The 72,089-nt window shown below is 46.2% G+C and overlaps 1 long non-coding RNA gene across 1 annotated transcript; it reads left to right on the forward strand.

Annotated features, from left to right (window-relative positions):
- The first annotated feature begins 27,079 nt into the window (after positions 1-27,079).
- On the forward strand, positions 27,080-41,199 carry LOC120993196. The gene is made up of 3 exons (XR_005777161.1): positions 27,080-27,116; positions 40,289-40,366; positions 41,129-41,199. It is a non-coding gene; the product is annotated as an uncharacterized LOC120993196 (long non-coding RNA).
- Positions 41,200-72,089: the final 30,890 nt, after the last annotated feature.

The following is a 72,089-nucleotide window of genomic DNA, read 5'->3' on the forward strand; positions in this document are numbered from 1 at the left end:
AACCAACAATAACCAAGATGGAGGGTATTGCCAAAAATTGGTGTTTTTTTTAAAGCCAGATTATTATTGCAGTATTTCAAGCTTGGATTTGAATGTCACAAAAGCACTTATCCTATGCTGGTGCACTGAGTTTGCATAAAATGGCCGCCGCCCACCTAACTAACAGACGGATAAAAGTAATTTTTCTCTGTCACTGGGCTCAAGGCAAGGTAAAAAGATTGTGCACTGCACCCACAAAACAAAATCTTTGTAGATCGTTGAGTTCAATTGCAGTTCTGATTAAAGTTTCTTTCCTATTCTCTCCCTCACAGCAGCAGCATCCTCTCCCTACACTAATCAGAGCAGAGTGACGTGCGGTGCTACAGCGTGGGGAGTGTATGTTGACAATCAGTAGTGTGTAACATAGAGGCCTAACATTTTACACACTACTGATTGTCAACATACACTCCCAATGCTGGAGGAGCGACACATACTTGTGTCGCTCCACCAGCGCTGGTAGATAATGTACAGCCTCTTCTACAAACTATTTGTCAATCTTATCTGCCACGATGGTGGAGCGACACATAGGTAGTTTTGGAAAGGGGTTGTGGAGATTGACATGGGGGAAAGGTAGTTTTGAATTGGGGATACGTCGGGGGAAGGGATGTGGGGCGGTGTTGCACTTGCCACAAGATGCTGTCCAGTTATCTACGGGCCTCAAAAAGCTGGTCAGGCGTAAACCGTTCCATCACGGGGAGCAACGATAACCAATAGTGATGCACCGGACCCATCTGCGACATAAGCACCGCCCCCCTCCTGCAGACGTCGCACATTGTCCTCCAAAGCGGCAGGTGAATCCCATCAAGGACTTGTAAATGAGCCTTGTGAGATCCTCATAGTCCACCTGACGGCTCCTACCGGTCCTCTGGCGAAGCATGAGGGCCTCAAACAGAGTTGACATTGTGGCCATCGTTGCATCACCAGGGGGCACACATAGGGGAACATTAAGGTCCTGACCAGCTGATTGAGCAGGACGAGAGGGACCCGCGGTGGGCGGCTCTTCGGGGACCGCCTCCTGTGGGACTTCTAGAGTAGGTTCTGGCGCCCGAGTACTGTTTGTTGTACTGTAAAGCAAAGAAAATAACAATTTGCAATTCGAGAACCTCTGGATAGAGGCGAACAAAGGGACTTGTGATGCTACATTGAAAGTTGCAAATAAAAAAATTCATACTGTACATAGATAGAGCCCATACATTCTATTAGTGTACAGAGAATTGTCTACTTTATGTACAGTATATATATATATTTTTTAAAGCAACTACAGATGATTCATCTGAAGTACGCTTTGCTCATCTCTACTCCAAATACTATGTGAATGGCCCAGAGTGCCAAATGACAGTCTACCTGGGCCACACATACATTTGAGATCTTTATTCATACTTTGGATGAATCATAATATCTTACCTTCACAGCTCTAGGTTTCCTCTTAGGAACCCCAATGCGGCCGCATAACGGTACGGCCGCTTTTGGGTTCCTCCAGACCCACTCGGGCGCTTGACCTCCTCATTGAAGTCCTTCTTTTAGCGGTTCCTCATTGACCGCCACCGCACCATGATTGTCGTCCCTGTCAACAAGAAAAAACAAAAAATAAATGTATTTAAAAAAAGACATGTTTTTTTTACATTAAAAATGGCAAACTATTTGATTGAACCTGCCACAACAACAAACAAAAATATATTGTTGTGAAATATTGGTGGCAGTGACCCACTTCAACCAGATAGAAAACCATTTTTGATAAATGAAGCTGACATGTATGCAATATAGAAATGAAATACTATATACTTACGCACTCATCCCGTCGAGTATCACTGAGGTCGTCCCAGTTGAGTACAATGGCCTTGCAAATCCAGTGGAGCCAGGTTGCATGATGGTCTGCATGGCGGCGGTCGTCCGGTCCCACAATGGTGGTCAGTCCTCCAGCATCTGGATAAGGAGGTCATTGTCTATCCAAAAACTGGAGACGTCCTCTTCATCTGTTCAGGTGGAGCTTCTGGAACCCTAAAAAAAAATAATATTAAATTAACATAATGTAAATATTTGGAATTTTAAAAATACTTTGTTTGAAAATACTCACACAACCACGACTGCCGCGTGCTCCCCAACTTCCTCTGGATGGTGCCCGACGACCTCTCTCTGATTTAACGGGACCAGCTGACTGGAAAACACACAAATAAAATAATTAATTTATGAACATACACTGCATATCGAGAGCGAATATAAAATCTACCGCTTGCTGTCCGCTCGCTTGGCCAGGACGCATCTCCTCCCTAGATGATGACTACGAGAATGGCTTGTGTACGGGCAGGCTGGCTGGCTTGATGGCTGGCGGGCTGGCTTGCAGGATGGATTGCCGGCAGGCAGGGAGATAGGCGGAAATTTTTTTATTTTATTTTGATTGGGCTACATAAAAAACAAAATCAATAATAGGAGTAGTATTAAACTTTTTAAACTTAATACTACTCTAATCATCCCCTGAAGCAAATTTACCAAAAATGCAGTGGCGGCTGGGCCTGAGGTGGATAGTAGTTTGGCGCATGTCCTTCCACCACCGAGGATTGCAGGGCGCTTCAGTTTGCCTCCTGTTGCTTCCTCCTCCTACTCCGCCTTCCTCATCCTCTACCAGCTCCTCATCCGGTCAGCGTAACACCTTCACCACCAACTTCAGCACAGCCAGGGGTAAATGACAGCAGGCAGTTTTAAAACTTGTCTGTTTGGGGGACAAACCACACACCGAGCAGGAGCTGTGGACGGGCCAAGAACAACAGACCGATGAGTGGTTGGTGCTAGTGAGCCTTAAGCCCGGCCTGGTGGTGTGCGATAATGGGCGAAATCTTGTAGCAGCTCTGGGACTAGCCGGTTTGACGCACATCCCATGCCTGGCGCATGTGCTGAATTTAGTGGTGCAGAGGTTCCTTAAAAATTACCCAGATATGTCAGAGCTGCTGCATAAAGTGCGGGCCGTCTGTGCGCGCTTTCGGCATTCCTACCCTGCTGCTGCTGCTCACCTGTCAGCGCTGCAGCGTAACTTCGGCATTCCAGCTCACCGCCTCATATGCGACGTGCCCACAAGGTGGAACTCCACCTTGCACATGCTGGACAGTCTGTGCGAGCAGTAGCAGGCGATAGTGGAGTTTCAGCTGCAGCACGCATGGGTGAGTCACTCGGCGGAACAGCACCACTTCACCACTAATAACTGGGCCTCCATGCAAGACCTGTGTTCCTTGTTGGGCTGTTTCGAGTACTCCACCAACATGGTCAGTGCCGATAACTCTGTTCTCAGCGTTACTATCCCACTTCTATGCCTCCTTGAAAAAATGCTTCTGGCAATGATGGAAGAGGATGTGGCACAGGAGGAGGAGGAAGAGGGATCATTTCGTAGGGTTTCCAGACAGTCATTCACAAGTGGCTCCGAGGGTGGGTTCCTGCACCCACAAACTCCAGGTACAGAATTGTCCAGCCAGGGCACAGTTCTGGAGGAGGACTGTAACGGTCACGTACACACACACACAGGGGGGAGGGAAGTGACCATTGCGCTCCACCCTTACCCCTGGCCCTGCCTACTTGCCTCGCGAGTCCTAATGACAGGGGACAACTGGACGGCAATCCCTAGCTTGGACTAAGTGCAGGGATGACAGACAGACAAACAACAGAACGTGAACGGACCGAGTCAATACCAGGAAAGCTACAAAGTACAAATGGAGCAAACAGAGAATTGTCAGGAGAAGCAGGGGTCATAAATACCAGGAGAGCCGTATAGTACCAAAGGAGTCAGCAGAGGATCGTCAGGAGGAGGCCGGGGTCAGAATACCAGGAGAGCAGCAAAGTACACAAGGAGCAGGCAGAGGATCGTCAGGAATTCAGCAGGAGGTAAGTACGCCAGAAAAGACAAAACCACAGGTGGAACCTAAATTAACAGGCAACCTGTGGCCAGCAGGCTGCCTGTATTTATAGTGGGGAGTGAGGGTCATGTGACGTGGCCAGCGTCACATGACCGACAGACCAACCAGTCGAGCACCGAGTGATCAGCTCGGCGCTCAAGGCAGACTTAGGAGCAAGGAGCCACCCAGCTAGTAAAGCCGCCCTGGGAACGAGGTCAAATACAGATCCTCGCTCCCGAAGCTAAGCAGCAGGTCTGCGGCTAATGGGGGACCGAGTGCACCTTCGGAACCCAGTTACAAGGACAAGGTGGAGGATGAGGAGGAGATGGAGGAGGAACCGTGTTTACAGCAGGGTGGCACCCAAACCAGCTCATGGCCATCACTGGTGCGTGGCTGGGGGATACAGAGGACACAGACGATACACCTCCCACAGAGGACAGCTTTTCGTTGCCTCTGGGCAGCCTGGCACACATGAGCGATTACATGCTGCAGTGTCTCCGCAACGACCGCCGAGTTGCCCACATTCTAACTTGTGCTGATTACTGGGTGGCAACGCTGCTGGATCACTGTTACAAGGACAAAGTACCGTCCTTAATTCCGTCACTGGAGCGTGATCGTAACATGCGCGAGTACAAGCGCACGCTGGTAGACGTGCTGCTGGTGGCATTCCCACCTGACAGCGGGGGCACAGTGGAAGCACAAGGCGAAGGCAGAGGAGGAGGAAGAGGTCGCCAACGCATCTGGGGCACCACCAGCACCTCAGAAGACAGGGTTAGCATGGCCGAAATGTGGAAAAGCTTTGTCAGCATGCCACAACAACCAGCACCATCAGCTGATATGGAACGTCTTAGCAGGAGGCAGCATTTCACCAACATGGTGGAGCGGTATGTGTGCACACGCCTACACGTACTGAATGACGGGACTGCCCCCTTCAACTTCTGGGTCTCCAAATTGGGCACATGGCCTGAGCTTGCCCTTTACGCCTTTAAGGTGCTGGCCTGCCCTGCAGCCAGTGTATTGTCTGAACGTGTGTTTAGCACAGCAGTGGGCGTCATCACAGACAAGCGCAGCCGCCTGTCCACAGCCAATGTGGACAAGCTCACGTTCATTAAAATGAACCAGGCATGGATCCCACAGGACTTGTCAGTACCTTGTGCAGAATAGACATGTATACCAACTGTAACGGCATACAAGGGAATGCTCCAAACTCCGAACAGAACCTCACGAATAGCTGCTAGCAGACGAATAGGAAACGCACCCAAGCGGCTTACACTCCTAGCAATCAGTCTCTAACAGCATGCAGTGAATCCCCCCAAGAACAAGACGAGGCTCCGTGTTGAGGGTCAAGCAGTGGTCACCCAGAGCTGTGTATTTATTGATCTTATATAACATTGGTACACATCAGTACCACCCACAGGGTTTTGTAAAAACAGCCAATAAACATGTACAATACAGTAAAACACTCCCACACAAAATCCTCCCCTCTGCCTGTGATACAATTACCTTACACAATGGGTTGATGTAATTATCACAGGCAGGAGAATACACAATGTCTTATGTCCTGGAGACAACCGAGGAGTAAGTCAATTATCTCTCAGGACAAAGGGAAATCGCCAATACACACGTGGGGACAATAGGACAGACATCACTACTCAAATATACAATGTCCCACCCTTTACAGTACACATAGATATTTAACATATCCCAAAATGGCACGAATTAGACCAGGGGTTCAGAAGTTTAGCAAAAGCTGATGAGAGGGCCCATAATCCTGGGGCAAGAGGCTGGCAAACAGGCCCCTCCAAAACCCAGTGGCGAGGTTGGTTTCGCCACACCGGCCTTAACCAGCCATTGTTATACTACAGCACAATTGCTCATTGTTGTATTTTGGATATTTCACACTCTTTTGGAGTCTACCCTAATAAAATAAATAAAACAAAAAAAAAAAATGTGTTGGCTACTTTGTCCTCCTCCAACGCTGCTTCCACCTACACCGCTACGTCCACCGCCTCCTGAAACTCCTACTCCATATGGACCTCCACCTCATAAATCAAGTTTATATTTTTTTTATTTGTACGCATCTTATTTTATGTCATTTCACAAATTTCACTAAATTCACCACTTTTTGGGTGTGATATACCCTGGCTGTACCTAGTAGACAGGTAAAAAAAAAATCATTAATTTGTCTGTTACTTTTTCGGGTGAAATTCACCAATTTTTGGCTGTCATATACCACTGCTCTACCTAGTAGACAGGTTAATACATTTCTCAATTTTTTCTGTTGCATTCTTGGCTGAAATGTTGCCATTTTTGCAGTGAATAAACCCCTGCTCTGCATAGGAGACAGGGAATTAAATTTGTAAAATTTGTCTTTAATTGGCCCTTTCATTTGATCCTTCTGCTTTAATAACTTGTCCCACATTTCAGCTCGATCACATTGCAGCCATGCAGACGTGCGATCAGGCAGAAGTTATCTAGAGTCAACAAAGCGGCAGCAGGGCCTCTCCTGTCTAACGTTTCCAAATCGAAAATACCGCAGAGACATTCCCTGTAATTTTTTATTAATCATTCCAATAACAGGGCATCTTAAGAGTCCTGTATTGTTATTTATCGTCACTACCTCCCCGAGTCAGGAATGGGTAATTGCCGCGCGCCCCCTCCTTTCCTTCATTTCTTCTGTTTTAATAGCTTCTCCCACATTTCCGCTCAATCACAATTAAATGTCATCCATTGACCTCCCTTGGATGTGGTCTCCCTTTCTCACACTCAGTCTCCGGCGTGGAACCCTGATTCGCAGCTAACCGTGATCAACATGGTAGACGCAGAAAAGAACATCGAAAGTTGATAGAGCAGATATCCAACTGGATAGTGAACATCACGGGGATGTGCAACATGGTGGGGCAGTATGTGTGCACACGCCTACACGTACTGACTGATGGGTCAGCCCCTGCAACTTCTGGGTCTCCAAATTGGGCACATGGCCTGAGCTTTACGCCTTGGAGGTGCTGGCTTGCCTTGCAGCCAGTGTATTGTCTGAACGTGTGTTTAGCACGACTGGAGGGGGTTATCACAGGTTATATTTCCCAATGTTTTAAGGTGTACCCTAATTTAAAAAAATTAAAATAAATTTAAAACCAAAAAGCAGTGTAGGCTACCTCCGCCTCCTTCACCGCCGCTTTCACCTACACCGCCGCTTCCACCGCCTACTCCATATGGACCTCGTCCTCCTAGATCAAGAATATTTTTTTTTATTTTTATGTATTTTATGTTATTTAAAGTCATTTCCCTATCCACATTTGTTTGCAGAGCACTTGCCATGCTCTTAACCACATTTTGCTGGCATTTGCAGCCCTCTAGCCCTTTCCATGACATTTTTAGAGCCATTTTAAAAGTTCAGGTCCCCATTGACCCCAATGGGGTTTGGGTTCAGGGTTAAGTTCGGGTCCCGAAATCGAACTTTTTTTTGTGAAGTTCGGCCGAACCCGTCAAACCCAAAGATCCAGGTGTCCGATCAACTCTAGTCATAATCTCAGAATTGGGTCTAGTGCAACAGAGGGTTCCGTTTTATGAACCTGTTCAATTCCTGCTGAGCCGCCAGTCATAGATGATACACAACGATCCTCTTGTTAAACAGAACGATGGTCTCCATCCCATACCGGGACAATAATTCTTTTAACCCCCTCCCTCATCAAATTGAAACTTTATCTGGAATTGAGAAAACAGTCTCACATATAATGATTTAAAACTTGATCAAACTGGGGTGCTATATCTGGAACACTTTATTACCCCCCCCCCCCCCCCCCCGATTAAGGTGGCATGGAGTATATAACACTAGATTTCTACTAGATTTCACCTTTGATGGATCCCGATAAGTATAAGCAGTGCTTAGGAGATACGGTCACAGTGTAAGCACTGTTTAGAAAATACGGTCACGGTGTAAGCAGTGTTTAGGAGATACGGTCACAGTATAAACAGTCGTTAGGAGATACGGTCACAGTATAAGCAGTGGTTAGGAGATACGGTCACAGTATAAGCAGTGGTTAGGAGATACGGTTACGGTGTAAGCAGTGTTTAGGAGATACGGTTACGGTGTAAGCAGTGGTTAGGAGACACAGAGGCGGAGATTGCTGAGCTCAGTCTGGTGCTAGCAGCTGCAGTGATCAGACGTGCCTGGGTGGAGCTCCTGCATCCCAGCTTGTGCTCCAGGGAGATTCAGCAACTTTTCCCCTGTAGAGCCACCTGTCTTCCAGGGAGTTTTAGCATCTACTCCCAGTCCAGGCCCTGCCTCTCCCAGGGAGTTGGTGGGGTCTTGGACCATGGTGTCCAAGACAAGGACTCCTGCTCTCCGGTCAGGGTCGGGGGGGAGCAGTGGGTCCAGGCAACCGGCCCTGAGTGGAAGTGGGGTCAAAAAACCTGGTGATAACAGCCAGGTCCCCCATGGAGACCCAAGAAGGAAAGGTGAAGTCCCTGCGGAGGCTATGGAGGTGTCGTCCCAGGTAGGTTGGGGGTCCCGGTGGGAGGGAGATTCCACCGCCACCTACAGCTCCCGGGTAGCAGCCAACCTACAGAAGTATAAGGAGCTGGGGCGACACCTCAAAGCTCTGAGAAATGAGCTAAAGCTTGAAAGGATTAAAGCAAATAATACCTCTAGCAGAAAGAGACTCCCTATAGCGGAGAGGATCAGGGACCTAAAGGTGGTGATTGAAGCTGCCGAGGTGGAAAAGGAGAGGCTGCTGAATGAAAGCGGTCCTTTCAGAGAAAAGCTGGTAAATGAGGACCGCTTTATGGAAATGGAGAGGAAAGGGAAGCAGTGTGGGGAGGGCAGTGATAGTGAGGCAGACAGCCCAAAACCCGGTGAGGTAACTGGGTCCAGGGTGAAAGCCCAGCCTGAGCCTGCCCCTGCACCCCCTGAATTCCGGGAGCCGTTGCAGAGCCTGGAGTGCAGAAGTGGGATCCCAGCTGAACAAGTTGGATTACCTCCATCTGACGACAGCGCCTCCTATGCAAGCGACTTCAGCGAGGAAGAGAGCGGGAGCGCTGGGGGTCTGATGGAACAGATCCGGCTGCTAGAATCCCCCATGGAGTTCAAGGATTTTGCCTTTGGCGATGAATTATTCAAAGTCAGAGAAGGGAAGAAAAAAAAAAGAGCATAAAGAACAAAGACCCAAAATTTGAAATACGCTATGTATATGTTCCTGTGGTTTCCTCTGTGCGGGCTGAAAAGTCCATGCAGGGTGAGCCGCAGGTTGGTCCTCTGGGTCCCGCTGTCATGGCGGGGTCAGGTGCAGGAAAGATGGCGCAGGATGCCGGTCTTGCCGGCAATAGAGGAGGCGGGGCTAGCTGCGGTGCTGGCCAGTTGGGAGCCCCTGGCGCTGGGGGCTGCTCTCTTGTGGGAGGGGGGAGTGGCTTGGCGCTGGGGTCCACTCCCATGGAAAAAGTGTCCCCGTCCGCTGCCTCGGTGAGCGCTTGTGGCGTGGAGCTGAGGCAGTACGGCGGAGACGCTGCTCCTCCCACACATGGGCGGAGCCTAGAGGTCCTGAAGATGGAGACGGGAGGCGGTGCAGTGAGCGTGGCTGGGGGCGTGCCTGGGGATGCTCCCAGCGATGCTCCCTTGTCTGGGGGCGGAGCTGGGGGTGTGTCCGGGGGCACGCCCAAGCGGCAGCACACAGTGGCGGCGGGAGTGGCAGCAGCAGGAGAAGCGGGGACTGGTGTGGCTGGGAGCAGTGGTTCTACAGCGCACCAGTTCCCCATTAAAATTAAAATAAAAAAGGTGAAGAATGTTAAGAGGGCCAAAAAGGCTAAGAGATTAAAAGCGGGGTTCGTATCCCCCAGTGCAGTAGGCGAATATATAAAGACTGGGTTTATTGCTGGGGCCTCTGCCTCCTCCTCCGGCGCTGAGTCAATCGCTGGAAAGGGGGAGGTAATTGTGATAGGCGCCCAAGTATTGAGGAAGGCCGGCAGCAATAACAAAGTTATGAATATGAATGCTGTAATGAATTCCGTAATGGAAGTGTCTGCTGGCCCAGCGGTTTGTTCGCGGGAGGCGGCTCCTGGAAAAGGGGTTGCTCCTAGCGGACAAACGTGTGATGTGTCTCTGGCCGCTGGAGCTGGGGGGGCTATGGAGGTGGGGGTCGGTGGGACACCGGTGGCTGGAGTAGCTACTGGTGCGCCTGTTAAACCGTCCGGTGCCTCCGCGGCCTCTCGGGCTTCTGGGGTCAGTGGCCAAAAGAGTGTGGGGGGAGTGTGTTTGGGCTGCGGGCCTGGTCTCTGGTGGTGGGGTGAATGCGGGGGGGGGGGCGATCGGCCGCTGAGAAGGTGGCTGCGGGCCCCCGTGTGGGCCCTCCGGGGGGACGGGGTGCAGTATCTGCGTTAAGCATGGTGGGGGAGGGGGGGGGGCGGCTCGGCTGCCCCTCCCACGTCCGTGGCGCCTGGCAGAAGTTATGCCGGTGTGGCTGCGGCCGTGGGGGGGGGGGGGGAGGGGCTGTCCTCGTTGGCTTCCTCGCTCTCACAGTCCGGTGATGGTGACTTGCAGCGGCGACTGCTGGAGGCCCTCAAAAAGGGGGAGAGCTCCATCACTGTAGAGGGAAAGAAGGTTGATCTGTCCTTCTGGTTCAACAGACATGGCGTGAAGGCTTTCCGAGAGCAGAATGGGGGCGAGACCGCCTGGTCATCACCTACAACCGGCCCTGGGGTCAGACGGAATGTGGTCTGTCTCAAGTGGAGTAGCGATGAAGCTTGCCCTTCAAGAAAGAGTGTGGCGGAGCCCCTGCTTGGGATGGGTTTCAAGGCGACCGACATCTTTGCCTTGATCCATCCGTACGGCTCCAAGGAGTTCAACGTCAGCTTTGTCCGGCCGGAGGGGCTGGAGCTCTTCTGGTCCGGGTATGAGCTGGTGAAGAACACGCCGAACTGGCGCGGTTTCCTTGCGAAAGCAATAACCCGTCAGAGTGAGGTCAAGAGAGTGACCGTTTTGACCCGTAACGAGTCGCTCTCTTGTGTTGAAATCATGACCTGGCTGGGCAGGTATGGAGAGATCCAGGGGGTTCCATCCAAGAACCTGGATGAGTTTGGCATTTGGTCGGGCGCGTGGACGTTTAACATCAAACTCAAGCGTCTGGGGACTACGGTTTCCCACATTCCATCATCTGCCTTTATCGGCCGTGACAGGATTTTTGTTTTCTACAGGGGGCAGCCTAAGCTCTGTCACAAGTGCGGCACCCCCTCACACTTCAGCGCCAACTGCCAAGTGCAGAAGTGCGCACTGTGTGGGGGGACCGGTCATCTAGCCGCATCTTGTGGGGAGATTAGATGCAACCTGTGCGGTGAACTCTGTCACCCTTTCAGTCGTTGTCCTCTCTCTCTAAGGTCAATGCGGCCCGAGCTCACGCAGGAGCGGGCCGGGAGGTCCCTTCAGCTGAGGCGGGTGCTGGCGGAGACAGCAGAGTTCAGGGGTCGGTGAAGAACAAAGATGGTCCTTCCTGGCAGAGGCGCCAGGCGGAGAGGGAGTGGGAGGAACCCCGTCCTGGGGTGATGCCTGCCCCTTCCCAAGCGGCTGCCCCTCCTGCATCGGAGACCCTAGGGGACAGGGAGCTGAAGGAGGAGAACGAAAGACTGGAGCGTGCCGAGGGGACTCTGTCCTCGAACTATGAAAGCGCCGCAGAGGATAGTGGGACGGAGTCCAAAATAATTAGACGGAAACGCAGTACTAAGAAAAGACCTGGCTCGACCAAAGTAGCCAGGGAGGGCCTAACCGACTCCCCTCTGGAGCTCTCCAACCGGTTTCTCAACTTGGATGAGACCTCCGCCTCCTCTTCTTCTGGGGAGGAGGTTGAAGGTGGGAGACCGGGGGCGAAGGAGGGAAGGCCTTCAGGAGGCCCCACGCCCCCCTCTGGTGGGGAAGTAAGGTCCTCAGGAGGGGTGGCAAAACCGGGCCCTGAGACCGAGGAAGCCAGGGGTTGTGCGCAGGGGGAGGCGGTGGTGACAAATGAAATGGACACCACCGTCTCCCTCAAGAGGGGTCGTGCCGCCTTAGAAGACAGCCCCAGGAGAGGGAGGGTTGGGAAGAAGGCCGTCTAACTCGATCACTCTGTATGGCGGCACCCGCTCTGCTGACACTGGCGACCATTAATGTCGCCAGCATTAAGTCGGATGCGGCTTGTTTCGCGGCCTTTGATTTTCTCAGCCGAATTGGGGCTGACATTTTGTTTTTGCAAGAGACCAGGCTGCCAGATTTGGCAGCGATTCACAAAGCCAAGAGGGAGTGGAGATCAGGGCCCTCCTACTGGTCTCTTGCGGCTGAGCCGTATATCGGAGTGGCGGTCCTTTTTACCGCACCGGTAGAAAGCCGACGAGTGATTGAGTTAGAAATGAGAAGGTGTTTGATCCTGGATGTCCTCATAAAGGGACAAGAACTGCACCTAATTAACATCTATGGGCCCCAGACCAAACGGGACAGGAAAAGTCTCTTTATGAGGATTAAGCCTTTTCTTTTTACGAGTCGGCAAGTGGTCTTTGGAGGGGATTTCAACACGATCACGAGGTCCCAGAATGGGGGAGGCTCCAGAGACCGGCTGGCTTATGATATCATCTCTTTAAATCGTGTACAGTAGCTAGTGAGGCTCACCTGGTGGATGTCCACATCAGGCATACCCCAGGCCACTGCGGTTTCACTTATTATAGAGGAAGTCAGACTAGGTCTAGAATAGACAGATTTTATTTAAAGGAGGAGGCTATTTTCTCACCCTTAACAGTTGTAGAGGTAGAATTCTCCGATCACTGTCCGATTAGGTTTTCTTTGAATATTTTAGAGTCCCCCCAAATGGGAAGAGGTTACTGGAAGCTGAATTCGGGAGTCCTGGAAGAAGCAGAGGTGAGACAATCCTTTGAGGACTTCCTTCAGATAGCTTTGCTGGATCTCTGTGATACTAAGTCAGAGTGTTGACAAATGATTCAAAGATCGGGTGGTAAAGTTCTTCCACCAGCCTCGAGCCTCAGGTCCCTTGACAGGTACCGCCTGTATCAGGGTCTGAGGAGGAAACTCGAGCATCTGGTCTCGACTGGAGGTAGCCGCAAGGATATCTCCAGGGTGAAATCTTTGCTCAAGAGGTGCCAGTACGATAGGCACACATCTTTGGTTTTTGAGAGGGACTTTGGGAAGTACCGCTCGCCCGACCCTTATAGAAACTGCAAGATGTCATTGAGTAGTAAGTTTGTGACAGGACTGGTTGATAGTACAGGATCCCTAAACCGGTCCAGATCAGGGATCCTGGAAATCGTCAGATCCTTCTACTCATGCCTCTTGGGGAGGAGGGATCTGGATCTGGATGTCGGCTTTCCTGGCTGAAATCGCCCCTGAGCCGGGAGCTCACCTCTCTTTTGACGGTTTGGTGCAGGAGATCAGTAAGGAGAAAGTAATCCTGGCAATGGAAGGGTTAGCTCTGAAGAAGTCCCCAGGCCCGGATGGCTTAACATCCGAGTTTTATAAGACCTTTATGGACTCTTTAAGTCCCCTCTTGACTAAGGTTTTTAATGAGTGTCTATCCTCGGGCACTCTGCCGAAGTCAATGGGGAGGTCAGCCCTGATCCTTCTGTCAAAGGGTAAAGATCCGAGCCTTATTGAGAACTGGCGACCCATAGCACTTCTCAATACGGACAGAAAGATTCTGGCCAAGATACTGTTCAACAGGTTGGTGAAGTTTGCACCACAACATTGCTCGGTTCCAGGCCGCAGTACTTTTAGTGCTGTGCTTGGTGTCCGAGAGGCAGTGGAGCAGAGTAGAGCAGGCCACTGAAAGGGGTACATGCTATCCTTAGATCAGGCAAAGGCATTTGACTAGGCCCTTCCTAGTCATGTCTGTTAAAGGTTTAACCATCGATGAAATAGTTCAAGATAAATTTACGGTAGTAGTTGGTAAAAACACAGAAATATAGTGGCAATACTGGAGGAGCTGCTCAACCCCTAACACTGTAGCGTGTTTTTCATTGGGGGAGCAGCCCCACCGCATGTGGACCGCAGCAAACGACTATCCCCAGCAAAAAATGCATACGGTGGAGGATGTCGGCGTGGTCCACATGCACCACAAGGGCATCCTACACAAAACGGAGCATTGTGCGGATGTAAATACAATCATATAACAAAAATGCCCTTGTGGTGCATGTGGACCGCGCCGACATCCTCCACCGTATGCATTTTTTGCTGGGGATAGTCGTTTGCTACGGTCCACATGCGGTGGGGCTGCTCCCCCAATGAAAAACACGCTACAGTGTTAGGGGTTGAGCCGCTCCTCCAGTATTGCCACTATATTTCTGTGTTTTTGTCTTGTTTTATATGTAGTGTATGTGCCTTCACCTGGCACTCAAACACTCTTTTGCACCTGGTGACCTCCATCACAGGGTCTGATATGGGTGTGGCTTGAAGTCTGGCTTTGTTCACATTGCACTAGTTGTCCTGCTAGGCGTTTGTGTGGAAGCCTGGCTGTGAGCTGGATTACATCACCTTCAGACCTTGTTCACACCATAGTTAGCGTAGTGGTAGGACCCTTTGCCATGCTGAGTGACCGTGACGTGGTGCATGAAGAGCTCCGATATTTTCCTGACAGGAATATATTGGCGAAAGTCTCAGCTTTTAATATCTGCATTTATGACTAGCCAGTATAGTCAGTGGCATATCCGTGTGGTGCATTTTTTTGTTATATAGTAGTTGGTAAACCCCAAAAACCGCATAAGCGCTTTCAGATTTTCGGGTCGATCCCAGTCCAACACGGCACGGACCTTCTCGGGATCCATACGAAAACCTGAGGATGATAGCAGGTAACCCAGAAATTGCACTTCCTGTACAGCAAATACACACTTTTCTTCTTCATCTTAGAATACAACTTATTCTCTCTTAGGATCTGTAACACCTGTTTCACATGATCCTGATGAGTCTCCATATTAGGCGAAAAAATTAGTATGTCATCAAGGTATACAACAAAAAACCTCCCCACCAGATGATGAAAGATGTCATTGACATAGTGTTGAAAAACCACAGGAGCATTGGTTGACCCAAAGGGCATGATCAGGTTTTCAAAATGACCCTCAGGGGTCTTCCACTCATCCCCCTCCTTGATCCTTACCAGATTATATGCCCCCCTCAGATCCAATTTAGAGAACACCTTGGCACCAATAATCTGACTAAACAAATCCGGAATCAAAGGAAGGGGGTAAGGATCATGGACGGTAATACGATTGAGCTCACGGAAGTCCAGACATGGTCTCAGGGTACCATCCTTTTTCTTTACAAAGAAAAATCCAGCAGTCACTGGGGACTTAGATGGTCTAATATGTCCCTTTGCCAAACTCTCGGTGATATACTCTCGCATAGCCTTTCTTTCGGGTTCCGAAAGATTATACAACTGAGATTTGGGAAATTTAGCGCCGGGAATAAGATTGACGGGACAGTCATACTCCCGGTGCGGAGGCAACTCCTGATTACCATTCTCAGAAAACACATCAGAAAATTCAGAAATGAACGAGGGTACAGTTTTAGTGGTAACCATAGAGAACGATGCATTAAGACAGTTATCCATGCAAAAATCACTGCAATCGAGAATCTGTCTCGCTTGCCAATCGATGTTAGGGTTATGTTTGCTTAACCATGGTAAGCCCAACACCAACGGAGCAGGCAGACCCTCCAACACATAACAGGAAATAGATTCCTGATGCAAATCACCCACTCTTAAATGAATGTCATTCAGTACCTGCGACAGGCATTTTTGGGCGAGAGTCAATTGCAAAGACAGAAATACTATTCTCTAATGCATTAGTAGTCAACCCGTGAATGCGTACAAACTGTCCATCAATCAAGTTAACTCCTGCCCCACTGTCGATAAAAGCTTTGATTTTCACAGTTTTGGACTCTAGCGCCACCTCGGCAGACAGGAGAAAACAGGTACTACCAGTAAAAGACAAAAGTAGGTTTTCTTGCTGCCCACCCACACTTCCAATAGTAATTTGGGGATTAAACTTTTTTTTTTCTTTGGTTTACACCTTGATGCTGCAAGTACGGACAAATATTCACAAAATGTCGCTTCTTGCCACAACAAAAGCAGACTCCTTTCACATGACCCAAGCTTTTGCCAGTAGTTCCAGGAGTAGCTCCTCCTAACTGCATAGGCTCATCACAAGGCACAACCACCCGAGTCTCTCCAACATGTGTCAAAGGAAGCAGTACCCTTATTGGACAGTACGTTCTGAAGGTGAGGACCCCTAGATCTCTCCCTCAGGCATCTATCAAGACATACAGCAAGGGACATAGCTGCTTCCAATGACTCAGGATTTTCATGAAAAGCCAATGCGTCCTGCAGTCTCTCAGAGAGACCCTGTCAGAATTGGCTACGGAGAGCAGAATCGTTCCACTCTGTATCCGTAGCTCATCTCCTAAATTCAGAGCAAAAGGTCTCCGCAGAACGTTCTCCCTGCCGCAAACCCCGTAACTTGATCTCGGCCTGAGAGATCCAATCCAGGTCATCATAGATTAGACCCAAGGCTCTAAAGAATTCATCTACCGACCGGAGGGACGGCAGAGAAAAAGCCCAAGATTGTGCGTCCTCTTTAAGTAATGAAATAATCATACCCACACGTTGACACTCATCACCAGAAGAGTATGGACGAAGCCTAAAATATAATCTACAAGAATCCCTGAACTGGATGAAATTGTCACTACCCCTGGAAAACCTGTCCGGGAGAGCTACCTTCGGTTCAGGGCAGGCCTGGAACCCACCACCGGAACCAGCAGCCTGTGGGCTCTGAATTTGCAAAAAAATCGCACGGAGGTCTGCTACCTCCAAAGTCAGATTCTGCAACTGTTCGACCAGTGCAGTCATAGCACCCATAGCTGCACAGATCAGAACAAAAAATGGCGGTATTGGCTCTGGATAATGTCACGGATGTAGTAGGAGAGAAAACCAAAAGACGATAAGAAGGAAGGGAAAAGACACTAGGCCTCACTGCTAGGGAAGGAAAAGGGTCACCACCTATGAAACCCTGCTCCTGGCCCTAACTCCTATCCGTATGGGCACCTCTCGATGGTAGAGATGCCCAAACACAGGAACCTAGAAAACCCTGGTGGACCTCAGATGCCGTAGACTTATGACAGGGCAGAGACAACCTGCTCTCACTGAGGCCTAGTAAACAGAGGGGGGGGGGGTGGGGAGGAATACAAAAACACAACAAGCGGAACACTTAACTTCGATGGATGATGAATGATCAGGACTTCAACTAGAACCACACTCCAGCTCTTCCAACACCAAATGAAGCTATCCAGAGAAAGGAGTGATGGGTGGAGTCCAACTAAATAGGGGAAGGTAAAGGTCACATGATCCACACCTGAACAGGAGGTGTGGACATACAAGCAACACACAGAAAGTGAAACCAAAAGATGCTGTCAGATTACTAATGAGCAGATAATCTTTCAGATCTTCTCAAACCTGTCACCGGTGTGACACGGGGGAGCAACAGACGTCACGAAACAGACACTTAAACAATATAAAAACAATCTCCAATTTTGGTGTACTTATCGGCGCTGCAGATCCACCAAGCAACGTGAGTATAGGTCGCTTCACAGTTAAAATGTCCACAAATTTGTTGATCTCGCTGCCTTCTGAGTGCAAAAGTTCCAATCCCAGACCTTTTTTCTCCAATGCTCAGGTTGATTTAACTTTGTAGCCACACAAACGGTTACCAGAGGCTAGGTGCACTCACGTACACCTGTACCCTAGAGGGAAGTATTAGTACAAATAGTGAAGTTCCACCAGGTATTTAACGCAATCAGCAGGTTTTATTCTACTTACAAAAAGGTCTAAAATCTCAGTCATAAAAACAAGTCTTCATCACAGATCCACCCGACCCGGGTTTCGCCAGTCCAGCTTAGTCAGGGGCGATGATGTCATGCCCCACAGGTGCAGTATTTATTGAGCCACAACCCCTTTTGAAGGCCGCCCACTAATATACATATTTCTATGTTATTTTCTCCTTTTAGATGTTCACATAGTATAATAACTGACAACAGGTTTCAAAGCCTTATCCGGCTTGAAACATACTGATATAGAATAGCAAAATAACATACCGTATTTTTCGCCCCATAAGACGCACTTTTTCCCCCCAAAAAATGGGGGGAAAATGCCCATGCGTCTTATGGGGCGAATGCAGACAGTTTAACATCGCAGTTTGCGATGTACGAGCGAGCGGGGGAGGGACTGGGAGGAGGAGCTGGGGGCTGGCAATTGCGGCGGGGCGGTGCAGTCACTGTACTATAGCCCCGCCGCTCCAGTGCTGCACAAATATAAAAGGTCTTATTCAATTAAAAGTTATTAAACATGCCCCCCAACTCCTAATAGTACCGTACATCCTAATAGCTTCTGTTCAATGCCGGCAGGCAGGCCGGGCGGGCGGCAGCGTAACTCCCTGATGTCACGTGCCTGCGCCGCCTACTTTATGAATGAAGCAAGCGGCGCAGGCAAGTGACGTCAGTGAGTGACGCGCCGGCCGCCCGGCCTGCCTGCCGGCATTGTACAGAAGCTATTAGGATGTACGGTACTATTAGGAGTGAGGGGGCATGTGTAATCATTTTTAATTGAATAAGACATTTTATATTTGTATACTGGGGGGGCGGCGGAGGGGGGGGGAATCTGTGGATAACATCCGTGGATGGCACAGTTATGGGGTGGGGGGTCTGTGGATGGCAGACCCCCCACAGATCCCCCCCATAACAGTGTCCGTCATCCACAGATTCCCCCAATAACAGTGTCCGTCATCCACAGATCCCCCCATAACAGTGTCCGTCATCCACAGATCCCCCCATAACAGTGTCCGTCATCCACAGATCCCCCCATAACAGTGTCCGTCATCCACAGATCCCCCCATAACAGTGTCCGTCATCCACAGATCCCCCATAACAGTGTCCGTCATCCACAGATCCCCCCATAACAGTGTCCGTCATCCACAGATCCCCCCATAACAGTGTCCGTCATCCACAGATCCCCCCATAACAGTGTCCGTCATCCACAGATCCCCCCCATAACAGTGTCCGTCATCCACAGATCCCCCCCATAACAGTGTCCGTCATCCACAGATCCCCCCATAACAGTGTCCGTCATCCACAGATCCCCCCATAACAGTGTCCGTCATCCACAGATCCCCCCATAACAGTGTCCGTCATCCACAGATCCCCCCATAACAGTGTCCGTCATCCACAGATCCCCCCATAACAGTGTCCGTCATCCACAGATCCCCCCATAACAGTGTCCGTCATCCACAGATCCCCCCATAACAGTGTCCGTCATCCACAGATCCCCCCATAACAGTGTCCGTCATCCACAGATCCCCCCATAACAGTGTCCGTCATCCACAGATCCCCCCATAACAGTGTCCGTCATCCACAGATCCCCCCATAACAGTGTCCGTCATCCACAGATCCCCCCCATAACAGTGTCCGTCATCCACAGATCCCCCCATAACAGTGTCCGTCATCCACAGATCCCCCATAACAGTGTCCGTCATCCACAGATCCCCCCATAACAGTGTCCGTCATCCACAGATCCCCCATAACAGTGTCCGTCATCCACAGATCCCCCATAACAGTGTCCGTCATCCACAGATCCCCCCTAACAGTGTCCGTCATCCACAGATCCCCCCATAACGTGTCCGTCATCCACAGATCCCCCCATAAGTGTCCGTCACCCACAGATCCCCCCCATAAGTGTCCGTCATCCACAGATCCCCCCATAAGTGTCCGTCATCCACAGATCCCCCCATAAGTGTCCGTCATCCACAGATCCCCCCATAAGTGTCCGTCATCCACAGATCCCCCCATAACAGTGTCCGTCATCCACAGATCCCCCCATAACAGTGTCCGTCATCCACAGATCCCCCCCATAACAGTGTCCGTCATCCACAGATCCCCCCCCATAACAGTGTCCGTCATCCCCAGTAATAGTGCCATCCACAGACCACCATTAGTTCCAAACCCACCAAAAGCACACCTTTTGGTAAAAAAAGAAATGTTTTCTTATTTTCCACCCCAAAAATCTAGGTGCGTCTTATGGGCCGGTGCGTCTTATAGGGCGAAAAATACGGTAAATAAATATAAATGAACAGAGCATACAATACAAAACAACTCCCTCCCTCCATTCTCATTCATAAATGCGGGATTGTCAATACCCGAATCACATGATTCCCCTTGAGCCAATAACAGGCCAAATCCGGCGGGCTTGAGGTTTAGTGGTCTGGAAAAAGTTGAGAGGAACTGGCGGGGAGGGGATCCTGTCGCCAGTATAAATCGTAAGGAGGTCAGTTGGATATCTAAATTGGGGACCTTAAAACCAGCAGGGCTCAATGTAGAGTTCGATTTAAAACAGTGTTAAGTAGAGTAAAGAGGGAGCCATGGGAGGGTGCCGCTATCGTGGTGGATCCATGCAGGATAGTGGAATTCCTTCCTTGTAGTATTATGTTATCAGGTGGTGTGTTGCTGCTGTCCTTGGATGCTCGACTATGAATGAAGCTATTGTGGTGGGCTGTTATTGGCTCAAGGGGAGTCATGTGATTCGGGTGTTGACAATCCCGCATTTATGAATGAGAATGGAGGGAGGGAGTTGTTTTGTATTGTAGGCTCTGTTCATTTATATTTATTTATGTTATTTTGCTATTCTATATCATATGATAATATAAATATGTTTTTATGACTGAGATTTTAGACCTTTTTGTAAGTAGAATAAAACCTGCTGATTGCGTTAAATACCTGGTGGAACTTCACTATTTGTACTAATACTTCCCTCTAGGGTACAGGTGTACGTGAGTGCACCTAGCCTCTGGTAACCGTTTGTGTGGCTACAAAGTGAAATCAACCCGAGCATTGGAGAAAAAGGAAGGTCTGGGATTGGAACTTTTGCACTCAGAAGGCAGCGCGATCAACAAATTTGTGGACACGAAACCGACACTGAAAGAGGGGCTTTGTCGCTTTCTGTGTTTGTTTATTATTTAATTTACTCTTTAATTTTTTATAATTTTTTTTTTGGTGGACGTATAGTCTGGGAAAACCTCTTCTATAGGATATGAATACCCCAAGTGCTATACCCGCAGTTGCACAAGCTCAGGAAAACTATGGCTGGGGAACCTCCCAGCTCCAAACCTGTGCACAACTTACCTAAACCAAAGGAGTTTTAAGCCCAGAAATGCTACCCATGGCGCTATTTAAGTACCACGGAGCTACCAGCTTGACTGGAGGGGCGGGGGACCCCGTATCTAAAAGTGCCCATAGTAATGATTCTAAATCTGCACAAGACCTCCCACCCCCCATCGCATTAGTACTCACCAGTCGTAGGAAGAACGGCACCGCCGAAGGAGCGGGTGCAGGAATTCCATCCTGGTGGGCCACTGCAGTGACCAGGCTAAGAACCCTGGATTGATGGTCAGGCACCAGCCTCTTACAGTTTTCAATCGCAACATCAGACCAGACTACTCAGATGCACCTGACATTCCGTCCGAAGATGACCGTAAGCGCCACCTGGAGGATCTGGAGTGCCTACTGCGCCATGCCCCCTGACCACCTGCGAGGAAGAGTAAAACAGAGTAAGCCTGCGAGGAAGAGTAAGCGCCCCTAAGGGGAAAAGGGGGGGACGACCATCAGTCCCTGAGCACCGTCCCTATACACTCGGGCGCTTGCCAGGTTGCCGACCTCTGAACTCGCGGTGATCACAGTACACAATGCTGAAGTAGCTGTGCAAACAGGAGCAGCTAGTCACGTGTCAGATGCCCCTTCAATACTTATAAATTCCATACTCCAGCCAGGACGCGGGCCTGAAACATGGGCTTCTTCATTCCACTTCAGGTACTTCGTGTTCCATAGGAGAACATGCTGGTCAGAGTTGTGACACACACAAAAAAAAATGGTTAGAGTAAATGGCAGAACAGTCGCAGTGCAGCAGACGGACGGTCCATATACACAGCAGACAGACACACGGATTGTGGGAGACACAGAGACGGAGATTACTGGATTCAGTGAGCGACGGATCTGGTGGCAGATGTGGGGCAGGCCCTCTGGCTGGGGGGCAGCTTCTCATACCTTCTCCGAGTGACGAGATGGCTGCAGTTTCATAGCAAAAAGCATGTCATGGCATCGGAGATCTAGGGGAAAAAAATGGGGGTGAAACTAGGGTTGTACAGGCCACACGTACTGCACAGCTCCCCATCTAACGCACAGCCCCCAAATATAATACATTGCCCCCCACATGTAACGCACAGCCCCCAATGTAATACACTGCCCCCTATCTAATGCACAGCCCCCATGTAATACACTGACCCCCAACATCTAACGCACAGCCTCCCCCCATCTATTGCACAGGCCACCCCAATATACTGCACAGACACCCCCCCATATACTGCACAGACAGCCCCCCATATACTGCGCAAACACCCCCTATATACTGCGCAAACACCCCCTATATACTGCGCAGACACCCCCTATATACTGCACAGACAGCCCCCTATATACTGCACAGACAGCCCCCCATATACTGCACAGACACCACCTATATACTGCGCAGACACCCCCCATATACTGCACAGACAGCCCCCCATATACTGCACAGACAGCCCCCCATATACTGCACAGACACCACCTATATACTGAGCAGACACCCCCCCATATACTGCACAGACAGCCCCCCATATACTGTGCAGACACCCCCCATATACTGTACAGACAGCCCCCCATATACTGCACAGACACCACCTATATACTGAGCAGACACCCCCTATATACTGCACAGACAGCCCCCCATATACTGCACAGACACCACCTATATACTGAGCAGACACCCCCTATATACTGCACAGACAGCCCCCCATATACTGCGCAAACACCCCCTATATACTGCGCAGACACCCCCCATATACTGTACAGACAGCCCCCATATACTGCGCAAACACCCCCTATATACTGCGCAAACACCCCCCATATACTGTACAGACAGCCCCCATATACTGCACAGACAGCCCCCTATATACTGCGCAGACACCCCCCATATACTGCACAGACATCCCCCTATATACTGCACAGACAGCCCCCCATATACTGCACAGACACCACCTATATACTGCGCAGACACCCCCTATATACTGCACAGACAGCCCCCCATATACTGCACAGACACCACCTATATACTGAGCAGACACCCCCCATATACTGCACAGACAGCCCCCCATATTCTGCGCAAACACCCCCTATATACTGAGCAGACACTCCCCATATACTGAACAGACAGCCCCCCATATACTGCGCAAACACCCCCTATATACTGCGCAGACACCCCCCATATACTGCACAGACAGCCCCCCATATACCACAGACACCACCTATATACTGAGCAGACACCCCCCATATACTGCACAGACAGCCCCCCATATACTGCGCAAACACCCCCATATACTGCGCAGACACCCCCCATATACTGCACAGACAGCCCCCCATATACTGCACAGACACCACCTATATACTGAGCAGACACCCCCCATATACTGCACAGACAGCCCCCCATATACTGCGCAAACACCCCCATATACTGCGCAGACACCCCCCATATACTGCACAGACAGCCCCCCATATACTGCACAGACACCCCCTATATACTGCACAGACAGCCCCCCATATACTGCGCAAACACCCCCTATATACTGCGCAGACACCCCCCATATACTGCACAGACAGCCCCCCATATACCGCACAGACACCCCCCAATATACTGCACAGACACCCCCCAATATACTGCATAGACCGCCCCAAAATATACTGCACAGACACCCCCCAATATACTGCATAGACCGCCCCAAAATATACTGTGCAGACCCCCCAATATACTGCGCAGACAGCCCCCCATATACTGCGCAGACCCCACATGTCTGAGAGTGTTGGGAGCAGGGAGAGACTGACCTGATTATATAATTCAGATAGCCTAAGGCTACAAAGCTCCTGTTTCTGGTCAGATAAAGCGTAGCGTTTATTTCTATCATTAAAACTAATACAGAACAGGAGAAAAAAAAAAAAAAAGTGCTTTTTAAAATATAAAGGTGCTATGTGGATACTAACGGCAGTAGATTGGGATATGATTCCCATCTAAGTGCGTCCTTATTTCCTTTGGGATAATTCCCTATTAGCGCCACTTAAAGTGACTACTGCCGCTAGAATGTCCAGAGATAGCCTCATATATCGCTTTGGGATGATTCCCTATTAGCGCCACTCTAAGTGCAAATGCTGCCGCTGGAGTGTCCAAGTGTGGTGAGACTGCAGTTCTCACCACTAAGACACAATACCCTTCATGCACCTAATTTAAAAAATCTAACTAGAGCTCCCCCAACATGTTTCACCACTAGATGTGGCTTCATCAGGGGATGGAGCTACTGTCAACACGAGTGCTTGGTAAGTGAATGTTTATAACTGCTAGGGGTGGGCCATTAGTCGTCCTCTGCCCAATCCCTGCTCAGAACTCGTGTGACAGCATAATCATCCAATCCGGTACCTTGAGAACTTCTATTCCGTCATATGTTCGCGTCACCCCTTCAAATGTGCATGCGTCAGGACTCAGAAGATTTTTTCTCCCATATTCGTCCAGATGCCTTTTTGCGCATGCGTGAATACTTAATATTCAGTTCCCGTCTGGCGACATCAACTGCGCATGCCCCCATACTTCAAAATTTTTATCTTTTTTCTCCCTGGTATTATTACATATGTCTTTTGCGCATGCATGACTACTTAGCATCCGATTCTATCTCTTAGATCACTACCGCGCATGTCTTGGGACTTAGATAATTCACACTACCTTTTCGATTCGTCCCAGATCATTTGACATCAGCTCTCCGTAGCATGAAATTGCGCATGCTCTGTAACTTATAGGATTTCTCTCTTCCTTTTTGATCGGAGTGCATCTCTACGCATGCGCAGACACTTTGAAAACTATGCCTATTTTTCAGTTACAGCAGAACTTGCCTGGCGATTTGAGTATTACCACCATATTTTCCTTCATATGTCCCCATCTATTTCAATGATGCTTAATCCAAGATGTATCCAGGTCTTTATATGCATCCTATTTATATTCTATTACCCTATGATGTTCTTCACATATACAAATTCACCTGTATTTGAATCATTTTTTGAAAAAGAGGGGGGTGTAAGTTCCACAATATTTCAGTGTCCAGGTGCTAGAACTAAATTGGGTCACATTTAACAAGTACCACTGTGTATGCCTAAAGAACCTATATTGGTCTCAAGCTATATCTAGTAATGCCTCGATAGGGACTTGATGTTATAACATGTCTGCTGACTATATATATATAGGGGCTTAATTATTGCGGGTCCATAGTTGTTCTATAATATATTTAATTTTATTTGATATCTCATTATTATTCTTTTTATCCTCATTTTTTAGGGGGGACGTTTTTTACAAGATACCGGAAAGGATTGATTTCCTCCTTCCCTTTCTCCAGGTAAGTTAACCTTTTATTTTTCATATATATGTATATTTTTATTCACTCTAATATTTCTATATTCAAGAAATAGGTTAACCCTTTAGTTTCCATTAGCTAATAGCGTTACTATGTTAGTTAAGGGACAGACACCACCTATATACTGCACAGACACCACCTATATACTGCGCAGACACCCCCCATATACTGCACAGACAGCCCCCCATATACTGCACAGACAGCCCCCCATATACTGCACAGACAGCCCCCCATATACTGCACAGACACCCCCTATATACTGTGCAGACACCCCCCATATACTGCGCAGACAGCACCAATATACTGCGCAGACAGCCCCACATATACTGCACAGACAGCACCCCATATACCGCACAGACACCCCCCAATATACTGCACAGACACCCCCAATATACTGCACAGACACCCCCCAATATACTGCGTAGACCGCCCCAAAATATACTGTGCAGACCCCTCCCATATACTGTGCAGACCCCCCAATATACTGTGCAGACCCCCCAATATACTGCGCAGACAGCCCCCCATATACTGCGCAGACCCCACATGTCTGAGAGTGTTGGGAGCAGGGAGAGACTGACCTGATAGAACAGTCAGGATGCTCCAGATGATCAGACACTGCGCGTGTGCAGTGAGTGGTAGAGAGATTTAACAGAACAAATGGTCATTAGATCTCCCTACCCATGGGCGTAGCTATAGGGGGTGCAGAGGTAGCAGTCACTACCAGGCCTAGGAGCCTGAGGGGGCCCAAAGACCCTTGTGCCACATAAGAAGACACACAACGCTCTGAGTGAAGGGGGGCCCAAGCTGAACTCTTGCACCAGTGCCCATGAGCCGTTAGCTACGCCCCTGTCCCTACCCCCACACTGCGCAGGCGCGGTAATTGGATGGATGTTCTGTAGTTAGCCGCGCTTGCGCACAGGCCCGTAATTTTATTCCTACCCTAACCGCTGGTGAGGCTCCCAGCGCATGCGCACTGTCGGCCGGTGTCCAGCTGAGATGTACGGCACAAGTGCATTGCTTCTCAACAACTCTGGTGTGAAATTTCCCTACCCCGTCGTTGTGCGCCTGCGTGGTGAGGCACACCTCCTTCCAAAGCTGGAACGTCATGTCCGGTGCGGCCGCGTCACAACAGGAAGGGTAGGGAAATCTCACGGAACACCGGCTCTGCTGTTCACTTCCTGGTTTCCTGCTTCTAAGGCCGGGCGTGGCTTAGGCAGTTTGAGTGAAGGCCGGCCACGCCTCTTTATGACATCACTAGAGATGAGTGAATTTCCGCTTATGAAATTCGTTCACACTTTGTTTGGTGGTAAAAGGTGAATTGCGTTATGGATTCCGTTACCATGGACCATAACGCAATTCTATGACGGAATGCCTTTAGAGGCATTCAGTTATTCATTCAGTCATAATAGAGGTCTATGGCCTGCATTACGGATCCGCCCCGTTTCCGTTATGCATTGCGTCATAGAATTGCTTTATGGTCCGTGGTAACGGAATCCATAACGCAATTCACCTTTTACCACCAAACGAAGTGTGAACGAATTTTAAAATATGAAATTTGCTCATCTCTAGACATCACAGTGAGAACTCAGTAGTATGAGATCAGTCTTTGCCTGCAGTGTCTGTGAAGCCCCTCCCTCCTGCTGGGGAATCATCCCTCAGAGAGCCATGGTAGGTGCATCTGTCTTCCCCAGTCCCCTAACATCACTTTGGCTGAATGGCTTCCTATACCGCTCTGCTACATCTTTATTCCACTCCCCCACTAGCACTGTGTCTATACAGCTTCATATACAGGTCTGCTTCATGTCTTTTTCTCCCACCAGCATTGAGGCTGAACCACTGCATATACAGCTCTGCTACAACTGTCTATTCCCCTCCCCCACTAGCTCTGTGGCTGAACAGCTTCATATACAGCTCTAGTACACCTGTCTTCCCTGAATCGCTATACATACAGCTCTGCTACATCTCTCTTCCCTGAACCACTCTATATACTGCTCTGATAGATCTGTCTTCCACTCCCCCGCTAGCACTGTGTTTAAATCACTTCATATACAGCTCTGCTACATCTTTCTTCCACTCTCCCACTAGCACTGTGTCTGAACAGCTTTATATACAGCTCTGCTACACCTGTCTATTTCCCTCCACCACCAGCACTGTGGCTGAATCGCCTCATAAACAGCTCTGCTACATCGGTCTATTCCCTTTCCCCACCAGCACTGTGGCTGTCTAACTATAGCTACAAATACTGCCCTGCTGTATGTCATAGACAGAAACCTACTAGCTCATACTAGTAAAGTAAGGTGCTACATCACAATACACAGTATTGCTGCATTTTCATCCAGCAGAGCTGGGTATGCCGATGTAGAACCTTACTTAGGGTACTTTCACACTTGCGTTGTTTGATTCTGTGGGGGATCTGTGGATGTCACACTGTTATGGGGGATCTGCAGACCCACTAATCAATGGATCAAGGTGAGTTAAATATTATTATTTTTAACCCCTCCAGCCCTATTGTACTATGCATTCTGTATTCAGAATGCTATTATTTTCCCTTATAACCATGTTATAAAGGGAAAATAATAATGATCGGGTCCCAGGGCTCCAGATGGCGACCAAAACGGTCGCCAATGCGCCTTAAAATTTGCAGATGGCGACAAGATTTTTTAGTCTTGTCGCCATTTGCGACTGTACCGCCGCGATCCTGCGCAGCCTACGTTCTCTTCACTAGCACAGTGCACAGTGGAGAAGGAAGGAGTCCCTCCCTCTCCACTGTGACGCGGCCGCCACTACCACCAATGGGGAGATAGCAGGGGAGGAGGAGGGGAGGAGCTGTGGCCACTGCGCCACCAATGAATGTAAAACATAAGTATAGGCAGCGGTATCACAGACCCGGCACCCGGCCTCAATAACAGGGCATGCGATCCGCGGCAATTAACCCCTCAGATCGCATGCCCTGTTATTGAGGCCGGGTCTGTGATACCGCTGCAGACACTTGTATAAATGAGTTAAAGAGGACCTTTCGTGGGTCCAAAGAATATGAACTTAGTAGCAGGCTGCATAGAGCGGCGCCCAGGGATCTAAGTGCACTTACTATTATTCCTGGGCGCCGCTCCGTTCACCCGCTGTGGCCCCCGGTATTTTCAACATTCAGAGCAAGGAGGAGGAGACGCCAGTGTCTCTCCGTCTCCATGACAGCAGCGCTGTCCAATCAGAGCTCAGAGCGAGGGAGTTTTTTTTTTCTCCCTGGCTCTGAGCTCTGCGCTCTGATTGGACAGCGCTGCCATCAGGGAGACAGAGAGACACTGGCGTCTCCTCCTCCTTGCTCTGAATGTTGAAAATACCGGGGGCCACAGCGGGTGAACGGAGCGGCGCCCAGGAATAATAGTAAGTGCACTTAGATCCCTGGGCGCCGCTCTATGCAGCCTGCTACTAAGTTCATATTCTTTGGACCCACGAAAGGTCCTCTTTAGTTACATTCATTGGTGGTGCAGTGTGCCCCCCCAAAGCCTCTTCCCCCCCCCATTATCACTGGCCACAAGTGTCGTCGTCCCCCCTCCCCATTATCACTGGCCACAAGTGTCGTTGTCGTCCCTCCCCATTGTTATATGGTGATCACAGGGTCCCATCCCCTCCAGTGGTGGCAGTGGCAGATTACACTGCTGGGGCTCAGATCGTTACCATGGCAGCCAGGACGCTACTGAAGCCCTGGCTGCCATGTTCAGCTCCCTGCTGCTGTGTGTACAGAGCCCAGGGCAGCAGGGAGATGTGCAAGATCCTGTTCACCCTGAGAGATCTCTATCAGAGTGAATAGCACAAGGGATGAAAAGATCCAGGTTCTAGTCCCTAAGGGAAGAAATAGTTATTAAATAAAAAGTTTAAAAAAATAAAAAAAAAGTTTAAATGGCCCCCTTCCCAGTTTTACATATAAAATTTACAAACAATAAAGAATAAACATATTACATATCGGCATGTCTCAAAAAGTGTGAGCTATTAAAATATTAAAAAATATTTCCGCTCGGTGAAGGCCGTAACAGAAAAAAAAACTCTAAGGCTGGGTTCACACGAGCGGATGCCGTGCGTGGCATCCGCTCCGTGAAAGAGTGCCAAGACCCGATGCAGACTGCAGAGGCACGGAGCATTAACATGACTGATAATGCTTCGTGCCTCTCTGTGACCTCTTTACTACGAAATCACAGTGACAACAGGCAGGCTGGCGGCACTTAGCTTCACTGACTGCTTCAATGCCGCTGCCCGCCCCACACTTCCCACACTTCAAGGTCCAGGGTAACATAAACAATGTACCGGCCACAATGATTTTTGGCACATTTTCTTTATAAGACGCACTGGCTTTCCCACCCACCTTGGGGGGGGGGAGTGCGTCTTATAAAGCGAAAAATACGGAATTTATATTTTTTTAATAGACATCTCAAACAACAGGTTTTACATTGGTAAATTTTGAAATTGAAAATCAAAGTTAGTCATTTAACGCGGTCAGAAATCCCAGTGCCCGATCAGCGGCACAGACCCGGCAGTCACTGACAGCCGGGTCCCTGCTCCATACGTCGGCATCTGTGAAAACACTGATGTCGGCGCATTAACCCTCGCACTGCAGCGTTCAGCGCTGACTGTGGCACGTGCGGAATCCAGCCGGGTGCGGGGTGGCCATCGGGTCCCTGTGCTGCTGTGACGGGGACCCAATGGCAGGGAACGCAGCTCGATGCCTTCCTTAGGCATCGTGGCTGCATTCCGTGACAGCCTGTGAGATCCAGCCCTCTGTATTACACTAATAATACACTTACAGCCAATGCATTACAATACGGAAGTATTGTAATGCATTGTAAAGGGGATCAGACCACCAAAAGTTGAAGTCCCAGAGAGGGACAAAAAATAAAGTGATAAAAGAAGTTAAAAAAAATCATGTTTTAGTGTCTCCATAGTCTGAGAGCCATATTTTTTTTTATTTTTTGGGCGATTGTCTTAGGTAGGGGCACATTTTTTGCGGGTTGAGGTGACGGTTGGGTTGGTACTATTTTGGGGGGCATACGCCTTTTTGATCGCTTGGTGTTGCACATTTTTTTTACTTTATATTAGGAAAAGGACGCTTTTTAAATTTTTTTACTTGAAACTTTTTTTTGCAAAACTTTATTTTTTTGTTTCAAAACTATTTTTTTTACATTTAACACAATAAAAGCAGACATTAGGTATTGCCGCGTTCATAACAACCTGCTCTATAAAAATACCACATGACCTAACCCCTCAGATGAACACCGTAAAAAAAAAAAAAAAGTGTCAAAAAAGCCATCACAAAAAGTGCAAGACCTCTTTCACATGGGCGAGATTTCCGCGCGGGTGCAATGCGTGAGGTGAACGCATTGCACCAGCACTGAATCCGGACCCATTCTTTTCTATGGTGCTGTGCACATGAGCGGTGATTTTCACGCATCACTTGTGCGTTGAGTGAAAATCGCAGCATGCTCTATTTTGTGCGTTTTTCACGCAACGCAGGCCCCATAGAAGTGAATGGGGCTGCGTGAAAATCGCAAGCATCCGCAAGCAAGTGTGGATGCGGTGCGATTTTCACGCACGGTTGCTAGGAGACGATCGGGGTGGGGACCCGATCATTATTATTTTCCCTTATAACATGGTTATAAGGGAAAATAATAGCATTCTTAATATAGAATGTTAAGTAAAATTGGGCTGGAGGGGTTAAAAAATAAAATAAAAAATTTAACTCGCCTCATCCACTTGCCAGAGAGAGCGACGTTGACACAAGACACACTTCTGATGTTGTTCAAAGTCACTCTAAGTTTTTATTGATCTCGTGAGACATATATAGTCCTAATCTAATGACATGATGTTTAAGTTAACCAATTACAAAGTAACACACGTCTTAGCCAGCTACACATTTCAGTTATCTTATCTTTATCAGAGTCCAAGGCTATATGTGAGCAAAAACACTTAGCTCTTATGAAATAGTTTTCCAAGAACTCTTTACCCCCTATGTGTTACGTGATGATGTATTAATGTATAGATAGTGATGAAATATAAGCTTATATAAGAAATAAAACCCTTCAATCCCCTCTTAAAAACCATCTACATATTTCTATAGAATGTGGTTTTTTTTTTTCATTTTGTTCTTTCTTGTTTTTCCTTAGTTTGCTTTTAAGCCTTTAGATATTCCATATACCCTTCAGGAGTATAATCCTGAGGCTTTGTTGGGGTTGTGTTTACCTCTTTTACCTCTACCGGAGTAAAGAGGAATGTTGAGTGTACCCCTCTTTCGGCCACATTTTTACATATGGTAAGAAGGTAGGGCACACACTATAGACAACAGCAGAGACACACTATTGCAGCGATCACGGCAAATGCCACTCCTAAAACATACCTTATTTGACCAAAGTCAGGTATCCAGCCAAAAAGCCAGTCCCACCAACCTTGGTCAACAACTTGTTTTATATGTTTTATCATCTCTTCTAGTTGGCCTATTTTATCTTTTATTCCACGGGAGTGATCTGATAAATTGAAACAACACATCCCTGCGAACGCTGAGCATCCTATACCATGTTGAAGCAATAAATAGTCAATAGTTGCCCTATTCTGCAAGGTAGCCTTTTTATATGATTGTATATCCAGCAGCATATTTTGCAGAATTGCTCTAGTGACATTTATCTGTTTTACCATAAAACAGGCAAGTTTTGATATTGTCCTGTGGTTATATATGGCCAACCCCGGTACCCCTATCATAGATACCCCTAAACTCATGTATTCTGCTCTAGAGAGGAGATTCACATTATAGTCACAATTTTCTGGTAGCTGTAGGGAAGTGTCTCTCGTGTGTCGCGTCTGCATTGCTGGGACTAGTGGTATCATTGTTAATGTCAACCTAGCTATTGTACAGGGCCCCTCTGTAATATTGGCCGGTATGTATGTGTGACTAGTATTTCCACAGGCCAATACCCATCCTGTTGGTAGAGGTACATGTTTGTCTAGGGATGGTACTGTTTTTGTAATATTACATTGCATATTCTTTCCTGATACTATCTTTTTACAACTTTCTAGATTTCTATCATATTACTTTGCAGAGTCTCATATGTAGGACAGTTATAACAAGCATGATAAGGATTTGCATATCCATATTTAACATCATGATCCTGCAAATCTGTGTCATTCGATTGGGAACGTAGGAGCCCCGTTCCTACGTCTACTGGGGTGGGGACTGCTACCAGACATGTCTCCAAAATGTTAGATGCAGATAAAGTGGTTCGGAGACAGAAATCAGTTAAGTTCAGAGTTTTGGCCAGGTACAGCCATAAGTTCTCCTTTGTCTTCCACAGATTGTCTTCCCCCCTGCATTCCGTTTTCAGGTATGTCTGTCTGTTCCACAGCCGTGGGACAGTAAGTAGGAGACACAAAATTGCAATTATTAAGGCACTGTATCTCAGCCATCTCGAGGAATTTCCCGACTGCGTCATCTCGTTGGGGGTCAAGGCTGCCTGCCTCCGTTAGTACCCCTTCTGTATCTTCTTTGAGGTCAAGGCTGTCTGCCTCCGTTAGTACCTCCGGGCCTCGTTGGAGGTCAGGGCTGTCTGCCCCCGTTAGTACCTCCTGTCCTTCTTCAAGGCCAAGGCTGTCTGCCTCCGTTCCTGCCTCCTCTCTTTCTCTCACAAGCTTCACTCGGGTGGCGTGGATCCAAATTGGAGATTGTTCAGTCAGCACAGCTGTTCTGGTTACTGCAACCACGGTAGTAGGTGGGCCATATACAAAATCACCTTGAGCTCTTCCTTTCTTCAGTGTTTCGACCACCACCTCATCCCCCACCCTGTATGGGTGGGTGGGTTCCTGTGGAAGAGAGGGAGACTTGCAAGCAACTTTTTTCCTCAGTTTTGTTAAGTACCTGTATCAATTTGGTGACATAGTCTTCCCTTATTAAATCAAGGTCTCCTCCCTGCACTATTATTGGGCCCAAGGGGTGGGGAAAGGCCTACCCATGAGTATCTCAATGCTGTTTATGTCCTACTCCGTGGAAATGTGCTATTAAGATGGAAGCACTGTGTTGGGGAATGCATAGCTTCCCCTCTTCGCAGACTAATCCTGTCTTAGGATTTTTCTGCAATACTGGATAACACCAGTCTTGCTGTTCCTGTTCAGTGGCATACCACTGAAGATCAGTAAGCATCTGCAATATCTCAGGGGTTGGAGGTGCCAGACATGGCATCTCCCAATGGTTACACAAACCTGCGGGGTTGCATTTGGCCACTAATTTCGCCACCTTATCCTCCAGCGCATTGCCCTGTGAGACATGATCCTTAGCATCTGCTGCCGTGAATCCTCTCCTCTGCCAAATCATACCATGGTCCCACACTACCCCATGTGCGTACCTACTCTCAGTATAGATGGTGACAGGTCTGTCAGCATGTAGAATATATGCTCTAGTGAGTGCAATGAGCTCAGCTGCCTGCTGTGTTGAGTGTGGATGCCCTTGAGTAGGCCTACAACATCATGAGTAGTGTGCAAAATGGTGTAATGTCACATTGTGAAAGGAGTTGCCAACTCTACCATCATAGCACAGGCTGCAAGAGAACACAGACATGCCGGCATCCCTTGAACAGGGATGGGCATTACCTTTGAGAAAAATACACAAGGACGCAACTTGCCTCCGTTTTCTTATGTCAGTACACCCGCCATGGTTTTACAATTTTGGCGTGCAAACATGTGGAAGGGCATATAATAGTCAGGGAGGCCCAGCCCTGGACTCGACATGAGTATAATAAAATGCATTGTACATTTCAGAAGACAATTTAATCAAATCAGGATTTCTGTCCAGAGTGGCTTGCCTCAAAACATTGTCATAATAGGAGCAATCAGGAATCCATTGTCTACAGTAGTTTATCATACCAAGGAAAGATAACATTTCTTTCTTGGTGTGCGGGGTGACCAGACCCGCAATAGACTGGACTCTTTCTATGCTGATTCTCCTTTCACCTTTTGTGAGGACAAAGCCCAAGTATTCAACCTACATTTTACACCATTGCATTTTCTTAAGTGTCACTTTGTGACCACATCCCGACAACCATTGTAAACCATCCTGAATGCTGGCCTCCTCTGACATGCTACACAGTAACAGATCATCGACATATTGCAGCAGCACAGAACCTTGGGGGGGTACCATGGTTTTAACGTGGCTTGGAGGACTATGCTGTACACTACAGGTGAATCAGCATATCCCTGGGGTCTGCACCAGGTCAGTTGACGTCCGTCAAAGGAAAAAGCAAAAAGTAGTCTGGTTATCTTATCAACTGGGATAGAAAAGAATGCATTTTTCAGATCAATCACACTGAACCAGACAGCGTCTGCTGGAATGGCAGATAATAATTAAGTGACATCAGGTACAACAGGGGCTTTAGGCACAATGATGTTGTTGATGGCCCTTAAATCCTGTACAAAGCGGGTAGTACCATCTGCCTTTGTCACTGGATTCACGGGCGTGCTGTAGGGTGAAATCACCTCTTCCAGGATTCCCTTTTGTAGGAATTCTTCTATCATTGGTCTAAGTCCATCAAGTTTCTCTTTTGACAGCGGGTATTGTTTCTGGAACACTGAGATGACACCTGGTTTCGCAGTAGCTGTGTAAAGTGTGCAATCTATGAATCCTGTGTCATATTCATTTGAAGACCATAATGCAGGGTTAATGTTGTTAAGTTCTGAGTGGTCCTGTATGTTTGCAAGAATCAGTGGCACTGGTGTAGAGATTGGAATGAGATCTGAGTGTACTCTTATGCCCTGATTCTTTGCTGATACCTGCAAGTCAAGCTTAATGAACAAATCTCTCCCTAACAGGCTGACTGGGCAATCTAGTATAATGCTAAATACATGATCTGTGATGTATTCCCTGTCCATGGTCTCGAGTGGTAGTAAGTCAGTTTTGAAAGGTTTTGTCAAAACCCCATTAATTCACATAGAAGGCTCAGATCCTCCTACTCTTAGTCATCTAAGTCCACCCCTTTTAGTCGGACGCTGTGGTCCTCCTTCTGTCTGTCATTAGTGTCCCAACTGCCCATAAGAACAGAGCTCAGATGTTAAGCACAACACTTAACATGTAACACGTAACTGCAAACATTGAAACAAACAGATCTGACAATACAGACATGAACACACAAAGGGCCCATAAAAACTTTTCATTGACTTCAATAAAAAAAATGTGCAGCTTGATCAATGCTGTTGGCACCAATAAAAACCAAAAACTTCCATAAAAAATAAAAATAAAATAAAATTCTCAATGCGCATATTATATGAAAACAAATACCGTATTCCATACGCATTCACATTTTCATGTATTCATTTTCACAAACAGCTCATAACCTCGCCCTCATACATACAAAAACTGAATTGCACACACAGCTCTGCTAAAAACATCTCTCAGTCTTCTTACATTTTCAACTCCACTACAACTCAGAGCCACACCCATTCACATTCCACTGAATCATGTATCTTCCAACCCAGTCAAACAATTTCTTTGTTACATTCCAAAACTTGTAGCACAGACAAACAAAGCTTTCCTGGAAACAGATATCCACACCACACCCAGAATTGCTAATGGTCTGTCACTGTTTGTGCTGCTTTTTCCAATATCTTCTGGTCTTCACTCTGTGAATAATCAACTCTTATAAGAAGACAATATACATGTTATAATCATACAGTAATTTTGTGAAACCCATATCATCTTATATACCATGTGGTCTTAGTTTAGTGTTGCACACATCGTCACTCACTCTACATGATTCACTGCCCCCTCTTCCCTATATCACTGCGTTTCTCTTATCTCAGGAATGTTCCTCAACTCTTAAAGATACTGCACCATACAATACTGTGTTTTCTCGCACTAGGTACAATACTTATCCATTAACTGACCAGGCTATGGGTCTTCCCTATTTCCTTATTTAAACACTCACATATCATTAGGGTAACAAACCTTAACCAGTTCATTTCTGAACATTTAACACAAGCCCTTTCTGATTGCAGACACTGGGGCACTTTTTTTTCCTTGCCATCAATTAACTTCCTGACACTGCTCTGTTTTCTCACTCACCAGAGCCACCCCTTCACCATCACAGGAGTTCTGATGCCCACAGTCTGTAAGCTCTAACTTCACAGAATCTTACAGATTTTCATCCCTGTTGCCAGCCGGGTAACCTGCTGTCCGGGGCCACACTTTCTCTATAACATTCTGTTTCCTGCATACGCATGTGTGGGGGCAGTGGATTTGCTAATGTCGAAACACCCTGCGGCTTCCTTTTCATAAAGGTGTTTTTCAAATTGATCTATGCTGTCTGAAGTCCACGTGGAGACGTTCTGTTTTACTGTAAGCATTAGCCTATCAGATAGATTGTTAATAAATGTGGAAATAATTAGACTGTCATTCTGGAGAACCGGTAGCCCTGCCTCCAATTTCCAGCAATCCATAAATCTCCTCCAGAAATCAGTAACGCTTTATGAGGGTTTTTGCTTACATGCTACAGCTACTGGAAATGAAGACTTTTGTTTAAATACCTCTATCATGTGTTCTTCTATCTCCTTTCTGCATATAATCCATATCCCATGAAGGGTCAGGTTCAAAATATGGTCAGGCGGCAGTGTCGCCTAAGCATAGACCCTTGACCATGTCCATGTGATATATGCTATTGTCTCCTTCCCTGGGAAAGGGGTCTACCGCTTCCATTGCCTGCCAAATTATCCACCCATAGGTTAACAAGGTAATACTTTGTAGGACTGACTCGGGCAACATATTGTTTACATGTTTCTCCTGGTTCTGGTTTAGGGTATTCTGTCTTAGATTTTTGACTACCCATTATTAAAACTTATTTTCTTACAAAAAGAATTCAAAACAGTAATAGCAAAAAACAAAACAGAATGTTAGTCTTGGGACGACAGCTGTACACTTACGACCCAGCCTGTCACTTCCCCTTATATAACTGTGTTAGACAAAACAACTTATCATGCAAAACTTCTACAATTATCAAACACCTTATTATGCAAAACTTCTACAAATATCTTATTAAGAATCAAATCAAGCTGTAAAACCTTCTGTTCCCTGAACAGATTTTTTACGGGACTCCCTGAGCCCTCTGAAGTGCACTTTCCTTGTTACTGGACTTCCCTGAGTCCTTTCTGTTCCCGGAACAGATCTTTTACGGGGCTCCCTGAACCCTCTGAAGTGCACTTTCCTTGTTACTGGACTTCCCTGAGTCCTAAGGCAAAACGTTATGCTTACTGTATCCCTGACACAGTACTTCACCCGAAGTCTATCTAAGGGTCCCTTATGTACTTACTTGAATCGAGACGTGGTCAGTGCCCTCGGATTGGCCCAAGGACAAAAATCAGTGTCTCTTCTCACCAGACCCGAGGATGACCTTCTCAATCCCGGACACAAGCCCCCAAATTGTAAGGAATATTTTTTTCTTTCCCTCTTATTTGCACGCCTGGTACAAGACTTCAGTATTCAGCTTGATTTGATTCTTATCTGGCGCCAGAGAGAGCAACGTTGACACAAGACACACTTCTCTTCTAGTGTTGTTCAAAGTCACTCTAAGTTTTTATTGATCTCGTGAGACATATATAGTCCTAATATAATGACATGATGTTTAAGTTAACCAATTACAAAGTAACACACGTCTTAGCCAGCTACACATTTCAGTTATCTTATCTTTTATCAGAGTCCAAGGCTATATGTGAGCAAAAACACTTAGCTCTTATGAAATAGTTTTCCAAGAACTCTTTACCCCCTATGTGTTACGTGATGATGTATTAATGTATAGATAGTGATGAAATATAAGCTTATATAAGAAATACAACCCTTCAGGTACCACATTCAGTTTTTTATCATGTGCGTGCAAAACGCATTGCACCCGTGCAATAAAAACCGAACAACGGAACGCAATCGCAGTCAAAACTGACTGAAATTGCGTACCTACTCGTGCGGGTTTGCCGCAATGCACCCGGGATGCATCCTGAGCCTAAACATGACACCCGTGTGAAAGAGGCCTAATAGCAAGCGATGAAAAAGTCATACACACCCCAAAATAGTACCGGTCAAATCGTCATCTCATCCCGCAAAAATTATACAATCGTCCAAAAAAAAAAAAAACTATGGCTCTCAGAATATGGAGACACTAAAACATTATTTTTTTGTTTCAAAAATGATATTATTGTGTAAAACTTAAATAAATTTAAAAAGTATACATATCAGGTATTACTACATCCGTAACGATCTGCTCTATAAAATTACTGCATGACCTAACCCCTCAGGTGAACACCGTAAAAAAAATATATATAAAAAAGGCAATTTTTGTCACCTTACATCACAAAAAGTGTAATACCAAGCGATCAAAAAGTCATACACACCCCAAAATCATACCAATCAAATCATCATCTCATCCCGCAAACAATGAGATCCTCCCTAAGACAATCTCCCCAAAAATAAAAAAACTATGGCTCTCAGAATATGGAGACACTAAAACATGATTTTTTTTTGTTTAAAAAATGCTGTTATTGTTTAAAACTTAAAAAAATAAAAAAAGTATACATATTAGGTATCTCCGCGTCCGTAAGAACCTGCTGTATAAAAATATCACATGACCTAACCCCTCAGGTGAACACCGTAAAAATAATATTTATAGTGTGTCAAAAAAGCAATTTTTTGTCACCTTACATCACTAAAAGTGTAATACCAAGCGATCAAAAAGTCATATGCACCCTAAAATAGTACCGATAAAACCATTGTCTCATACCAAAAAAAATGAGCCCCTACATAAGACAGTCACCCAAAAAATAAAAAAAACTATGGCTTTTAAAATATGGAGACACAAAAAAATATTTTGTTCAAAAATGCTTTATTATGTAAAACTGAAACAAATAACCCAAAAAACTAGTATATTTGGTATTGTCACATCCGTAACAACCTGCTCTATAAAAAATACCACATGATCTAACCTGTCAGATGAACATTTTTTTTGAGTTTCTTCTCTAGGGGTGCATCAGGGGGTCTTCAAATGTGACATGGCAACTTAAAATTATCCCAGTGAAATCTGCCCTCCAAAAACCATATGGCGCTCCTTTCCTTCTGTGCCCTGCCATGTGCCCATACAGCAGTTTACGATCACAAATAGGGTGTTTCTGTAAAATTCAGAATCAGGGTAATAAATATTGAGTTTTGTTTGGCTGTTAACCCTTGCTTTGTTACTGGAAAAAAATGGATTCAAATGGAAAATCTGCCAAAAAAGTTAAATTCCGAAATTTCCTCTACATTTTCCTTTAATTCTTGCGGAACACCTAAAGGGTACACAAAGTTTTTAAAATCAGTTTTGAATACCTTGAGGGGTGTAGTTTCTAAAATGGAGCCATTTTTGGGTGGTTTCTATTATGTAAGCCTCACAAAGTGACTTCTAGACCTGAACTGGTTTTTAAAAAGTGCTTCTAAACTTCTAAGCCTTCTAACGTCCCCAAAAAATAAAATGGCATTCACAAAATGATCCAAACATGAAGTAGACATATGGGAAATGTAAAGTAATAACTATTATATGAGGTATCACTGTCTGTTTTAAAAGCAGAGAAATTGTAATTTTTTCTTAAATTTTATAAATAAAAATGAAAAATATTGACTGAAATTTACCACTGTCATGAAGTACAATGTGTCACGAGAAAACAATGGCTTAGATAAATAAAAGCGTTCCAAATTTATTACCACATAAAGTGACACATGTCAGATTTGCAAAAATCAGCCTGGGATTTAAGGTGTAAAGTGGCTTGGTAGTGAAGAGGTTAAATAATTCAAAATAAAAATTTTCCAGGCTGTTTGTAAAGATTTCAATTTTGAGGATTCAAACCTCAATTTCTCGAGATTAGATGTATCCATGTCTTTTCTCAAGGTAAAAGTATTTTCATTTCAAGAAGAAGCATACCAATAGTTGGAAAGCAGAGCGCCATTTTTGTGTATAAAGATTGGTGGAACAAACATGGAACATCAGTTATAATACTAAATGGTAGTGGGGTAAATTTTTGACATGTGACAGTGTTAGGGATCTTTCACAGGAAAGAGGTATCCACCATAGTTGACTTAGGAGGCGGCCAGTATTATCATCATTGATAATGCTGTGTGCTTCTGCATGACCTTTGTGAAACTGAATCATAATCTAGTAAAGTGATCTTATCCTGTCAAAATAAGGTCAAGCAGAGACGCCTAGCATTATGAATCTTGACAATGGCAGGGACTCAGTCCAATGAAAGACCCCTTACCGTGAAACCCGATAATCGCGAAAACTGACAGCAATGTGCCACTGCCCTTCTCATGTCAGTTGTGTCATCCGATCTGATATTGATCTGTGACTACAGTGACATCCGTTATCCAAAATTTATTGGCAACAGATATTGTGCTTATTTAAAAATATCACTAAAATGTCACAAAGGGGTACCATAGCCTAAAGAAGGGATAGACAACCTGTGGTACTCCAGCCATTATAATAGTGATAAGTCCCACCATTCCATGCTGTAGGCAGTCTAAGAATGGTGCTATTTGTAGTTTGGATAGCGCTGTTATGCCACAAGATATCCAGCCTTGGAATACAGTATTAGTAAGCGCTGTCTATTGTCATAAAATGTTTACAATGTAAAATAAATATTTTTCTAATCAGATTTCCGAGACAGAAGAAACTATGGATGAATCTGATACAAGTTCTATGGATCAGGAGCAAGAAGATGATGAGGTATGCATTACCCTTGATCTCTTGAGTATTTACTCAACTACTCCTTGTTGTTCGTGTACTGTCCTTTATGAATTTCATTTCTTCTTTGTAAAGAATTACTTACAGAGAATGAAAGATAAAGCCAGGGCATCACATCCCAGAGCAGATTATTGTTTTCAAACAGACCGTGTCTGGGCCCCTGGTGAAGAGCGTCCTGGACCCGAACCTGACCCTGAAAAAAGGGTGAACAATGTGACTTGGTGTAAATGCCCTAACTGTAGCCCCATGACCTCTGTTACGGAATCAATTTGTTGCTGTGAGTTGGAAGTCTTGGAGCATCTTGTGACAGGGAATCTCACATGTGTAACGGAACACGTAGGTTCATGCTAGGTGTCTAGATCAAAAAACTCTGGTGACATGTATGATTTCACAAACCATGCATTACAGAAGAGCTATTGATTATAACAAACCGGCTAAAATAGTATATATTATACCTTATTTTTATTTTTTTGTTTATATATACAGTACAGACCAAAGGTTTGGACACACCTTCTCATTCAAAGAGTTTTCTTTATTTTCATGACTATGAAAATTGTAGATTCACACTGAAGGCATCAAAACTATGAATTAACACATGTGGAATTATATACATAACAAACAAGTGTGAAACAACTGAAAATATGTAATATTCTAAGTTCTTCAAAGTAGCCACCTTTTGCTTTGATTACTGCTTTGCACACTCTTGGCATTCTCTTGATGAGCTTCAAGAGGTAGTCCCCTGAAATGGTTTTCACTTCACAGGTGTGCCCTGTCAGGTTTAATAAGTGGGATTTCTTGCCTTATAGATGGGGTTGGGACCATCAGTGGCGTTATGGAGAAGCCAGGTGGATACACAGCTGATAGTCCTACTGAATAGACTGTTAGAATTTGTATTATAGCAAGAAAAAAGCAGCTAAGTAAAGAAAAACGAGTGGCCATCATTACTTTAAGAAATGAAGGTCAGTCAGTCAGCCGAAAAATTGGGAAAACTTTGAAAGTAAGGACTATTTGACTATGAAGGAGAGTGATGGGGTGCTGCGCCAGATGACCTGGCCTCCACAGTCACCGGACCTGAACCCAATCGAGATGGTTTGGGGTGAGCTGGACCGCAGAGTGAAGGCAAAAGGGCCGACAAGTGCTAAGCATCTCTGGGAACTCCTTCAAGACTGTTGGAACACCGTTTCAGGGGACTACCTCTTGAAGCTCATCAAGAGAATGCCAAGAGTGTGCAAAGCAGTAATCAAAGCAAAAGGTGGCTACTTTGAAGAACCTAGAATATGACATATTATCAGTTGTTTCACACTTGTTTGTTATGTATATAATTCCACATGTGTTAATTCATAGTTTTGATGCCTTCATAGTTCATAGTCATGAAAATAAAGAAAACTCTTTGAATGAGAAGGTGTGTCCAAACTTTTGGTCTGTACTGTATGTATATATATATATATATATATATATATTATGTTATTTATTTTTAAATTATTATAAATAAATAATTTAAAAGTGAATTCTTTGTTTAGATTTTTTAATTACAAGAAAATTTCAATGTCAATATCTGAACCAATGTAGTACTGCTCCGCAAGCACTGTCCGCCCGTCCAGGACTTTACTGGGTTAGTTTAACAGATGGCCGATTGTTCCCATAGGTGCTAGACCCACACCTATCATTCCGTGGGGATATATCCTACAGATATGCCACCAGTGTATGCTATTTGAATTTCCCTGTAACAAAAGTATGTCTGGTAACGGCCGCACAAAAGTGGGTATCCATACCAATAATGTGCATATATGAATTCCTCTATCAACACAGCCTTTCACACATGCAGGTACCACCCGGGACATCTATAAAAAAAAATTAACAAACCCTTTTTTTTTAACAATTTTTTTTAAAATTAATTTTAAAAATGTGAACATTATTAACATGTACATGTAAAAATAAATTTTAATTCTATAAGCAATGAAACAATATTATTCAACAGTTATGTTATAATAGCTTTACATAATTATTTTTTTGGTGGCCTTTCAATTGGTAGGTAAAACAGGCATGGTCGACTGCCATGTTGACTCTATTTTTCCTTCGGCAAAATCAAGAATTGGAGAAAGTATTGGCTTTAGAAATTCTTGTGAACGTGGTTCGTAGAGTATCTTCACCACCCAGGCTTTACATGCCCTACTATACTCAAATCTGTATCTCTTCTCTGGCTCCTCACCCTCTGTGTCACTAAATCCTTTTAAAGCTGCCTATACTCTGCTCACATTTGAATTGTGGTCCAAAACTGCGAGCGTTCAAATTGAAAAGAGAAGGAGTCCAGCTTCCAAATATACGTGGTAACTTTATTAATTCAGTGCAGTAAAAACCAGAGACAAGCCATGTCTACGCGTTTCGGATCGAGCGTTGTTCGAGCAACAATGGCATCATAAAAAAAATTTACCCGTTTTGGACGGTACTTGAGTACACTTAAATGAAAAAACCTCTAATTCTCCGGTGTGGCAAAAAAAAAAACAAGATGTTTGATGTCCTTCAGAAGTGATTGATTTATAACAATACTTTTTAGTTTGTTATATGCGAGGAGTCGGCACTGATTCACTTTGTATCCTGTATACCGGTTTGATGATGTCACGAGGGTATCGAGAACCACGCCTGACTCCGTTATACCTGGGGTCAGGAAGTCGCAGCGGTTGGCTGCACGCTCTATTTAAGATAGGGCTGTTTTCCTTATGGTAGCTTTCTGGGTTTGCTTTGCAAACCCTTTTGGCTCACTCAGGGATCCGTAGCTCCTTCTCCTCAGCTGTTCCTTGTCCAGCACTCCCAGACCTCCTTATATTCCTCTCTCACACTTCTCTGGTTGCCAGAGATAGAACTTCCTGCCTGGACATCTATTCTGACCTTCTGGAGCTGTGTTGCTGCGTTTTCTGGTAGTTGGTCCAGAACGCTACCCTCCGGATCCCTGTTGGACCTTTGTGGTCTATTGTGGTCGCCCACCTGGGTGTATGTGTTTGTCTGTTTTGTCTGTCCTCTCCCTGGTGTTTTCCTCTTAGTGACAGTGGTGCGGACTAGCGATCCCACCGGCCCGTTCACTATCTAGGGCTCATTTTAGGGAAAGCCAGGGTTTAGGCACGTGATCGCCGCATGGGTGAGGAACCCGTCTAGGGACGTCAGGGCAGTCAGGTGCCAGCCGCAAGGTGAGTTAGGGGTCACCACCTTTCCCTCTCCCTTGGGCAGGGCTTTCCCTTTTTTCCTCCCTGTGCGTGACGTCGGTCATTACAGATGATGGCACCTTGAGTACTTATTTTTAGATTCCCATTGATGAATATTTATCACGTGTTTAAAAACAGAATTCCATTTTACTACTAATTCAGCTGGGTCTGCATCACAGTTTATCGAGCACCACTAAAGATTATTTTTATGGATGGTATCCATGGTGACAGTGAGGCACAATGTTTGCTTTTTGAAGCAGTTAGGAGCTTCTGTCTGACCGACTTGGCTTGATGCCATACATCGAATTGATGTCTGATACAGGGATATTTTTCTTTGATTATTTTTTGTATGCCTACATGCCGATCAGTTGCCACTATTCACACATTTACCTTGCTATCAATAATTCAATAGTATCTTTAAAACCTTTTTTTTTCAAGGCTTACGGAAGTGGCCGGTGGAATTATTTGTTGAACACTGAAGTCCAGTATTTTTCCACGGTCTGTCTCCATCATTGTGTAGATGCAATATTTTGCAGAAAAACCAGGGCTGTCGGATTGACCATGCCCTGCCAAGCATACCGGTGTTCTTCCCAGTGTGCACATTATTTGGGCACGTTCTTTTTGCCATTCTTCGTTTATGATCGGAAATATATACTTAGGCTGGTGACAGTAATGAGTTGACTTTGATATCATAGACACATTGATTAGCTCAAAGAAATTTTTTGTTTTCAGGAAATTGCACTGGACAAGATAAGGTTGCCAGACGCAATTCGATTTACTCACGGCTGGCTGGTCCACAGTTGTTGAATGTGTCCCCGTACAAATTTTACATCCAAGTTTATAGCTGATCCTATCTGTCTGATCTTCATATGTGTTAGCTTTGTCCCACAAGTTTTTCTGGACTGGCATGGTATCACAGAGATGAAACTTTCCCGGCAACTTTGAAAGACAATACATTTTTTATCTGCAACAGGGACTTTTATATCTCCACCTATAATATCCATTTAATCAGGATCTGTAGTTACTTCCTCTAGTGGTTTGATCTCATTATCAAAGTCATCAATGAATGTAGATAAATCCTCATCTTCCTCTTCTTCTGATTCCAAAATGTCAACCGGAGTAAACTTTGGGTGTTCTTCGATTTTATTTTTTTTATTTTGCCCTTCATGTCTCCGTGCCAGCAATTTTTTTTGACAAAGTCTATTTTTTGTTTTTTTTCAAAGGTGACATATGTGGGATTTCTATTCTGCTAATTTTGTATGTACTCAATGGAGTGGACGAAAATATACTTTGCGACAGGTCTTTGGCTTCTATGTCTTCCTGGATGGAATCATTATTGCTATTGTCAGATCAGTTTGACTGTTCAATATCTTCAGAAGACAGTTCACTGTGCCCATTATCGGAACTCTCTGTTTCATTCAACCGTGCTTTATCAGTTTCCAGTGCTGGTTTTTCAATAGATGTTACTTTTCTCTTAGTCACTCTTGAAACAGGTGCATTGCCACCAATAAACGGCACTGTGTTCCACGTTGTCGAGAGTTAATTTTTTTGGTTTGAATACCAATATTGACTTTTTTAACAAAACTGGTATCAAAAACAAATCTATTGTGATCTTTTGACCAATACAAGTCTATATTGGTCACTTTGTTCTCCTTTGATGGCAAACTCTGACTAGCAATCTGAACATCTGCATCTGTTACGGTAGCAGTCAATGGTAGGTGCAGTTGTATCATGCTTCCAAGCAGATTAATTTCCCCCGTCAGAATGACGTTACCTGTTGAAATAACAGGATGGGAACTAACTTGTCTACTAGGCATATTAGCAAACTTCCTTTTTTCAGTTCTCCTTCTGACACAGGGCATAGTCAGTAACATGGGCACTGTTGCAGCTGCAGCATGACTTTGTCTGCCGACTATTTCTTCAGAAATATGTGCAGAAGGGGTAGCAGATCGCGAGTTCGAACTCATAAATGATTCCAAGGTTGAAGGACTTTCTTCGGCTGTCCCTGCAGTTGCATCTGATGAATCCTGGGTACTATCAAGTGTTTTAGGGAAAATGGTGGGCACGGCGTCAGGACGTCATTTTTTACATAAGCCACCTTCTTTATAAGCAAAATATTCAAAGTGCTCAGAGCACAATCATGTTTTTGTCTGGAATCCATGATTTTTTCTACCCATTCATCCACGTTGGGAAAATGATGAGGAGCCTGCTCAATCCATTTACTGATAATTCTCAGATCTTTGGGAAAAACATGCACTATGATATTTTTCCCTTTGTCCCTCTAGGTGTGGGTACATCCCTTTTATAATGCACAAGGGCATGCTCTCAATTTCGAAATTAGATATTTGTAATGGGGGAAAAAAATAACTATTTGTAAAAATGTTTTATTTTTTTTTAAATATTAACATTTTTAAAAAGTAGATATGTATTTCAATCTTACACACTGGTGGCATCTTGATTGCATATGCCCCCAGTAGACCATAGGTGTGTTTTTCCCCCCCCAAGGAACCGTGCATCCACCTGGTAAACAGACCAAGTAAATCAGGTAAATTAGCATTTTCCTCATGCACCCATCGGAGGGCGCCATGATGTGCAGCACAAGGGTCTCAGCCTTCGGGTGCATGTAAATTGATTGTATGTTCCCAGCATTTGTGGTTGTGTTCATTACCACGTTTTAGTAAAATTCTGTTTTCGAAAAAGCTGGTGTTGGAGTTGCTTTCCTCGTTTGTGACTTCGCTGTATCCTGGGGAGCCCACCCCGGTACACAGCTTACAACTATACCCTCCATCTGTGTCCCTCCACTCCATATTCTCATCCAATGGAGTTCCTCCCGACTTCCTGAGTAACCCCCTTTTATTGTCCATTAGGATAATATCGTTGGTGGATTTGGTGGTGAATTTATTTATGTAAAAATGCTACTCACATATTTTAAAGTTGTCCCGGTCCTCCAATACTTCTCCTGCACGTCCTCTCTCTCTGCACGTCCGTCGCCGATGTTCACGCTGCATACAGAGCATGCGCGGCTCTGTACTAGACTCGGCCAGGAAGAAGTCAGCATTGTGCATGCGTGGCTGCGTGCGCGTTGAAGACAGCGATGTGCGGCCCGGCCGGGGGAAGAGAATGTGTTCTGCGCAGATGCGGCACACAAGCGGTGGCCGTATCTAGTGGTTACCAGAAAACAACAGTGGGGTAGGAGTGAACAAATTTTGGCAAGATAGGTAGGGAATTAATAAAGGAACATAATTAGAAAAATGATCACAGGCACTTCAATAAAAAATTAAAATATGATCAATGAGATGGGAATACCCTTTTAACAGCATTTGAAAAGCATTGAAAGAATTGCTTTACGACAGCCATATGGGCTACAGACACAGTGATCTGGAGGGGATGCAGAACTTTGAGTCTACAGAAGATTTTCAGAATTTTGATAGGAGGCTGGGTTACAAGACTACCTGAAGGTTCATGATTGTTTAGATGTCATGCAAACTTTGGAGCAAGCACATTCAGAGCCAATTGATAACTGTATCAAATATTGAGTTTCCTTTTATAGATGGTAGATAAAGTGCATTAAGTGCATTAGTACTGTCTCATCAATGAGTATAACACAAAGGCGTCCATAACTTAGATAAATAGACACAACTCCCAACATTAAAGGCCACCAAACTGTAGCCAAATAAGTATAGAAAAGTAGTAAATGTCTGCATGAGGAGCCCTCACTTACCCAATACGTTTCGCAAGTAGCTTCACAAGGTAGTTTCACAAGTAGCTTCCTGACTAAGCTACTTGAGAAACGCGTTGGGTAAGTGAGGGTTCCTCATGCAGACATTTTCTAACATTGCTTTTAACATATGATATTTGCAGAGTAATGAGGGAGATTACAGAAGTAGCAAATAATCCACACTATGAGAGGGTCAGGAAGGGTGGTCTAGTCCCACATGTTTAATCAGGATTAGATCACTGGGTAGAGTTTAGGAATTATGTTCATTATGTTGGAAATTGTGTCCTCAATTTCACCAATAGTGTCTAAGGGTACTTTCACACTTGCGGCAGAGGATTCCGGCAGGCAGTTCCGTCTCCGGCAATCCGGATGCAAACGGATGGCATTTTTTAGACGGATCTGGATGCAAATCCGTCTGACAAATGCATTGAAATACCGGATCTGTCTTTCCGGTGTCATCTGGAAAAACGGAACCGGTATAAATTTTTTTTGCATTTTTAAAGGTCTGCGCATGCGCAGACTGGAAAACCGGATCCATTTTGCCGGAACACTTAATGCCGGATCCAGCACTAATACACTTCAATGTAAATTAATGCCGGCTCTGGCGTTCCGGCAAGTGTTCAGTATTTTTGGCTGCAGCATGCTCCGGTATTGTCTCCATCCAAAAAACATAAGAGGGACTGAACTGATGCATCCTGAATGGAATACTCTCCATTCAGAATGCATTAGGATAAAACTGATGAGTTTTTTTTCCGATATTGAGCTCCTGTGACCTATTGAACTCCATACCGGAAAACAAAAACACTAGTGTGAAAGTACCCTTAAACAGCTTTAATTTCTGGCTGGCCTATACTATGCTGAATGAGGTACTGGTGGCAACCTACTAACTGGATTGTTAAACAGTCAGGAGATGTCGTTCACCATAATGTGTATGCAGTACACTGCGTGCAGAATTATTAGGCAAATGAGTATTTTGACCACATCATCCTCTTTATGCATGTTGTCTTACTCCAAGCTGTATAGGCTCGAAAGCCTACTACCAATTAAGCATATTAGGTGATGTGCATCTCTGTAATGAGAAGGGGTGTGGTCTAATGACATCAACACCCTATATCAGGTGTGCATAATTATTAGGCAACTTCCTTTCCTTTGGCAAAATGGGTCAAAAGAAGGACTTGACAGGCTCAGAAAAGTCAAAAATAGTGAGATATCTTGCAGAGGGATGCAGCACTCTTAAAATTGCAAAGCTTCTGAAGCGTGATCATCGAACAATCAAGCGTTTCATTCAAAATAGTCAACAGGGTCGCAAGAAGCGTGTGGAAAAACCAAGGCGCAAAATAACTGCCCATGAACTGAGAAAAGTCAAGCGTGCAGCTGCCAAGATGCCACTTGCCACCAGTTTGGCCATATTTCAGAGCTGCAACATCACTGGAGTGCCCAAAAGCACAAGGTGTGCAATACTCAGAGACATGGCCAAGGTAAGAAAGGCTGAAAGACGACCACCACTGAACAAGACACACAAGCTGAAACGTCAAGACTGGGCCAAGAAATATCTCAAGACTGATTTTTCTAAGGTTTTATGGACTGATGAAATGAGAGTGAGTCTTGATGGGCCAGATGGATGGGCCCGTGGCTGGATTGGTAAAGGGCAGAGAGCTCCAGTCCGACTCAGACGCCAGCAAGGTGGAGGTGGAGTACTGGTTTGGGCTGGTATCATCAAAGATGAGCTTGTGGGGCCTTTTCGGGTTGAGGATGGAGTCAAGCTCAACTCCCAGTCCTACTGCCAGTTTCTGGAAGACACCTTCTTCAAGCAGTGGTACAGGAAGAAGTCTGCATCCTTCAAGAAAAACATGATTTTCATGCAGGACAATGCTCCATCACACGCGTCCAAGTACTCCACAGCGTGGCTGGCAAGAAAGGGTATAAAAGAAGAAAATCTAATACATGGCCTCCTTGTTCACCTGATCTGAACCCCATTGAGAACCTGTGGTCCATCATCAAATGTGAGATTTACAAGGAGGGAAAACAGTACACCTCTCTGAACAGTGTCTGGGAGGCTGTGGTTGCTGCTGCACGCAATATTGATGGTGAACAGATCAAAACACTGACAGAATCCATGGATGGCAGGCTTTTGAGTGTCCTTGCAAAGAAAGGTGGCTATATTGGTCACTGATTTGTTTTTGTTTTGTTTTTGAATGTCAGAAATGTATATTTGTGAATGTTGAGATGTTATATTGGTTTCACTGGTAAAAATAAATAATTGAAATGGGTATATATTTGTTTTTTGTTAAGTTGCCTAATAATTATGCACAGTAATAGTCACCTGCACACACAGATATCCCCCTAAAATAGCTAAAACTAAAAACAAACTAAAAACTACTTTCAAAAATATTCAGCTTTGATATTAATGAGTTTTTTTGGTTCATTGAGAACATGGTTGTTGTTCAATAATAAAATTAATCCTCAAAAATACAACTTGCCTAATAATTCTGCACTCCCTGTATGTGGTACAAATGCATATCGATGGCTGCCAACTCACCACCCGGGAGACTGCACCTTAGCTAATCATCCTGGGGCTTGAGTCTGAGAACAAAAAGGTGTTCCATTACAACAGGTACTAGGGCTGCTGCAAACGATTATTTAGTAATAGAGTATTCTACCTTCTTAAAAAAATGTATTGCTTTATAAAAACAATATTTTTATTTCTTACAGTGGTATAGCAAATAATTGCACACACATAAGGCTTCTTTCATAGCTGCAATATACATTCTATATCAAGAAAAGGCTGGGCACGCTCTATATCTGGAGTTAGTGGTATTTTATTCAACCATAAAATCTTAAAATTTATGTTTAATGTGTGACAAGTCTGACCAGACTAAAAAGTGATATACAATAACTAATAAATACTTAAACAATAATGTACAATAAAATACAATCGTGAATTAAGAACAAGGGCTCTCCTTTAGAACCTAATTAGTAGTTTTAGATCCAATGTCCAGAATTTCACATAAATAATCGTAGAAATAATCGCATAATTTGCAGCGACAATAAATATTCGTAATTGTTTCGAATTTGTCTATGCAGTTTATAGTATATCGATGGACAAATCGAAAAAATGTCTTCCAATTCTTAAGTGTAAGAAATATTTGTTCGAATCGAACTGGTATGTCGATTATGCCCCCATCGCAAATGCTTATTTCACCTCTAAATAGTGTGTCTACTCACGAGCCAGATCGATATGGGCGGAATCCGGTGGACAATCCGCGGCGTCCCGTAATACTGGCAAAATATTCTGTGGACAGATGAAACCAAAGTTGAGTTGTTTGGAAGAAACACACAACACTATGTGTGGAGAAAAAGAGGCACAGCACACCAACATCAAAACCTCATCCCAACTGTGACGTATGGTGGTCGGGGCATCATGGTTTGGGGCTGCTTTGCTCCATCAGGGCCTGGACAGATTGCTAACATCAAAGGAAAAATGAATTCCCAAGTTTATCAAGACATTTTGCAGGAGAACTTAAGGCCATCTGTCCACCAGCTGAAGCTCAACAGAAGATGGGTGTTGCAACAGGACAACGACCCAAAGCATAGAAGTAAATCAACAACAGAATGGCTTAAACAGAAGAAAATACGCCTTCTGGAGTGGCCCAGTCAGAGTCCTGACCTCAACCCGATTGAGATGCTGTGGCATGACCTCAAGAAAGCGATTCACACCAGACATCCCAAGAATATTGCTGAACTGAAACAGTTCTGTAATGAGGAATGGTCAAGAATAAACCCTGACTGTTGTGCACGTCTGATCTGCAACTACAGGAAACGTTTTGGTTGAAGTTATTGCTGCCAATGGAGGTTCAACCAGTTATTAAATCCAAGGGTTCAAATACTTTTTCCACATGTACTGTGAATATTTACATGGTGTGTGCAATAAAAACATGGTAACATTTAATTCTTTGTGTGTTATTAGATTAAGCAGACTGTGATTGTCTATTGTTGTGACTTAGATGAAGATCAGATCTTATTTTATGACCAATTTGTGCAGAAATCCATATAATTCCAAAGGGTTCACATACTTTTTCTTGCAACTATAGTCAATGAGAGCATATAGCTGATTGTATCCGGCTATACCCAATACGGTATACTCCAGCAGGCTGTTCTTCTGCCATACCATCCATTGCCAGCCCAATTGCCATGTCTCCCACTCGCCCAGTGCCATCAGATCAGCCCCTCCATGCCATGTCCCCTATTTCCCCAGTGCCATCTGCCCCTCCATGCCATCAATTGTGTCCCCCTCCCCGATTGCCTCCATGCCATCCATTGCCATGTCCCCCTCCCCCAGTGTCTTTATGTCATCCATTGCCATGTCCCCCTCCCCAGTGCCTCCATGCCATCCACCATGTCCCCCACTTCCCCATTGCCATCAGATCAGCCCCTCCATGCCATGTCCCCCACCCAGCGCCATCAGCCCTTCTATGCCATCCATGTCCCATCCCCCACTCCCCCAGCTCCATGCCATTGCCATCCATGTTCCCCAGCGCCATCAGCCCCTTCAAATCACAGGTGCTCCCTTCAAACCCTTTCCCCCCCGTTAACTTTATACTTACCTTTCCTGGCAGTGCACTGACATGGAATCTGCAGGAGACAGATCGCGTCTTCTTCCCAGCATGTACTGGGAGGTACCTGACGTCACACGCATCATCAGCCAGCGTGCTGACTATGTGTGCACATAAGGCCCTGGCCAGTGCAGCGCGGTGCCGAGTCGGGAGGCCACGGAGATTGAGAGGCTTCACTTCACTCACGCTCCGTGGTCATGTGATTTAAACGAATCCTTGATGCATCGAGGATTTTTTTGCCTCGATTACATCGATCAATCGTTTCAGCCCTAGCAGGTACCGACACACATTTTGTTGAAAAGGGGAAACAAAGAAGGCCAAATGTTTGGTGCACATGCCATGGGAAAAGAAATGATGTTAATGAGGATGGGATAGTTTGGGTGGTTGGGTGGATATGAAACATGCTAAGAGGTTAAAGGAAAACTATAGAGCCGCTAAGAATGACCTCCCAACTAGGCTGCTTTACTGTGTTATTTAAACCTAGTTAACTGGTTTACTGAAATAAAATGGTGGGTTGGTGCTTTATTAAAGGCATGAGATAATTGTGGCAATTCTCAATTATAATTTCTGATAATATTAATAGTAAGGTCAGGAAGAAGGTGTTATCATCACAAACCAACTGTAATTACAACCTGTATATTGAATGTGAATCATGGAGAAGCTACAAGTAAGGAATATATACCCATGCATCCTGCGAATAGTGAGCCTGATGATTCAGATGATCCAGCTGAGAACTATGGATGCCTAGACATGATAACTTTGAATTCTGATAACTATGGGAAAATTGCCTCACCTCCTGGCTGTACCGCTATGCCTCTCCAGGGGAATAACTTGAAGAAAAATGCAGAGAGAGGAACAGAGGAACCAGGTGTCCAGGGGAGTCTACCCCAGAGGATGAATGGCTTATTAGTAAAGATTTATGAACCAGAACTATAAAGTTCAGGCACCAGAACCCGAACACAAACTTTGTCGTGGAAGTCCATGTTCGGGTTTGGTGTTTGTGTAAGGGTGTAAGCAGGGCCGGACTGGCCATAGGGCAGACCGGGCATTTGCCCGGTGGGCCGGGCCGCCTGGTGGGCCGGGCCAAACACAATCAGCTGGGCAGGAGTGGAGATGAACGCTTCCCAGTGGCGTAACTATCAGGGAAGCAGCTGCTTCGGGGCCCGAGAGCAGTCACTGTACTTCGTCACCCCGGCCCCTGTCAGAGCAGCTGACTTCTCCTGCACCACTTGCACTCTGTCACTGACCTCCTGACATCAGTGACATCGCTCCGCCTCTCCCCTCCTTAGTTCTTATGATGGACAATGGTGACCAGCAACAGGACGGCCCGACGTGGGCGGAGCTGTAATAGCCCCGCCCCTTTTTCTGCCCGCGATTCCTGCAGCTTGAACCTTTCCTGCCCACCATGCTGAACATCAGTTGGATTGTCACAACTGCACCAGTGATGTGAGTAGCAGGGGAACTGGGGTTATATTCAGCTTTCCCAGACTGTGCACATGTGACCTGCAGTACAGTAGGAAAGCTGGGTGAATTATATCATGAAATGTCATCCAGCTTCCCTGCTATCCTGCATGGCACAAGTGCAGAGGCATTAGTGTATGGGGGAGAGGCACCGCAGGAAAGCTGGGTGTCTATATATGTGTGCGTCCATGTATGTGGTGACTGTGTGTATGAGTGCGCCCCTGTATGTGAAGAGTATGTGTATGAGAGCGTCCATGTATGTGGAGAGTGCGTGTATGAGTGTGTCCATTTATGTGGAGAATGTGCGTATGAGCGCATCTATGTATATGGTGAGCGCATGTATGACTGCGTCCATGTATGTGGAGAGTGCGTGTATGACTGCGTCCATGTATGTGGAGAGTGCGTGTATGACTGCGTCCATTTATGTGGAGAGTGTGTGTATGACTGCGTCCATGTATGTGGAGAGTGCGTGTATGACTGCGTCCATGTATGTGGAGAGTGCGTGTATGACTGCGTCCATTTATGTGGAGAGTGTGTGTATGACTGCGTCCATGTATGTGGAGAGTGCCTGTATGACTGCGTCCATGTACGTGGAGAGTGCGTGTATGACTGCGTCCATGTACGTGGAGAGTGTGTGTATGACTGCGTCCATTTATGTGAAGAGTGCCTGTATGACTGCGTCCATTTATGTGAAGAGTGCCTGTATGACTGCGTCCATGTATGTGGAGAGTGCGTGTATGACTGCACTATGGGGGCATCTACTGGGGGCCCTGTATACTGGTACGCATTATAGGTGGGCACTATGGAGAAGTGGGGGACAAGAGCACTATGAGGGCATTATATAGGGGCATTTAATACTGGCACCCATTTTGATGCCACTATGGGGAAGGGAGGAAAGGAGCATTATGGGGGTATCTATGTGGGGCAGTCTATAGGGGCATTTTATAGTGCCACATTATGGAGACAGGGAAGGAGCACTATGGGGGCATCTTCTGGGGGGACTATATAGGAGTATTTTATACTGGCACAAATTATAAGGTCACTATGGGCACCTAAGCTCAGCTGGGGGCACTAAGTGTTTTTTGTAGTGGCACACAGTACGGGTCATTGGAACACATGAGGGCACTCTGGGGACATTGGCTCTACTGGGGGCACTAAGAGGAGGTATTTCTTTTTTTACTGCCACACAACGGGGCATTTTTTGTACTGGTGCACATTATAAGGGGGGGTTCTACTGTCACGCATTATAAAGAGAATTATTACTATCGGGGCATTATGGTGGGCTTTATTACAACTGGGGGACTATGGGAGCATTATTACTTGTGGGACACAATTACTGTTGGGGGCACTGTAGGAGCACTATTACTACTAAATGCACTCTGGCAAAGAAATAATTACTATAGTTGGGACTTTGGGAGCACCATTACTTTGGGGGCACCATTACTGTGGGGGCACCATTACTGTGGGGGCACCCTGGCACAGCATCAGCTTAGCACAGTTCTTTTTGCAGTATAGTTTTGGGGAGCACAGCTGCTCAGTATTGGGGCTGCATGATGGGATGTTAATTGGAGGATGATGGAAAAGTAGGAAACTAAGATGTCTGTCAAACTCTGCAGAGACGAGAGATGGCTGAAAGAAATTATCATGGCGGTCTGGTCTGAATGGAGAAGATGAAGAAAGAGAACGTCTACATCAGAGGAGACATCACTGGATAGAAGAGTTATGGGGCGCTGTATGAGGCTCCATCTGCGTTAGTGATCCTGGCGGCTGTTCCAGCTGAGAATTCACTGGATCCGGCACTGCTGGGTGCAGACAGAATGCCCGCCAGCCCCAATAACTATAATGGGGTACGGCAGAGATCCGGCCACAATCTGGGAAAAATGCAGAGAATCAGCGGGACATAAACCGCTGCACGCTGTGCTTTGTGTCCAGTCGATTCCTTGCATTTTCTGCTGGATTAGTTGGCCGGATCGTACTAAGACCCCTAATGTCACCTGGGGACCCCCAAAGAAGCTTGTGTGTTGGCTGAAGCTTTCCTATCTTACTGGTGGCTGGCCCTGCCTCTCAATTGGGCTTCCGGTTTTGGCTCCGCCCCTAGACTGCAAGGGGGTGGGGCCTGTTGGGGGTCATGTGATTGGGCTGCTCAGTCAAAAATGCCCGGGCCTATTTTTTGTCCCAGTCCGGCGCTGGGTGTAAGCATGATTCACTAATGCCATTGAATGTAAAGTGTGTTATGCATGCAATGTCGCTCTTCTGTCAGTAGATGGAGACAAAAGTACATATAATGTCTTCAATGCAGTTGTATAGAAGTGTAAATATGTTTTAACTTTCAAAGTTCAAATAATGACAATTTTGAGACTTATTAGGACCCTAAGAAGGGTCAAAGTGAACTGTAAATTTAGGTTTGAGGCTGCACTTTGAAAATGACTTGCTGCATCACAGTCTCTCTGTGAGGGGGAGGGGTTTCCTGGCTGAGCAGGAAGAGTCCAGATGGAGGCTGCCTGGTGAATGCTGAGGACGTCAGGAGAGAACCCCTGTGGAGCCAGAAAGGGATTTGCGGCTCACAGGGGAGACGGACAACAGCCCAAAGGAAGACACTTGTAGCGTCGGCTCAAGGAAACACGTGGCTGACGGTCCGGTTCGTGCTGGAGTGAACCAGGGGATCAAGGAAAAGCACCAAGAGACTGACAAGAACTGCAAGTGCGGTTTCACCACGTCACCTCACATTGCACTGTTCACTTGGGACATATATGAAAGCTGCAGGATACAGACTTCACCTTCTTTGGATTACAAATAGGGATGAGCGAACCCGAACTGTATAGTTCGGGTTCGTACCGAATTTTGGGGTGTCCGTGACACGGATCCGAACCCGAACATTTTCGTAAAAGTCCGTGTTCGGGTTCGGTGTTCGGCGCTGTCTTGGCGCTTTTTGAAAGGCTGCAAAGCAGCCAATCAACAAGCGTCATACTACTTGCCCCAAGAGGTCATCACAGCCTTGCCTACTATTGGCATGGCTGTGATTGGCCAGTGCAGCATGTGACCCAGCCTCTATATAAGCTTGGGTCACGTTGCGCTGCACGTCACTCTGCTGATTGAAGCATAGGGAGAGGTTGCAGCTGCGACGTTAGGGCGAGATTAGGCAGTGATTAACTCCTCCAAAAGACTTCATTCTGTGATCGATCTGCAGCTGTGGATCATTGAAGTGCTAATATTGACTTGCTCACTTTTTTGAGGCTGCCCAGAGCGTTTTTAGATCACTTTTTTTCTGGGGTGATCGGCGGCCATTTTGTGACTTGTGGTGCGCCAGCACAAGCTATCACCAAGTGTATTTAACCATCAATAGTGTGGTTATTTTGTGCTATATCCTACATCAGCTGCAGGCTGAGCCTGTGTCACCGAAGTGCATTTAACCATCAACAGTCTGGTTATTTTTTGGCCATATACTACATCAGCTGCAGGCTGAGCCTGTGTCACCGAAGTGCATTTAACCATCAACAGTCTGATTATTTTTTGGTCATATACTACATCTGGTGCAGGCTGAGCCTGTGTCACCCAAGTGCATTTAACCATCAACAGTGTGGTTATTTTTTGGCCATATACTACATCAGGGGCAAATTGAGCCTGTCACCCAGCGCCTAAAAAATAGACCTGACATTTCTATTCAACCAAATCTGTACTGTTTTAGCTGGTCAAGTTATTTGTAGTGACCGTAAAAGCACACTTTTTGTTCTGGGTTGAAAAACTATTCCCAAATTTGCCATTCTCAAAATAACTAGTTTCTGGTATATGAGGCCTACTTGAAATCTATCCCAAAAAGGATATCTTACATTGAAGGTACTGATAGTGTCATTCAGAAAAACCTAAGACACACGCTACCGTGCAGATAGAAGTCTGATTCTGAGATTAAACCTTAACCTGTCACACAGTGCAAAAAAAAAAACAGGTCTCACATTTCTATTCAAGCAAATCTGTACTGTTTTAGCTGGTCAAGTTATTTGTAGCGACCGTAAAAGCCCTTTTTTTTTTTCTGGGTTGAAAAACTATTCCCAAATTTGCCATTCTCAAAATAACTAGTTTCTGGTATTTGAGGCCTACTTGAAATCTATCCCAAAAAGGATATCTTACATTGAAGGTACTGATAGTGTCATTCAGAAAAACCTAAGACACACGCTACCGTGCAGATAGAAGTCTGATTCTGAGATTAAACCTTAACCTGTCACACAGTGCAAAAAAAAACAGGTCTCAAATTTCTATTCAAGCAAATCTGTACTGTTTTAGCTGGTCAAGTTATTTGTAGCGACCGTAAAAGCCCTTTTTTTTTTTCTGGGTTGAAAAACTATTCCCAAATTTGCCATTCTCAAAATAACTAGTTTCTGGTATTTGAGGCCTACTTGAAATCTATCCCAAAAAGGATATCTTACATTGAAGGTACTGATAGTGTCATTCAGAAAAACCTAAGACACACGCTACCGTGCAGATAGAAGTCTGATTCTAAGATTAAACCTTAACCTGTCACACAGTGCAAAAAAAAACAGGTCTCACATTTCTATTCAAGCAAATCTGTAATGTTTTAGCTGGTCAAGTTATTTGTAGCGACCGTAAAAGCACATTTTTTTTTTCTGGTTTGAAAAACTATTCCCAAATTTGCCATTCTCAAAATAACTAGTTTCTGGTATTTGAGGCCTGCTTGAAATCTATCCCAAAAAGGATATCTTACATTGAAGGTACTGATAGTGTCATTCAGAAAAACCTAAGACACATGCTACCGTGCAGATAGAAGTCTGATTCTGAGATTAAACCTTAACCTGTCACACAGTGCAAAAAAAAACAGGTCTCACATTTCTATTCAAGCAAATCTGTACTGTTTTAGCTGGTCAAGTTATTTGTAGCGACCGTAAAAGCCCTTTTTTTTTTCTGGGTTGAAAAACTATTCCCAAATTTGCCATTCTCAAAATAACTAGTTTCTGGTATTTGAGGCCTGCTTGAAATCTATCCCAAAAAGGATATCTTACATTGAAGGTGCTGATAGTGTCATTCAGAAAAACCTAAGACACACGCTACTGTGCAGATAGAAGTCTGATTCTGAGATTAAACCTTAACCTGTCACACAGTGCAAAAAAAAACAGGTCTCACATTTCTATTCAAGCAAATCTGTACTGTTTTAGCTGGTCAAGTTATTTGTAGCGACCGTAAAAGCCCTTTTTTTTTTCTGGGTTGAAAAACTATTCCAAAATTTGCCATTCTCAAAATAACTAGTTTCTGGTATTTGAGGCCTACTTGAAATCTATCCCAAAAAGGATATCTTACATTGAAGGTACTGATAGTGTCATTCAGAAAAACCTAAGACACACGCTACCGTGCAGATAGAAGTCTGATTCTGAGATTAAAACTTAACCTGTCACACAGTGCAAAAAAAAACAGGTCTCACATTTCTATTCAAGCAAATCTGTACTGTTTTAGCTGGTCAAGTTATTTGTAGCGACCGTAAAAGCCCTTTTTTTTTTCTGGGTTGAAAAACTATTCCCAAATTTGCCATTCTCAAAATAACTAGTTTCTGGTATTTGAGGCCTACTTGAAATCTATCCCAAAAAGGATATCTTACATTGAAGGTACTGATAGTGTCATTCAGAAAAACCTAAGACACATGCTACCGTGCAGATAGAAGTCTGATTCTGAGATTAAACCTTAACCTGTCACACAGTGCAAAAAAAAACAGGTCTCACATTTCTATTCAAGCAAATCTGTACTGTTTTAGCTGGTCAAGTTATTTGTAGCGACCGTAAAAGCACATTTTTTTTTCTGGGTTGAAAAACTATTCCCAAATTTGCCATTCTCAAAATTGTGGTGAACGGGAACAATGAGGAAAACATCTAATAAGGGACGCGGACTTGGACATGGTCGTGGTGGTGTTAGTGGACCCTCTGGTGCAGGGAGAGGACGTGGCCGTTCTGCCACAGCCACACGTCCTAGTGTACCAACTACCTCAGGTCCCAGTAGCCGCCAGAATTTACAGGGATATTTGGTGGGGCCCAATGCCGTTCTAAGGATGGTAAGGCCTGAGCAGGTACAGGCATTAGTCAATTGGGTGGCCGACAGTGCATCCAGCACGTTCACATTATCTCCCACCCAGTCTTCTGCAGAAAGCGCACAGATGGCGCATGAAAACCAAGCCCATCAGTCTGTCACATCACCCCCATGCATATCAGGGAAACTGTCTGAGCCTCAAGTTATGCAGCAGTCTCTTATGCTGTTTGAAGACTCTGCTGCCAGGGTTTCCCAAGGGCATCCACCTAGCTCTTCACCAGGGGTGGAAGAGATAGAATGCACTAACGCACAACCACTTATGTTTCCTGATGATGAGGACATGGGAATACCACCTCAGCACGTCTCTGATGATGACGAAACACAGGTGCCAACTGCTGCGTCTTTCTGCAGTGTGCAGACTGAACAGGAGGTCAGGGATCAAGACTGGGTGGAAGACGATCCAGGGGACGATGAGGTCCTAGACCCCACATGGAATGAAGGTCGTGCCACTGACTTTCACAGTTCGGAGGAAGAGGCAGTGGTGAGACCGAGCCAACAGCGTAGCAAAAGAGGGAGCAGTGGGCAAAATCAGAACACCCGCCCCCAAGAGACTCCGCCTGCTACTGACCGCCGCCATCTGGGACCGAGCACCCCAAAGGCAGCTTCAAGGAGTTCCCTGGCATGGCACTTCTTCAAACAATGTGCTGACGACAAGACCGGAGTGGTTTGCACGCTGTGCCATCAGAGCCTGAAGCGAGGCATTAACGTTCTGAACCTTAGCACAACCTGCATGACCAGGCACCTGCATGCAAAGCATGAACTGCAGTGGAGTAAACACCTTAAAAACAAGGAAGTCACTCAGGCTCCCCCTGCTGCCTCTTCTGCTGCTGCCGCCTCGGCCTCTTCTGCTGCTGCCGCCTCGGCCTCTTCCTCTGCCTCTGGAGGAACGTTGGCACCTGCCGCCCAGCAAACATGGGATGTACCACCAACACCACCACCTGCGTCACCAAGCATCTCAACCATGTCACACGGCAGCGTTCAGCTCTACATCTCACAAACATTTGAGAGAAAGCGTAAATTCCCACCTAGCCACCCTCGATCCCTGGCCCTGAATGCCAGCATTTCTAAACTACTGGCCTATGAAATGCTGTCATTTAGGCTGGTGGACACACACAGCTTCAAACAGCTCATGTCGCTTGCTGTCCCACAGTATGTTGTTCCCAGCCGCCACTACTTCTCCAAGAGAGCCGTGCCTTCCCTGCACAAACAAGTGTCCGATAAAATCAAGTGTGCACTGCGCAACGCCATCTGTGGCAAGGTCCACCTAACCACAGATACGTGGACCAGTATCCACGGCCAGGGACGCTATATCTCCCTAACTGCACACTGTGTAAATGTAGTGGCGGCTGGGCCCCAGGCGGAGAGCTGTTTGGCGCACGTCCTTCCGCCGCCAAGGATCGCAGGGCAACATTCTTTGCCTCCTGTCTCCTCCTCCTCCTACTCAGCTTCCTCCTCCTCTTCTTCCACCTGCTCATCCAGTCAGCCACACACCTTCACCACCAACTTCAGCACAGCCCGGGGTAAACGTCAGCAGGCCATTCTGAAACTCATATGTTTGGGGGACAGGCCCCACACCGCACAGGAGTTGTGGCGGGGTATAGAACAACAGACCGACGAGTGGTTGCTGCCGGTGAGCCTCAAGCCCGGCCTGGTGGTGTGCGATAATGGGCGAAATCTCGTTGCAGCTCTGGGACTAGCCGGTTTGACGCACATCCCTTGCCTGGCGCATGTGCTGAATTTGGTGGTGCAGAAGTTCATTCGCAACTACCCCGACATGTCAGAGCTGCTGCATAAAGTGCGGGCCGTCTGTTCGCGCTTCCGGCGTTCACACCCTGCCACTGCTCGCCTGTCTGCGCTACAGCGTAACTTCGGCCTTCCCGCTCACCGCCTCATATGCGACGTACCCACCAGGTGGAACTCCACCTTGCATATGCTGGACAGACTGTGCGAGCAGCAGCAGGCCATAGTGGAGTTTCAGCTGCAGCACGCACGGGTCAGTCGCACTGTGGATCAGACACACTTCACCACCAATGACTGGGCCTCCATGCGAGACCTGTGTGCCCTGTTGCGCTGTTTCGAGTACTCCACCAACATGGCCAGTGGCGATGACGCCGTTATCAGCGTTACAATACCACTTCTATGTCTCCTTGAGAAAACACTTAGGGCGATGATGGAAGAGGAGGTGGCCCAGGAGGAAGAGGAGGAAGAGGGGTCATTTTTAGCACTTTCAGGCCAGTCTCTTCGAAGTGACTCAGAGGGAGGTTTTTTGCAACAGCAGAGGCCAGGTACAAATGTGGCCAGACAGGGCCCACTACTGGAGGACGAGGAGGACGAGGATGAGGAGGAGGTGGAGGAGGATGAGGATGAAGCATGTTCACAGAGGGGTGGCACCCAAAGCAGCTCGGGCCCATCACTGGTGCGTGGCTGGGGGGAAACACAGGACGATGACGATACGCCTCCCATAGAGGACAGCTTGTCCTTACCTCTGGGCAGCCTGGCACACATGAGCGACTACATGCTGCAGTGCCTGCGCAATGACAGCAGAGTTGCCCACATTTTAACGTGTGCGGACTACTGGGTTGCCACCCTGCTGGATCCCCGGTACAAAGACAATGTGCCCACCTTACTTCCTACACTGGAGCGTGATAGGAAGATGCGCGAGTACAAGCGCACGTTGGTAGACGCGCTACTGAGAGTATTCCCAAATGTCACAGGGGAACCAGTGGAAGCCCAAGGCGAAGGCAGAGGAGGAGCAAGAGGTCGCCAACGCAGCTGTGTCACGGCCAGCTCCTCTGAGGGCAGGGCAGAGCATGGCAGAGTTAGCATGGCAGAGATGTGGAAAAGTTTTGTCACCACGCCACAGCTAACTGCACCACCACCTGATACGGAACGTGTTAGCAGGAGGCAACATTTCACTAACATGGTGGAACAGTACCTGTGCACACCCCTCCACGTACTGACTGATGGTTCGGCCCCATTCAAATTCTGGGTCTCCAAATTGTCCACGTGGCCAGAGCTAGCCTTTTATGCCTTGGAGGTGCTGGCCTGCCCGGCGGCCAGCGTTTTGTCTGAACGTGTATTCAGCACGGCAGGGGGCGTCATTACAGACAAACGCAGCCGCCTGTCTACAGCCAATGTGGACAAGCTGACATTCATAAAAATGAACCAGGCATGGATCCCACAGGACCTGTCCATCCCTTGTGCAGATTAGATATTAACTACCTCCCCTTAACAATATATTATTCTACTCCAGGGCACTTCCTCATTCAATACTATTTTTAATTTCATTTTACCATTATATTGCGGGGCAACCCAAAGTTGAATGAACCTCTCCTCTGTCTGGGTGCCGGGGCCTAAATGTGTGACAGTGGCCTGTTCCAGTGGTGGGTGACGTGAAGCCTGATTCTCTGCTATGACATGAAGACTTATTCTGTGCTGACATGAAGCCAGATTCTCTGTTACGGGACCTCTCTCCTCTGCCTGGGTGCCTGGGCCTAAATATGTGACAGTGGCCTGTTCCAGTGGTGGGTGACGTGAAGCCTGATTCTCTACTATGACATGAAGACAGATTCTGCGCTGACATAAGGCCAGATTCTCTGTTACGGGACCGCTCTCCTCTGTCTGGGTGCCGGGGCCTAAATGTGTGACAGTGGCCTGTTCCAGTCGTGGGTGACGTGAAGCCTGATTCTCTGCTATGACATGAAGACAGATTCTGTGCTGACATAAGGCCAGATTCTCTGTTACGCGACCTCACTCCTTTGCCTGGGTGCCTGGGCCTAAATGTGTGACAGTGGCCTGTTCCAGTGGTGGGTGACGTGAAGCCTGATTCTCTGCTATGACATGAAGACAGATTCTGCACTGACATAAGGCCAGATTCTCTGTTACGGGACCGCTCTCCTCTGTCTGGGTGCCGGGGCCTAAATGTGTGACAGTGGCCTGTTCCAGTCGTGGGTGACGTGAAGCCTGATTCTCTGCTATGACATGAAGACAGATTCTGTGCTGACATAAGGCCAGATTCTCTGTTACGCGACCTCACTCCTTTGCCTGGGTGCCTGGGCCTAAATGTGTGACAGTGGCCTGTTCCAGTGGTGGGTGACGTGAAGCCTGATTCTCTGCTATGACATGAAGACAGATTCTGCGCTGACATAAGGCCAGATTCTCTGTTACGGGACCGCTCTCCTCTGTCTGGGTGCCGGGGCCTAAATGTGTGACAGTGGCCTGTTCCAGTGGTGGGTGACGTGAAGCCTGATTCTCTGCTATGACATGAAGACAGATTCTGTGCTGACATAAGGCCAGATTCTCTGTTACGCGACCTCTCTCCTCTGCCTGGGTGCCGGGGCCTAAATATGTGACAGTGGCCTGTTCCAGTGGTGGGTGACGTGAAGCCTGATTCTCTGCTATGACATGAAGACAGATTCTGCGCTGACATAAGGCCAGATTCTCTGTTACGGGACCGCTCTCCTCTGTCTGGGTGCCGGGGCCTAAATGTGTGACAGTGGCCTGTTCCAGTGGTGGGTGACGTGAAGCCTGATTCTCTGCTATGACATGAAGACTGATTCTGTGCTGACATGAAGCCAGATTTTCTGCTATGGCATGAAGAGACTGATTCTGTGCTGACATGAAGCCAGATTCTTTGCTATGGCATGAAGAGACTGATTCTCTGCTGACGTGAAGCCAGATTCTCTGCTATGGGACCTCTGTCCAATTGATATTGGTTCATTTTTATTTTTTAAATTTTTATTTTAATTCATTTCCCTATCCACATTTGTTTGTAGGGGATTTACCTACATGTTGCTGCCTTTTGCAGCCCTCTAGCTCTTTCCTGGGCTGTTTTACAGCTTTTTAGTGCCCAAAAGTTCGGGTCCCCATTGACTTCAATGGGGTTCGGGTTCGGGACGAAGTTCGGTTCGGGTTCGGATCCCGAACCCGAACATTTCCGGGAAGTTCGGCCGAACTTCTCGAACCCGAACATCCAGGTGTTCGCTCAACTCTAATTACAAATAGTATTGCACAATACTTAGGGTGCACCCCAACTTTAAAGCTTGCTCAGGAACATTCAGGCGCAGCCAGGCTGCTTTATGGACATTGGGGAAAATTACGCAAGTACTGGGTTAATGTTAGACAGTATTATCCTTACTGTGCGTTTATGCTCTGTTACCATTCTGTTTATGTATGACTGCTGGTATCTAGGGAAGAAGGGGAAGGGGACCACCATTTACTCACCTCTGGCCCCTTTACCCGACCTTGACCCATAACAAAAACACTGACAACTGTGTCTTTTTTATTGCTGGATGGTGATCGGCCACAGCTTCTTTATTAAAGCGGCAAACCTTAATAAACCATAATATCGGATCGGTATGCCAACCGCTGGACTCCCAGCGGGCACGTACGCCATATGCCACCACCATATCTCTGCTGAACTCAAATGCCGCCAGCTGTGACTTCATAAACTTCACCATAATTCGTCTTTCTCCAAAGCCATAATCATCGGAGCGAAGTCCAAAATGCTGGACTCCCAGCGTGGATTCTTAAGAATAGAAAAAACAAAACAGAATAACCAAGTCTCCATAGCCAAACATAACCCCGAACCCTGATCTGTCTCCCAAGGATCACCACAGAGGGAGGGCCAATCTGCTTCCACTGGCAAGAGGAAGTGCCAGCACTGGGAGGGAGTATATGTATCTCCAGGATCCCCTGGACCGCCCACATCCTGTCTAAGAAGGCTCCCCAGTGCATTAACCCTTAATGGCCCTAAACAACCACCTTCTTAAGCACTAATGTAATGGGGCCAGCTCCCTAAACGCCCAAAGGGGGGAAAGGGGAGGGGGGACCATCAGTCCCTAATCACCCTCCTTATACAGTCAGGTGCTTACCAGCTCAGCTAATTGATCACTATAACTGTTCAGTACATGTAAGTGTTCTAACAAAACCGCTGTGCAGTCTGAGTGGCATTGTGTACACCCTCTGAATACTGAATAAAGTTTGTTGAAAGGATGCAGCGCAGCCAATCAACAAGCTTTTTAGCTGTGTGCACTTAGAAGCCATCACAGGCATGACTAGTATTGGCATGGCTGTGATTGGCTGGTGCAGCATCTGGCGCCGCAATTCTGCTCTAACTAGTGTAGGGACATGACACAACTCGAATGAGGGACAATGCTGTTGATCTGTCTGTTAATTCTGTGTGTGACCTATAGCCATTTTTTGGGGTGCAATACACCTCCTTTGCACCCCTGACACAGAAATACAATTGTTCGTCTGTCTGTCAATTTTGTGGGTGGCCTCAAACAATAAGGAGAGCATCAAATAAGGGATGGGGTTGTCGTGCTGCTGGTGATGGTGGGACTCCTGCTGCAGGGAGAGGACGTGGTCGATCTGTGCCAGCTACGCGCACAAATGAATCACCTTCCTCTGGTGTATGTAGGCGACAGGACGTTCTGCGTCATTTTGTAGACCTGAATACCGCTGTACGAATGGTGAGGCCAGAAAAAGTAGAGGCGGTAGTAGATTGGATGGCTGACAGTGCCTCCAGTTACTTCACATTGTCCCCTGCTGAAAGTGCAGAGTTGGCACCGGCGGCCCATGGGCATCTGTCTTCTACCTCACCCCCTTGCAAATCAGCCAAGCAGTCTGAGCCCCAAGTCATGCAGCAGTCTCTTATGCTTTTTTGATGACTCTGCTGGCGGAGTTTCTGTGGGCAATCCACCTAGCCCTGCCCCAGAAGTGACAGAGATTGAGTGCACTGATGCCCAACCACTTATGTTTGAGGATGAGGACATGGGAGGATGTGGATGGCCTAGACCCCATATGGAATCAAGGTCTTCCGAGAGACATGTGCAGTTCGGAGGAAGAGCAGGTGCTGGTCACACAGCATAGCAAAAGAGGGAGCAGGGTGTAAAACCACAGCAGCTCACCCTTAGGCCTCATGCACACGACCGTTGTGTGCATCCGCGGCCGTTGTTCCATTTTCCGTTTTTTTTTCGCGGACCTATTGACTTTCAATGGGTCCGTGGAAAAATCGAAAAATGCACCGTTTTGCAGCCGCACTGCAGTAGCGTCCTGGTTGCCATGGTTACCGATCGGAGTCCCAGCGATTAAACTAGGACTCCGATCGGAACTCTCTGCTGCCACCAATGATGGGGCGGTCGGTCATTTTAATTAGGGGGGGGGGGGCAGCTGCACTGGCCACCAATGTGTTAAATACAAGGGAGGGAGGAGAAGCCGGCCGCACTGGTCACCAATGTGTTAAATACAAGGGGGGGAGGGGGGGGCATAAATGTTCTAAACTTGAGCACCACCTGCATGACCAGGCATCTAAATGTAAAGCACAAGCTGCAGAGGAGTACACACCTGAAAACCCACGAAAGATCTCAGGCTCCTCCTGCTCCCTCTTCTGCTGCAGTCTCTGCCTCTTCCTCCCCCTCTTGAGCAATAGGGCCACCTGGCACCCCGCAAAGAGAGGATTTGACAGCACCACCACCAGCAGTGTCGCCGAGAATCTCCACACTGTCCGATGGAAGTGTTCAGCTGTCCATCCCCCAAACAGTGGAGAGAAAAAGAAAGTACCCCCCCCCCCCCTACCCACCCACAAGCCCCTGCCCTGAATGCCGGCATCTCCAAATTTCTGGCCTTTGAAATGCTGCCATTCCGTCTGGTGGAGACAGACAGTTTTATAAACCTTATGGCGGTGGCTGTCCCACTGTACGTGGTTCCCAGCCGCCACTACTTTTCCAGGAGGGCCATCCCTGCACAAACAAGTGACAGACAAAATCAGATGTACACTGCGCAATGCCATCAGTGGCAAGGTCCACATAACCACCAATATGTGGACATTATATGTCCCTAACTGCCCACTTGGCAAATCTAGTGGTGGCTAGGCCTGAGGCGGAAGATGTTTTGGCGCATGTCCTACCGCCACCGAGGATTTCAGGACTTTCCTCCTTGCCTCTTTTTCCTACTCCGATTCCTCATCCGGTCAGATTAACACCTGCACCACCAACTTCAGCACAGCCAGGGGGAAACCACAGCATCCCTGCCTTCTCCAGGGTAAAACACAAGTTGATGACTAAGTTGCAATTATTCCCCCCACCACCACCACCCCTACACCAACACTTGAAATGCCTGGAGCTGGAAATACACAGATTTAAGCCTATTATCACAGTATAACTCATAGGTGTTTTTGTGTGCTACCCTGTGTATTGTAAGACACGTAATCATGTACAGTCGTGGCCAAAAGTTTTGAGAATGACACAAATATTAGTTTTCACAAAGTTTGCTGCTAAACTGCTTTTAGATCTTTGTTTCAGTTGTTTCTGTGATGTAGTGAAATATAATTACACGCACGTCATACGTTTCAAAGGCTTTTATCGACAATTACATGACATTTATGCAAGGAGTCAGTATTTGCAGTGTTGGCCCTTCTTTTTCAGGACCTCTGCAATGCGACTGGGCATGCTCTCAATCAACTTCTGGGCCAATTCCTGACTGATAGCAACCCATTCTTTCATAATCACTTCTTGGAGTTTGTCAGAATGAGTGGGTTTTTGTTTGTCCACCCGCCTCTTGAGGATTGACCACAAGTTCTCAATGGGATTAAGATCTGGGGAGTTTCCAGGCCATGGACCCAAAATGTCAACGTTTTGGTCTCCGAGCCACTTAGTTATCACTTTTGCCTTATGGCACGGTGCTCCATCGTGCTGGAAAATGCATTGTTCTTCAACAAACTGTTGTTGGATTGTTGGAAGAAGTTGCTGTTGGAGGGTGTTTTGGTACCATTCTTTATTCATGGCTGTGTTTTTGGGCAAAATTGTGAGTGAGCCCACTCCCTTGGATGAGAAGCAACCCCACACATGAATGGTCTCAGGATGCTTTACTGTTGGCATGACACAGGACTGATGGTAGCGCTCACCTTTTCTTCTCCGGACAAGCCTTTTTCCAGATGCCCCAAACAATCGGAAAGAGGCTTCATCGGAGAATATGACTTTGCCCCAGTCCTCAGCAGTCCATTCACCATACTTTCTGCAGAAGATCAATCTGTCCCTGATGTTTTTTTTGGAGAGAAGTGGCTTCTTTGCCGCCCTTCTTGACACCAGGCCATCTTCCAAAAGTCTTCGCCTCACTGTGCGTGCAGATGCGCTCACACCTGCCTGCTGCCATTCCTGAGCAAGCTCTGCACTGGTGGCACTCCGATCCTGCAGCTGAATCCTCTTTAGGAGACGATCCTGGCGCTTGCTGGACTTTTTTGGACGCCCTGAAGCCTTCTTAACAAGAATTGAACCTCTTTCCTTGAAGTTCTTGATGATCCTATAAATTGTTGATTGAGGTGCAATCTTAGTAGCCACAATATCCTTGCCTGTGAAGCCATTTTTATGCAACGCAATGATGGCTGCACGCGTTTCTTTGCAGGTCACCATGGTTAACAATGGAAGAACAACGATTTCAAGCATCACCCTCCTTTTAACATGTCAAGTCTGCCATTTTAACCCAATCAGCCTGACATAATGATCTCCAGCCTTATGCTCGTCAACATTCTCACCTGAGTTAACAAGATGATTGCTGAAATGATCTCAGCAGGTCCTTTAATGACAGCAATAAAATGCAGTGGAAAGTATTTTTTGGGATTAAGTTAATTTTCATGGCAAAGAAGGACTATGCAATTCATCTGATCACTCTTCATAACATTCTGGAGTATATGCAAATTGCTATTATAAAAACTTAAGCAGCAACTATTTCCAATATTTATGTAATTCTCAAAACTTTTGGCCACGACTGTATATGCTGGTTTAAATAAATTCAACAACCCAAAAGAATATAAACTGGAACTATGTGGAGATGGAAATACACAGATTTAGGCCTAATATTACATTATCACTTACAGATAATGTTGTACACTGCCCTGCATATTGTAAGACACATATTCACATACATGCTGGTTTTCATAAATTCAACAAACCCAAAAAATATAAATTGGAACTGTATGGAGATGAAAATACATGGATTTAAGCCTATTATCACTTTATAACTCACAGATAATTTTGTGTGCTACCCTACATATTGTAAGACATGTAATCACATATATGCTGGTTTTCATAAATTCAACAACCCCAAATAAAAAAAATTGGAACTGCATGGAAATAGAAATAAACTGATTTAGGCCTAATATCATATTAACAGATAATTTTGACCACTATCCTGCATATTATAAGGTTTTTAAAGCTTAAAGAGTAACTAAACTTTTGAATACATTTTTGTGAACGTGTCCCTGATACCCTAATAAAAAATGTTGTAATATAGTTTATTAATGTATTTTGTATATTTAATACACTTTCCCTCCCTAAAGCGCACGTTTCCCGGTGCGCTTAAAATCTACTTTTCAGTACACTACTGACTTCTCAGTACGGAGTACGGAGAACACATTTTCTCAATGGGGCCGCTCAGTGAGTACGGGCAGGAGTTCATATTGCTGCTCCTGCCCGTGTCCCCTGGAGATTTACTAAATCTTGGCATAGCACATTGGTACTCTGTAAACATGTGGTATACCAGGATTAGTTGAGCGGGACTCTTAGCTTAGCGAAGCAGGTCAGGTAGGAGTCCGCTCCGTTCAGCTAATCCTGGCATAGCACATGGTTACAGGGTACCCATGTACTATGCCAGGATTTAGTAAACCTTGGGGGGGGGGGGGCACGGGCAGGAGCAGCAATGTGCGCCCCTGCCCGTACATTATGCACTGCGGCTCCATTGAGTATGTAGAAGTGTACTGAGCCAGAGAGAGACAGATGTAGCAGAGATGAGTTAGCCTGCCAGTTGTAATGCTAAAGCCTGCTGGGACCAAGACAAAGTCTGTAAACCGTGTTTGAGAACGTTTATTCAAGTAAAGCTGCTGTTCATCTCAAGGTCTGGACAAAGCCTGGGGTCAAGCCATATCCAGGTAGGAGAATCGTGACACATATAAAGTGACATTTGAGCCTGCACTATACCACTCGGCATTCCTATACCTGGGTTGTTTTTACATAGAGGGCCCTAGGGGGGAAGCGTCTGTTGCATGTATGCAACATAATACCTTTCTACAGTGTAGCAAACACATACTGCAACCATCAAGTACATATCCTATAATGCTGTGTCAACATAAAACCGCCAAATCAAACCTGAATTATATGCATTATCCAAATAAAACTCTCAAAATGTCCCGCATAGAAATAGGATAAGATGCAAAAAAGTGTTGAAATGCACGTTTCATGCAGCAGTCCTGATTCACAAACATGCCGTTATATTACAAAAATAGGGAATGTATTTTATTATTGGTAGATTACAGAAAAGTGGGATTAGGCTTTGTGAGAAGCATCAGGTTCCTCTGCAGACCTATGGCTAAGACATCTCGATAAATGCTACTAAAACACATTTATAACCCCACCATGGCCTTTTACTTTGAAACCAGCAGGTGGCGATATATCACCGCCCTATGTGCACAATGTCGGCAATATCCGGGGAAACAGTTTTTCTGCACGGTTCTCACCGCAGTGAGATCTGTGGCCATTCTCCACCTTTGTATATTACAGCAGATCGTGCTGGGGATTCACTATGGGTTTCCCATACATTGAAGGGCTGACACCCATGGTGGAAATCCGAATCATGCTGCCAATCTGAAACTCCACATGTGGAATTTTGTGAATCCCCCATCCACGTGTATCGTAATGTAGACTGCTGCCAGCTTGCAGTGCGGAATCCTTACTGCTAGTGATGGGCGAAGTTATCAAAAATTCTGTTTGGCTGCTTTACCAAACTTCCCAAATAAATTTGATTTG

This window comes from Bufo bufo, chromosome 3, assembly GCF_905171765.1.
Source record: "Bufo bufo chromosome 3, aBufBuf1.1, whole genome shotgun sequence".
Classification (NCBI taxonomy): Eukaryota; Metazoa; Chordata; class Amphibia; order Anura; family Bufonidae; genus Bufo; species Bufo bufo.